Here is a 72,089-nt window from a genome sequence, read left to right as displayed (position 1 = left end):
TTACCTCACCAGCCACTAACAGCAAAGAGCGCTGGAGGAATCGCGGGCGTCTTGCTTGGCTGTGGGAGGTGCTCTGCTCATTTGGACAATTTGTCAAAACACATTGGAGTGGTAAGGAGGAGAGGACCTCTCGCTGTCTTTGAGCAGAGAGAAAAAAATGGTACTGAGCTCCTTGGCAGGTTTTCATGTCATGTTCTACATCAGCAATCTTTATTTTGGCCTTCCCTTCCTTAGAGTCTCCTTTCAGATGTATTCATATGAGATTCTATGCATAGTCCAAGACTAGATACATAGCTATCTGTCCAACTTGCGCACTGTAAGTCAGTGCCAATACAATATAATGGATAACTAATTATAATATAGAGTTATATTATTGAGAACTAATAACATGAATGCATCTTTTATGCGATTGCTTTGCTTCAAACTGTATGAGGCCAGTGAATGCATGAAGACCAAAATATAATGGAATTAAACAATAGACTCAATCAATCAATGTATGTGAAAAGTCAGTTATTTAAAGAAGACGTGATTACAGTGACTTCATACTAGCTTATTATCCTTGCTTTAAAAAAGGAGCCGTTTTCAAGAAGAATTTTAACAGCTGCTTTTAAGTCTTCAGTCTTAAGGTAATGCAGAGTAGTTAAGACAGATCTAAAAAGAATGCAATCAGCAGAATACAGACCACCACCAAGGCCCCAAAATCTTCCCAGGTTGCTCATTTCGGCTGATGGTGGTCATACAGGAAAGGTCATGGGGTCATTGCAATCAATCTTTATCTTGAACCTATTCAACAAACAAACAACATGCTACAGTATAAGAGAACGAGGAGTCTCTTTAGAATATCAACGACAGCAACGGCAAACTCAGTACAATAACAACAAACTTTTCTACTTCTCTCCTCTCTATCCCTCACTCTTCTTCCCTTTCTCTCTCGCTCCCCCCGGGGCTGGATTTCGAGGCGACATTGGGGCCGGGCATGGGCATGGGCAAGGGCCAGTACTGTGGCTTGAGGAGAAACGGGGGCAGGGGCGGTGGCAGAAGCAGAGGCTGTGGCTCGAGGTGACGTTGGGAGCTCAGTGATATCTGCAGTGATGATTTGGAGAGGCTGGGAGGGTGTGATGGGGACTAAAGGGGCTTGCTGGGGTGGCACCGGGGACCGCCTGGTCTAACAGGTTGAACACTGTCGGCAATGGGCCAGTATGGCCAATAGAAGGACATATTTGCTCGTTTATGTTTTCTCATATCCATAGTGACCCGCCGATGGGTATCCGTGGACATGTTCCAGTACCTGAGGGATGAGGTCCTGTGGGACCACTGCTTGAAGAAGAAGTTTATGAGTAGAGGGGTGGCAAATCTGGCGGACAAGGAGGCCGTCAGCCACAGAGAGTCGACCAAACTGTGCCCACAACTTACGCAGGGTATAGGCGGGGCAGTACGTATCTTCCCAGGTGGGGGTCTCTGTCCTTCTTCCAGTCATGTGACAACGATCCGCAATTCAGGGTCCGCCTACTGTTTTTCTCCAGTGGCCCAGTCATCCGCTTGAATGTGGCCAAGGTTGGCCCTCATTACCAGGGGCTCTAGTTTTTAGTTTCTGGCAGGGGTTCAGTGGGGGATGATGTAGCAGGACACACTGAAGTGGGTCTGGTGTCTGCTTGTGGTGGGGAGGTCTGTGTGGCGCGTGAAGACACTGTCTGCTGAGCTGCCACTTCACACGTATCTGCCTCTGGACGTTGCGACATGGCGTCCGCATTGAGGTGCTTCGCACCCTCCTTGTGAATAATGTGCCAGTCATAAACATCTAGTTCTACTGCCCAACGCGCCCTGCGGCCGGTGGAGTCATTGTCCAGGGGCATTTTTCGTAGTCCCACCATCGTGGACCACTTACGCTCTGGCACCTTGAGCATGTGGCTAGCATAAGAAATTACATGTTCCCGTTCCTTCCAGTTTCTGTGCCAAATTGCTGCCAATACCGCTCCAACTGCATGCTGGGATGCGTCCGTGTAGAGGAGAAAAGGTTCCTCCAAGCGTGGGAACGCCATGACTGGAGGACTTGTGTGTTTGTCCTTAAGTATGTCAAATGCCACTTGGAAAGCAGCAGACCACACAAAGGGCACTGCTTTATGAGTAAAAGTGATACTGGGAGCGCCATGAAGAAAGGCTGCTTCCGTACACGCTCCGGAGCGTCGCAACGTTTTTCCGTCTTTTTAGTATTTTTTAGCCTTCTCTTTTTTCCCTACACCGTCGGGTGTCTAAGGAGTTATGACAGACAAGCACTTATGGACATCAGCACAGCGATTACACACAGAATTCCTGACTTTTTTGCCGAAAACCTTCCACTCGGCTGGGTGGGGGGAGGGCTTCCCTTTGTTCCGGCTGGAACAAACACGAAGCGGCGAAAGAGACGGCCAGGACGACGAGGGACAAGAGCGGGTCTCCTCGTAAGAACAACAAAACGTGGATATAAACCTGCACTGCCTTCAATCCTGCTAGCGAACGTTAGATCTCTGTGTGAATCAAGAACAGTGACCACTATGGACGACTTACTGGCGTGCGTAAAATATAACACCGAGACGAGGAACACGTCTATTGTTGTGCTAACAGAACGGAGTTAGCATCTGATTCTTCCATCACTCCCCCTGGCTTCACCGTGTATAGGAAAGACAGAGAGCCTGTACTAAGCGGTAAGCAACGTGGGGGGGGAGTTTGTGCCTTGATTAACAACAACTGGTGCAAAGATGTTAAAATCCTAGATAGTCACTGCTCACCAGACCTTGAACTTTTAACCATAGCCTGCCGTCCTTTCTACCTACCACGCGACTTCAGCATTGTGATTGTAGCCGTTGTTTACATTCATCCTGGAGCTAATAAGGACACAGCTATGAGGGAATTACACCAGGCGATTAGTGCACAAGAAAATCGCCACCCGGACTAAGCAGTCATCTGCCTAGGCGACTTCAACCGGACAGACTTAAAAAAGGTCTTTCCCAAATTCCACCAGCATGTCACCTGCAGTACCCGTGGTGACAATATTCTTGACCACTGCAACACGCCCTTCAAGGATGGATACAAAGCTCACTTGATGTTGAATCTCAACTAGTCAACTGGTGTCTACAGTCTACCGTATTGACAGCAGAGGAAACGGTGAAATCAGCGTGCGCAGGGCAGGCATGGGGCATCACGGCCACTTGTGTTTTATTTTGTTCATTACTGTTACATTCAGTGCGTCCCATATTGGTTCACAACGGGACGATGGGACCCTGCCCTGGTCGGCAACGCGGCAAGTAACTTGCCTAATTATAATAGTAATTCCTCTGCGCTGTAGATAGGCCTTTCTACTAATTAGTATTCATTTCTAACAAGAAAAAAAAAAAACGGGATCCCGGGAACCGTAGTCAGTTCCCGGGACGGTAAATAACCTCGGGATTCCCGGGATTCCCGCATCCCGGGAATCCCGGTGTTAAACCCTAGTGTACAGCCTTCGCACGGGTCAACATCCACAAGGCAGCCGGACCTGATGGGATCCCAGGCCGGGTCCTTAAGGCATGTGCAGACCAGCTGGCGGGTGTCTTCGCTGACATCTTTAACCTCTCCCTCTCCCAGGCTGTGGTCCCTGCAGGGTTCAAAATGTCAACCATTGTGCCCATTCCCAAAAAGGCCAAAGTGACATGCCTGAACGACTGGAGACCTGTCGCTCTCACCCCGATCGTCAGCAAGTGCTTCGAGAAACTGGTGAGGGAATACATCAGCTCCACGCTACCTGCCTCGCTGGATCCGTGGCAGTATGCATACCGCAAAAACAGATCCACCGACGACGCTATTGCCATGGCTCTCCACACCGTCCTCTCGCACATGGACAACAAGCTGCTGAAGGACAAATATGTACGTATGCTGTTCGTGGACTACAGCTCAGCATTCAACACCATTGTCCCAGCAATACTTGACAAAAAGCTCAGAGACCTAGGGCTACACCCAAGCATGTGCGACTGGATACAGGACTTCTTGTCCAACCGACATCAGGTGGTGAGAATGGGCAGCATCACATCCGACCCCCTGACCCTCAACACCGGAGCACCCCAGGGATGCGTGCTGAGCCCTCTCCTCTACTCCCTGTACACGTATGACTGCATAGCCACACATGTCTCCAACACCATCATAAAGTACGCGGACGACACGACAGTGATAGGCCGAATCGTCAACAACGACGAGTCTGACTATAGAGAGGAGATCAACTCACTGGCACTCTGGTGCCGGGAGAACAACCTCTCTCTTAACGTCGACAAGACCAAAGAACTGATCGTGGACTTCAGGAGGCCGCGGAGAGACCATGCGCCCATCCTCATCGACGGTGCTGCAGTGGAAAGGGTCAGCGAGTTCAAGTTCCTCGGAGTACACATCGAGGAGGACCTCAAATGGGAGACGCACACCACACACGTGAGGAAAAAGGCTCAGCAGCGACTGTACTGGCTCCGCCGCCTGAAGAAGCTCGGAGTAGGACATCGCATCCTCAGGCTGTACTACAACAGCTCTGTTGAAGGCATCCTAACAGGCTGTATGACGGCCTGGTACGGGAACGGCACTGCCCGAGAAAAGATCAGCCTACAGCGAGTAGTGCGATCGGCAGAGCGAATAATGGGAAGCGAGCTACCAGCGCTACAGGAACTGTACAAAAAGCGGTGCGTGGTCAAAGCCAAGCGCATCATCAAGGACAAGTATCACCCAAGTCACAGACTGTTCAAACCCCTACAACGACCGCGACCGGGCAAGGGACTCTACCGCAGTATCAAGAGTTCCACCACCAGATACTGGTGCAGTTTTAATCCGGCTGCTGTCAGAATGCTGAATGGGGCATAAGCCTTGTTCAGCAGCCTGACAACAGGCGGTGCAGACTTTTCTGGCTCTTCCTGAACACACCTGTGGATTATACCAGGGACAAATGACTTTTTGCTGCAATCCCTCATGGAGCTACTTGCGGATTATACTAGGGTCAGTCCACCCTAGGTGGACACGCACTGACCTTTTGCACCTTAATCCCATGTATAACGCACTGACTTTTTTTGTCTTTTTTTTTATTGTGCTCTTTTTTCTCTAAGCACCTTAACGTCCATATGCATATCATGCACAGTATAAGTATAACATGCACAGTATACATACATTGCTGCTATGCTCAGGCACCTTAGTTTTTTCATTATCTCAGGTACTTTGTAAATATGTAGATAACTTGTCTGGCCTTCTGTTGCTCTCTTGTTTTGATCTCCTTCCCACCCACCCCCTCTTCTTCTCCCCCCCCCCCTCTTCTTTCTATGGAAACTAACGTTGCGATGGGAACGATGTACAAAAACGAATTTCACCCACTTTTTTACCTTGTAAACCTGTGATGTGACAATAAAACTGATTCTGATTCTGATTCTGAGTAATGGTTCCGCAATATCTGCTAATCCCCCTATGAACCTGCGATAGTAGGAGCAGATACTCAGGAATGCTCTGACCTCTGTGGGGGAACGAGGGGTGGGCCACGAGCGAAGTTTGTCTGTGTTGGATGGGTCAGGGCACACACCGTAGGTAGGTCTTAGTGTGCTGGAAGGGGCGGTGTATCATATCCTGGAGGTAGGGAGTGCCATGCCTTTGATTGCCTTGTAGTCATTTATCACTAATGTTTTACATTTCATGCAGGCAGCAACCGGAAGCCAGTGAAGGGAGCGCAAAAGGAGGGAGAAGTGACATTAAGGGTAAAGTGCAAACCTACAGCATAACGTGTTAACTGCAATGTGTGCCTGGAAGGGCAGCTGACTATCCGGGAGTTTGAAAACGTTCTAAAAAAAACTGTTGAGAAACTGTCCCAGTTTCTGGACCTCTCTCATATACTCACTATGGGATAACAGCGCCCCCTGGCAATGCACAGAGCAAAACACACATACACTCCCGGGCCAATTTTGATTGGCTGTGAGGGCCATGTCACGCGACCGGCAGTCCGGAAGGGGTATATAACCCCTCGTGTGACTTAACCACGCCCTCTTACTTCACTCTGCTCGCGAATGCGCACGCAATAAGAACACACGTTTTAGTATTACACGAAAAACCAGCTATATCCCAGAGCTTACTTGTATCTCCCACAGGTTTTTTCGAAGTTTTATTATTAGGCTTTATTATTATTATTTCCTTTCTATCTGCTCCAGTTTTCTATCGTGGCTCGGTTAGCCTGACCAGCTACAGCTAGCGGCTAAAGGCTAAAAGCTACTGTTAAGCTAAGCTAGGCTAAAAAAGCTAAGCTAGGCTAGGTTAGCTACTAGTTAGCCTATTTTTCCAGCCACGAGGATGGAGCCTCCCAAGAAGTGCGGCCTGGAGGACTGCGTCTACCTCATCGCCGCAGACGACCCCCACCGCATCTGCATCTCATGCCTGGGGGTCAACCATGCCTTCAGCGCCAGAAAGTATCCCGGCGACCTGGATGCTTGCAAGGAGTACGCTGTGTACACCGTTACCCACCTCGACGCCCGGCTAGCGAGGGCTAGGTCCCTCGCAGCCATGGCTAGCAGTGGTCACGGTGAGGCTCCCCTCGCCGCGGGGCTTGCGGCCCCACTCGAGGACGAGCGGCCCCAGGCCATGGGCCCGCCGGCAGCAGTTCTCAAACACTTCGAGGCTCGTATCCTGGGTTGCCATGTCTCAATCAGAACAGACAACACCACGACTATGTGTTATGTCAACAAACAGGGGGGCTTGGCCTCCCTGGTGTTGGACAGACTAGCACGCGATCTGACGCTTTGGTGCGACTCGCTCCTGGCGTCAATCCGAGCGTTTTATGTACCGGGCCTCCTGAACTGCGGGGCGGACCTGTTGTCCAGGGGCGGGGTTCGGTACGGAGAGTGGTCCCTCAACCCGTGGGTGGCAGACCTGATTTGGGCCGGGTTTGGCCGGCCTCAGGTCAATTTGTTTGCATCCAGAGAGAACGCGAAGTGCTCTCGCTTTTTCTCGGTGAAGGAGGGGGACCTCTCTTTGGGCGTGGACGCCCTGGCACACAGTTGGCCGAACGTACTACTGTATGCTTTCCCGCCGCTGGGGCTGATCCTCCCAACGCTGGAGAGGGTCAGGCTCCAGGGTCTATCGGTATTGCTGGTGGCCCCGGCATGGGGCGTGTGGAGGTCGGAGATAACTCCTCTCCTCTTCGGCGAACCGTGACCCCACCCCCTGTTCAGAGACCTGCTGAGACAGGGAGGAGACGAGGTTTTCCACGAACGCCCTCAGGACCTGGACCTTGTCCCTGAGCAAGACTCTTAACCCCAATTGCTCACAGGTTCTCATTGTAAACAAGACCGCAAGGACTTTCATGAACGACCTGTTAAAAGGAATTATCCTTATCCTTATTATCCTTGTGGGTCTGGCCCGTGAAAGGGCGAATTTGAGTTCGTGTGGTCTGCCCCCTGATGTAGTGGCTACCATCCAGGGCGCAAGGGCCGTTTCCCGAGGGTGGCGTATGACGTCAGATGGAACATGTTTGTGTCATGGTGTCTGGAACAGTCACCGTCAGTGGTGGCTTTTCAGGCCCAGCATCCTCATTTTCCTGCAGGACAGGCTAAGTCAGGATCTAGCTTTCTCGACTGTTAAGGTGTACCTGGCGGCCATTTCCGCATGTCACGAGGGTTTTGATGGCAAGACGGTTGGCCAACACCCGCTGGTGCGCCGTTTTATGAACAGTGCTAGGCGAGCTAGGCCGTTAACAGGCCTCTGTTCCCGGCCTGGGAACTGGCGGTGGTGCTGGAGGCACTCTGCCGTCCTCCGTTCGAGCCTTTTGAGTCTGCGGATCTGAAGATCGTTAGTCTCAAGGCGGTCCTCTTGGTGGCCCTGTGTACAGCTAAACGGGTCAGTGACATGCAGGCACTCTCAGTGAGTTCGGAATGCATGTGGTTCTCGGGCGATGCCAGGAGGGTTCTGCTTAAACCCAAGATGGCGTTTGTCTTCAAGACCGGGGTGGTGGCCCAGGCCCCAGTTGAGCTGGTGGCTTTCCATCCACCTCCTTTCGCTTCGGCGGAGGATAGACGGTTGCACTGTCTCTGTCCGGTGAGGGCTTTGAAGCTCTACTGCCAGAGGACAGCGGCCGGCCGTGTGTCGACACAGCTTTTTGTCTCCTTTGGCCGGGGTGGTCAGAGGAAGGCGGTGGCTAAGCCGACGCAGTCCAAATGGATCGTGGATGCCATCAGGCTGGCCTACGTGAGTGGTGGCGCCCCAGTTCCGGAGAGACTGAGGGCTCACTCTACTCGGGGCGTGGCTGCATCTTGGGCCCTCTACAAGGGGGTCTCGATTCGAGAAATATGCTGGGCTGCAAACTGGTCGTCTCCTTCGACTTTTGCGGCCTTCTACAGTCTAGACGTGGCGGCGTCTTCAATGGCGCACGCTGTCCTGGGTGTAGCAGCTGTCTCTAGCCAGGGGAGGGGTGAGCAGGCATAGGGCCTGGCTTTCTCTCCCGGTTTCTTCCTCTTAGGTCCCCTTGGGACCGGCTTCGGGTTGGGTCCCAGGGAGGGAGGCCCTGTTTCCCTCATTTTGGTTACGGGTTAGACCTGAGTCTGCCCATTAGTTGAATGAGGCAGACCTTGTGGTCTGTCAGGGTCTTTCCTTCTTTTACTTATCCCGCACCCAAGCCTGGTGGGCTGGGGCACGCCTGTGGGGGCGGGGCCAAGGTCGCGCGGTCTGTGAGGGTTGCGTGACTTATTACCCCAGGGGGGTTTATGAAGTCCCATAGTGAGTATATTACGAGAGAGGTCCAGAAACTCGAGGTTACGAATGTAACCCCAGTTTCTTTACTCTCGGAGTAATATACTCACCTAACACCCCTTTTCTGCGCATTTGGCGTGCAGAGGGAAGTTTGTTAAGAGGGCGTGGTTAAGTCACACGAGGGGTTATATACCCCTTCCGGACTGCCGGTCGCGTGACATGGCCCTCACAGCCAATCAAAATTGGCCCGGGAGTGTATGTGTGTTTTGCTCTGTGCATCGCCAGGGGGCGCTGTTATCCCATAGTGAGTATATTACTCCGAGAGTAAAGAAACTGGGGTTACATTCGTAACCTCGAGTTTCTTGGCTGTTTGAGCAGAAATCACATGGGTTTTGTCGATGGAAATTGAATATTTACGATTCGACAGCTGGCTGAAGTCCACATGGTGTTAACCTCTAGCTCGATGTCTCCAGCAGCCAAACCCAACCTATAGTACCCAATACCCATAGGATGGAGACAGCAAGTGTTTGACTAAATCAATGGCCTCTTGCAACAAATAAACTTTTTTTTTTAAATTGTCGTCAGTGTTAGAAATACTCATAGACACCAATGAAAACATAGAAATGCCACGTGCATAAAAATTAACTAGAAAGGCGTGCTCATTAGAGCGCAAATCTCTGTCAGGAGGCACTCCATCTTTAAGTCTGTCTTGGGCATGTGAAAACAATGTTTTGGTGTTGTGCACATGTATGAAAAGGTACAGGGCAATGGGGGAAAAGGCTATGATAAATGATGTCGATTGTTAATTCCTAGTGTCAATCACAATCAATAGACGTGTTTCTGCACAGCTAGGCGGCATAACGGAGCACCTTTTAATTTACAGCATATCTGGAGCACATCTTTCTAGTTTGAGACGGACTACATGTACTTGAGGTCACATGGTCACGCACTACAGCTCGCTGCTCTGGAATCAGAGTCAGCTTTATTGTCACATCACAGGTTTACATGTGTAACAAAGTGGGTGGCAATTTTTTTTCATGCGCACTCCATCATTTTGTACTTGTAGTATGCCGTGTGAAGATAGAGGATATAGGCAGGCAGAGTGACAAGCATAAGAGAGAGAAAAGAGAAAGAAATGTGGGATAGAAACGGAAACAATTAAGATATGCATATATACAGATAGCGTAAGTGATAGCAGGTATGAAGTGGAACTTTAGCATCGTAGGCCTATGCAGGTGTGTACATAACATGCCGTCATGAAGCGGGGTAAAACAAACGGACTCTGATTAGAGTCTAATCATGTGCATGTTTCAGTCATAGCGGTTTTGCCATACACACCCAGTAATGTTTGTAAACAAGAAACCTGTCTATAGACACAGGTGAGGTTAATAGATGTCCACAACTGGCACAACAGGTCGACCCCAGCAGATGGAGCCACAATCACATGATACAGTTTACTAAAACAAAGCAACTTTCTTTTACGCTAGGCATCTTGTTTACCCACTGAGATTTAATAAACTGGACCTGAGTTGGCTCTGTACTGATTGATGTCATTCATCTGCAGCAATTGTATTTACTGATTGCAGTAAATAAATCTGTCAAGAAATGGCAGAATTCCAGGAACGAGTCCTCATCTATTGTCTCCTTGACCTGCACGGAACACAATTATTTCTGTATGAACAATATTACATTCAATCAGAAAATTGTAATGTTGAATATTTATGCAAATGAATGTAGGCTATAAATTGGTGTAGGATTTCCTTACACGGTGCCGGTGCCTTTTTTTTTTTAATTGCCCGCTGATTTTTGGTGGCAATTTCCAAAATGGTTAGACGTGAATGTCTGTATAAAGCGTAAAATGTAGAGTATTGCCTTAATTGGCCAACAAACAATTTGAATAGGACAGAATACAAACCATGTTGATTGATTGAGTGATTCATTCAATGACGTTTTGATATGTGTACAAACCTATCTGTCGAAAGGACCCCAAAAAAAGGATCAAGAGCTTATTTACTGTGTGGCCCTTTGGATTGCTATTATACTTCATGTAAAATGTTCGTGTCATCCAGTGTAATGGTGCCCTTTTGCCAAGAACGATGGAAGTCCCTCCAGGACACTTTTGTGAGGGAAAGAAAACTAATTAGAATATAAAAATAAAGCAATTCATATTTTTTATCTCTTTCTTTTTTCTTTTTGTAATTCACATTTTTATTTGGGAATTGGCAGAACAGATATATGTGTTTCACATTACAGTGCATGCTTTGCTTTTCTATTCAGTCCACATTTCTATATGCTTGCATCGTTATGCAGTCTCTGCGTGGAAGTCCTTCTTGATCTCTCGTCCATTATTTTCCTTGCACATACAATAATATCTGTATGTTCCCCTTAATCTTTCTGTGTGCAAAAACAACACGCACACCAATTACACTGCAAACAAATAAACACAAACAAACAAAAATGAAAAAACACACTCTACACAGACATTCACCATGTGGGTGTGATTTTGACAGCCTCCTGGCCACTTCCAAGTTCTCTCTGTTCCTTCTCCCTCCTGCTCTTTCTCCTCGCCACCAACAACGCGACCACAAAGCCCTTTTTCGTCTACTAGACATATTTAAGTCTGTCTGCGTCTCTCGCGGAACTGCCCACTACCCACAAAGCATTGTGGGAATTAGATGCGTATTATGATCCGTCACCAATGTTTTCGCAGTCGCACGTCTATGTGTGAGAGCGGCCTAGAAGAGTGTTTGTGTGTCCGTCTGTTCAGTGTCCTTGTGTTCGTCTCTTTGCCCACCCATCCCACAGTCCCTTCATATTTGGCCAAGAAAGATGCCATCGATATGACATAATCAAAATGTCATCAGTGATCCACAAGGAAGCCACGCTATTATTACACCCCATCTTTTTAAAATAAATATTCACTCCCTTGAATAGCATTTTTTTAATAGTATTTTATGCATGTATTAATTGTTAAAATATGCATGAATATCAATGGGATAAAAACCAAGACATTTTTTATTTCTAGTAATATAATACAGTAACTGTCAAAGTGAATCATTGTGTCATCTTTTGCAATCTGGGCTTTCAGTCAAAATGAACCAATTAAACCCAGCAGGAGCAGGATTACTTCAACAATGGACCAGATCGAACTATTATTGTATTTATTTCGTTTTTGCATGCTGAATATTATTCACAATAGAGCAGATGTCAGAGTTCTATACAGCAGTAAATTGTTCAAGACAAGCCAGCCAATACAAAGGGCAAAAAAGGAAATTCAAATCAGACTCGTGGAGGAGAACCAAAGATATATTTGTGGTAGGCCAAAATGTTCTCTGTCACAGAAAAGTGTAGAAGGATTAATAAGAATGTTGTCATAATGATGGAGTATGCTGTTTTGATATGCTTCAAATGGTCACAACAAGCTACATGGTGAGTCAATTTTATAACCAGTTAAAGTCTCTAAAGTATTTCCTTATCCAAATTGTTCCACCACTCCTACGGCATGGCAGCTCAACATCCCCTCCACCTCACCCTCTAGCACGCCTCATTCCTTGGTTTTTATTTTATATTTTGTAGTTATGCAGGTATGTTTGTGTATCCCCTTTTACCCCTTATGACTTATGGGCAGGGCTCCTAAGTTCTTTTGACTTAAATGTACTTAGCTTTTAATCTTTTAATATTAGCTTGAGTTCCCTTATTAACTTAATGATTACCATGAAATCAACATTTTTAGCTTAAACCTTTTTAAACGTACACCTTATCATGAAATCCTTATTTAAGCAAGTAGCCAAACAACCAGATGTCTTCTGTAATTTTACTTAAACATGAATTAAAATGAAATGAGATAAAACAGAAATAGAATAAAGTTCTCACTGGTACAGTAGGTTATTATACTCAGTTTCACTCAATGCACTTTACAACACCTTTTCAGACACATATGTATTCAATTTCAAAATGATAAAACCTTATAACCTTTGAACCACTATCTAAGCCGGCATTTACAACACAATTAAATCAAAATAAAATGAGTAGGCTACTCAAACCCCCCGTTGCAAGGTAAGTGGACTTTAGGTGGCCAGAGTCTGTCAGATGAGATGGGGGCACAGAGTCGGTATGTTTGAAAGGGTCTGCATGAGTCGACTGTTTCTAAAAGACTTTGTCAGGGAGAGGAGTTTGACAGGGAAGAACAGGTGATGAGTGTTGCCTCTTACTAATACATTCAATTAATCAATACCACAATGACTGTTATATGAATTTTATCCACCACATTCCACCACTTAGGGCATACATATAAAGTATTTATGTCCTATAAAAATAGAGAAAATTCATAGAATGACAGGACATTATGCTAATACAATGGGATACAATCATGTACAAATATTCAAAACAAAACTGTATTGTTAGATACACGTGTGATGGCAGTGACAAGCAAGCATTGCGCATACTGTATGCTACTGGTCACGTGGTATCCTCAAACAGTGTATTCAACAATTCTACAGTAATGTTTACAGAGAAAGTCAACACCAATAACCATTTTTTTCCCCACACTTTACTTCTTATGTATTTAAAAATCATAGGACCTTTTGGCATACTGTATCTTTGATAATGCTATGCTCTTTGACATTTGTTAAACAAACTAATCTGCAGCTTGTAGATTTATAAAATTTTTGGGAAATGTTATATCTGATCTGCAGCTTGTAGATCTGCCATTTTTGGGAAAGATTGCCATTGCTTCTTTTAAATACTATTATGGTGGTGTAGTTCCACACTACAAACCTCATAGCTTTATTGCAGGGGTACTCAACAGGCGGACCGCGGTCCAGGACCGGACCGCGGGACACCTCCCTGTGGACCCTGGGGATTTTTTTTTTTTTTTGTATCTTTTAAGAGATATGTTTTTGGCGGATTCTTGGAGGGGGTGTGAAAAAGTATTTGAATTGTTGTTCTGTTGTTTTCATGTTTATTTTCATGTATGTTTTCATACTCTGCACCAGACGCGGAAATCCCGGGGGTTACGGGGGTGATTTGTCTCCCCCTAGCTTCAGATTGGACCCCCCAAGTCATTTAGAATAATAAAAAATAAACGTTAAAATAATTAAAAAATACTTATTTAATAGAACCTGAACCCACTTATGCATTGTAAGTTATTAATAATGAAGAATTAACATAACACAGTGTCAAATTAGCAATATTAGAGGTGCAAGCAGTGTTGCCAGATTCTGTGAGAGAAACAAGCAACCAGGTCTAGGAAAACCAGCCCAAAAGAAGCGACTATGGGCCACATGAGCACTTTAACATATACATCAGCTATTTGAAAATAGCAGACGCGTTGTGAGCTTGTAGATCTGCTATTTTCAAATAACATCTTGCAGGGAAATTATAATAAGCAGATCAGGCAACCCTGCCTGCAAGAATGAACGGTTTAAAGGGATAGTTCACCCTCCCAAATTTTTTTTTATTAGTCACCCAATAGAGACTTGAATCCATGGATATTTTTTTTGAGCCAATAATTTGATGACCGGCAGCGGTTCCAGTAGGACACACAAAGAGTCTCCTTTGTGTCTCCTACCGTTACCGCTGGGCATCAAATTATTGGTTTAGGAATGAGACTTTAAACTTTAAACTGTTCATTCTTGAGAGGAGTCATTCATTCACACACACACACACACACACACACACACACACACACACACACACACACACACACACACACACACACACACACACACACACACACACACACACATAGTGTGTTTTTATCACACTATGCCCAAATATGGATTACTGATGTCATAGTACTGACACAATTCAGATCATAGATTTAGCTAAAATAGCCATTTAGGTTGAGTAATGTCATTAGCTATTCCATACAATGATGTCATCACACAATGATATCACAACATCATTATTACATCAGATGTAATTGTCCTTTTATAAATGTTGTTATTGCATTTTCCAACACAACACCATTCAGGAACTTCTGGAAACAAATTACCCTTCCTTCTTATAACCTTCTTCTGTAAATTAGTTGCACTGATTCACAGTGGTGCTGGTGTGTGAAATGTTTCAGTGGACGATACATCTGAAAGGAGGACTTAAGAGTTACTACCAAGCTGCTGTGGTAGTCGGACACAAGCTGTACTCATTTGAAGGATACAGTTACAGTAACAAGAACAACAGTGGTCAGATTGAAGTCCACGTCTTCAACACAGTGTCTCTACGCTGGAGGAAGTTGACCCCAGAGACAATTGGAAGACAAGAACATCACCTTGAGGTTCCCTGCGTGCGCACGGGCCACACAGCTGTTCTGGTAGAAGAAATTGTCTACATCTGGGGGGGAATTCCTTACTGTAACGTGCTTTATGCATTTGATGTTGACAACCACAGATGGTCCAAACCCAATATTTCTGGTACTGTTCCAGAGGAGAGGCAGAGCCACTCAGCCTGTGTTTTGAGGAACGTCATGTATATTCATGGAGGAAGGACCAAACTGACTGGACGCACTAATGACATCTACAAGTTGGACACCACCACAATGGTCTGGTCCTTAATTAACACCAGAGGCACTCCACTACCGGGATCATCAAGTCACTCTGCCACCATCATCGGGACAAAGATGTTTGTATTTGGGGGCGGGGGGGTCAATGAGGTCTGCTACAACAGCCTCAGTGTGTTTGACACAGAGACCAACTGCTGGCTGAGCACAAATTCTGCACAGCGTCCTCCAAAACAACGCAGTCGTCATTCAGCCTTTGCCTACAATGGAGAGCTGTACATACTTGGTGGCCACACCTGGAGCCAGTACTTCAATGATCTGTGGAAATTCAATCCACAGACCTTCTCATGGAAGAAGGTTGAGCCCAAAGGGAAAGCCCCGTGTAGGATGATGTCTTGCATGGGTTGTTGCATGGTGGGAGATCGTATCGTACTCTTTGGAGGATACAGCACACCGAATGACGTGTATATCTTAGATTTGAGTCCTAATCTGAAGATGTTATGCAAGCTAGCAGTTATTCAGTACAGTGTGGAGCAGTCTGAACTCACACATGACATCAGGTGGGAACTGGCAGCTATGACTACCAACAATAACAAAAAGACGAACAAACCGTATAGTTTTGGACCACGACGGAGGCTCAAGCATTGTCTCAAGCATTTTTTTAATTTCTTTTTTACTTTCATATTGTAATTATGTCATGTATCTCCTATCAAACAACTAGTGTTATTATTTTAATATTCAATATAAAAAAATCACACCCAGTGTGAAGTGGGCGGTGTGGTCATCACAGTGATGGAAGCTCACTAAATTATTTTTTTTGAAGTGCATAGTCCTTATTATGCATAGTTATTAATGTCATCATGTGTCTCGCTAGCCAATCACAGTGCTGAATAGAGCCAATAGAGTCAGCCAATCACAGTACAGCTAGGGGTGTACTAATGAGCCAATCACAGTACAGCAAATGTGTACTAATGAGGTGTCCCAACCCCACTTATAGGGGCGGCTACACCGCCCAGAAATGTTATCTCATGACATAATGATTTTATAATGGGGGTGTTTGGGGGGGGGGGGGCACCAAATAAAATCTTGCTTGTGGCCACGAAAACCCTAGGGCCGGCCCTGCTTGCAGGGCATCGAACGGAACAGATCCTTGCGGCCGCTTTTCCGGTCTGCCTGGATGTTGTGTAGAGGATGACTCACATTGACCATTTGTGTGTCCTACCGTTACAGCTTCCTACCGATCCGCTGGGCTTCAAATTATTGGCTTAGGAATGAGACAAAAACTAAAAATATCCATGAATTCAACTCTCAATAGAAAACAAGGACGTACGACGTAAGATGTCATATGTAGACGGGTGACAGTGTGAAGCAGGTCAATCTTGCGAGGTCAGGCATGTAGTGGGTAGTGGGATGTGTGATGCTTGTGTTTTTTGCCATGTAGTTGATTGATCTGGCCAGCATTGGTAATGCAAGACATGAGTTACAAGAATATGTAGTTGTTACCTGATAAGAAGTTGTTTAGAATTTGTTATTACATTTGTAATGTTTACATTACAATTGATTGGAATTATATTTCAATATTTAACTATTAAGAATTGGTACAGTAAAACATCTTGGTAATAAGCACATATGGACTTGAGGAGGTGTGGTACAAGAATCAATATATCAACCAATAAGTCATACTAAATATCAACAACATTTTGGAAACAGGAACTCCAACTCTGTGAACCCCTCTTTGCAGACGTTATTGTAATATTTAATGTCCTGTTTATTATTGTAGGCCTATGTAATAAGTGTCATGAAGCATCAGGGCATTAATTCACACGTTGTGATGCATTGTGAGCTTGGAGATCCATTGTTAGCTTTTAGGAATTTAGCCCCATTTGAAACCTCTCCCTCAGCAGCGATTGGAGCTATTGTCAGCTGTTCAGACACCTAACTCCACCTAACTTTGTTTGGACAAAACTCCTAACTCCACTTGAGCTGGATTTGGGTAAAGTGGTGATAATATATGACACATGCAAGTATCTGACAATATATAAAGTCACTATACCAACTTTGATGAGGCAGTATTGCTTTTTTTTCTTCATTTCCTGAAAAACTTATATTTTGTTTTTTCATTTCCTGAAAAATGAGCGGTGTGGAGTTAGTTGGTTGAAAACAAGCCCCAAAGAGGCGACTAGACTACATTAGCACTTTAAACCTATACTACAGTACATTGGCTATTTTCAAAAAGATGTTGAAAAGAAATAATATTTTATATCTATCTATCTATCTTTATCTATTTAGATCTAAATATATATAGATATCTATATCCTTATCTATATCTATATATAATAAATATAGATCTATCTATCTATATCTATAGCTATAGATATAGATATAGATATAGATATAGATATATATCTATCTACACATATATATATATATATATATATATATATATATATATAGGGATGGATAGATAGATAGATAGATAGATAGATAGATAGATAGATAGATAGATAGATAGATAGATAGATAGATAGATAGATAGATAGATAGATAGATATTATTTCACTATTTCTTTTTGAAAATAGCAGATCTACAAGCTCACTGTGAGCTCACATATATATATATATATATATATATATATATATATATATATATATATATATATATATATATATATATATAGGGATGGATAGATAGATAGATAGATAGATAGATAGATAGATAGATAGATAGATAGATAGATAGATAGATATTATTTCACTATTTCTTTTTGAAAATAGCAGATCTACAAGCTCACTGTGAGCTTGTAGATTGGCTATTTTCACCATATATATATTTATTAATTCAGATGGGGGTCTGCGAAGAAATACAATCATTTGACATGCACATGTTTGAGGACTGTTTAAACAATAACATTTAAAAAGTAACAACACTTTAAAAGCCCAAAAACCTGCAACAACCAATATTTACAGGCAACTTTACAGGCCAAAGTCGCTTATAATAAGCGGACATGGCAACCCACAGATCAGTTAAACACTACAGCGTTTTCAATCAGTGGTGCGTCACCGTCTAAAGGCAAAATAAAAAGTGAGAACGCAATGACACTTTGACGTTTTCACTAGAGAGAACGTTGTCATCTAAACGTGTACACACGCGTAAATGAAAGTCCTTTAAGTTTAACTGTGTGTGTGCGCTTGAGGCAGGCGAGGCAGCAACAGCCTAACTGCCTGACCTGTGCCTGTGTCTGTGTCTGTGCTTGAAATGGGTCTCTCTCGCTCTCTCTGTCTCTGACGTTGAATTGTGGGCGTGCACTTCCAAAAGGTCTTATAGGGGGGGGGGGGGCGGGGCTAAAGCCGAATTCCTTAAAGCTGTGTATAGAGACTGGGAGACTTCGTCACCCGTCTAAAAAGTCATTTTTTTCTAACAACCTCTTCTGTAAATTAGTTGCACTGATTCACAGTGGTGTTGATGTGTGAAATGTTTCACTGGACGATACAACTGAAAGGAGAACATAAGAGTTACCACCAAGCTGCTGTGGTAGTCGGACACAAGGTGTACTCATTTGAAGGATGTAGTTACAGTAACAATAACAACAGGGATCAGATTGAAGTCCACGTCTTCAACACAGTGTCTCTACGCTGGAGGAAGTTGACCCCAGAGACAATTAGAAGACAAGAACATCACCTTGAGGTTCCCTGCTTGCGCAGGAGCCACACAGCTGTTCTGGTAGAAGAAATTGTCTACATCTGGGGGGGATATCCTTACTGTAACGTGCTTTATGCATTTGATGTTGACAACCACAGATGGTCCAAACCCAATATTTCTGGTACTGTTCCAGAGGAGAGGCAGTACCACTCAGCCCATGCTTCCAGTCATCTGACCCTTAACCTCTGACGCCTGAGTCAGGAGAGGTTAGAGCAGGGGGGGGGGGATATGTCACAGCGGGGGGGGGGGGGTGAGATGTCACAGCCTCCTGGCCAGCATCAACTCTTTCATCCTGTGCTTTCATGTCGTCATTATCATCATCATCATCATCATCTTCCTCGTCATTTATGTCTGACTTGCTGCCTGGGAGAGACTGGGCCATGGCAAATTATTTTCTCCCTCTTTGCTTCAGCGTACAATAGTGTGTACTTGAAATATATGTGTATGCGCGTGGGCGTGCGCACGTGTGTGTGTGTCTGCATGTGAGAAATATCTTTTACATGTCAGCACACCGCACAATCGTGCGGAACTGGATGTCAACTGGTGGAACTGCTAGTGTAATGACGTTTCTGAGACACGTTAACCGTTTTAGACCGGGAACGCATTTGTGTTTCATTTTTAGATTTCTTTGGGCTATTCAAAAATAGCAGATCTACAAGCTCATAGCACGGCACCGAGTGCAGCGCTATGAGCTTGTAGATCTGCTATTTTTAGAAGAAAGTCGTGAAAATGTGTGCAAATCTTTGAATACATATACATTTTTAACTCAAATCTTTGCCCTTTTCCCTGGAACAACATATTTTGAGATGGGGGTCCGTGGCCAAATACATATATATATTTGTTAAACTGTTAGGACTTAGAAGACATTTGTAGAATCCCCAGAAGCAAAGATTTGAGTTTAAAATGTTAGCTTTAAAAATATATATATTCAAAGATTTGCACAAACTTTCAAGATAAAAAAAAAATAGCAGATATGAAAGCTCATAGGCACTCGGTGCCCCGCTATGAGTTTTTATATCTGCTATTTTTGAATAGCCAAAGAAATCTAAAAATGACACAGATGCGTTCCCGGTCTTAATGGGTTAACAGTGAGGTGATGTGTGTAAGTGAGGTGTTGACCATACGACATGGTCAGAGATACTGCCTCTGTCCTCAGTGTCAGGATGGATGACGCTGTGGCCACGGGTGGGGATGTGCATTTCAAAGAAATAGAAAGACCAGTTTCGGTGTGGATTGGACAGCGGAGAGATGTATGGCTCAGCCTTTTAAAAATAGAACTATCTCGGCCTGTCACCGGTCTCTGTTTTAGACATATGACAATCAAAACAAAAATGTATTGAATACAATTTTAATAAAAATGTTCCCTTACCCCCCCAAAGTTTGTGAGTAAAGATGTTAGGTATATAAATGTCAGTTTCAGAGATAATTTGTGTTGCCAAGGTGAATATAAATACATTAACCAGCAGGATAAGATTGTATATATATTTTTTTGTAATTCACATTTAAAGTCCACAAGGGTATTGCCTATGCAAATATGCATTGAAAGAGTAGTGCCCAGACGTGGGTGTAGTGCCCAGACGTAGTGTTGGAGTTTTCTTCAAGCATTTGCACATTTGGCATTGTGCTTTTGGCATCTGGACTGGAGGTAATAGAGTTAGGTCAAACTCATGTTGCAAAGGCAAATTTGTTGTTCGATTTTTTTCTTTTCTTTTGAAATTATGATTTTACTTTTTTGCCCGGATTTAGCTCCATGGATACGCAAATGGACAACAACAACAACCATCTACTTCTCCTTGGCGCGATGTAGCACCACACATCTCTCTGCACACCCACTACTATCCAGTTACCAGACAACATATCCAGTCATCTGTACAGCCACCCAGTGGACAGCTGGGAGTCTGCTACCATCTGCGTTGCATATGATATCCACTGGGTGGCTGCACAGGTAGACTGAATATGGTTTCTGGTAAATGGATAGTTGCTATGCAGATTTGGTGGGTGTGCAGCTTGATTTTGATTCTGGGTGTGCATTTGTTTGCATAGAGGGTGAGCATTTATTTGAATAGTGGGTGTGCACATTTCTATGCTGCGTGTGCATATATTTGAATAGTGGGAGTGCAGATTTGAACACTGGGTGTGCGGATTTGGGTAGTGTGTGTGCAGATTTTGAATAGTGCAATTTATTTTCTTTTATAGTGGGTGTGCAGTCTGGGAAGGCTTTCTTTCAGTAAATGTCACTCCATACGTCATTACGTATGGAGTGACATTTACTGAAAGAAAGCCTTCAATAGAGAGTCGCGCGCATGCGTGGCTGTCTGCGTCTCCAAGCTGTTTCTGTGTCTGGGTCTCCAACAACTTAGGTCTGCGCATGCGTGGCTGTTTGCGTCTCCAAGCTGTTTGTCTGTCTGCCTCTCCAACAAGTTAGGTCTCGCTTTGCTTTCGGTTTGCATGTTGCAGTTTGGTTTCGCTTTCGATTTGCGTGTCGACACAAACACCTGTGTTGCAATGAACGTCAACACGCTCTGTCTCCGTCTCCGATGTGCGGCCCAGGCTACTAGACGGGAGCCCCGCGCAGCGGCCCGAACCTCTAGTAATGCACAAACAAGAAACTCTGGATGTAGCAGGAATGTCCACATAATTCCCCCAGTCATTATTATTGCTTTATTTTCAAGAGGTGGTGTTAATTTGAGGGTTTAGTTTACTTGTATATTTGATATAGTGTGGTGGTGGTGGACAAGCAAATATGAACATAATAAAAAGTCGGTGGGTCCGTTCCAGACACCTGTATAAACATTTGCAATAATCTACTCGTCACGTGATTGTAAATATGCTATCATTGTCAATATAGGAATTATGGTCCTATGATATAGGACCACAATGCAAACAAGTCCCCAGGACTTTTTTATGTTGGCCTTTTATTCGAAATGCTTTACTGTACCGTTTATTTTTCACTAATAACGTATTCAATCAATAAAAAATATATTCAAATGTCTTTAATCTGTCCACATGCATTAAAAAGAAATCCTCTTCACTGAACAACAAAAGCAAGACTGACAGTATCAAATCTATCATGGGATCCTATGTGTGTCTTTGGTTTCTGATTAATTTGTTGGTAAAGTGGGGCATGTTATCTTGGTCCTGGGTTACGTTTTTGATCTACAAAGTCCATCTACAGTCACAATAAACAGCAAAGCTAGACCCATTTGTGTTTCTTGGTTAGTAAATCAGTCAGTAGAAGAACGGAGAAAACCATTAATCTTTTTTTGCCAGCTGTTTGCACTTTGCAGTAAACTTTGTGGCCAAATATGAAGCCACTTTTTCCTGGGCAGCTATTCTTCTAGAAGCTACAAAACTTGAGTCCTGCATTATATTGTGGCCAAGTTGAGACAGGTCTTTCTCATGGATCCCAGCCCAAATGAAATGACACTAAAGAGCTATTATATGGGTCTAGTGGGAGGCCTGATACTGTTACCAATAATCTCTGTATTAAAACCACAGCTCTAAACCCCTATTTTCACTGTCTAAGTCTATTATCCCTGATGATAATAAGAGCGGGTTGAACACCTTACGAGTAAGAAACCTACACAAATAGTCTAAAATAGAGAGGAGAGAGTAGACAGGTCTACAGTGGTCAATATAAAGAATCAAACATGACCCCTTTCTCCCTTTCTCCCTCTCCCTTTCCCCCTCCCTTTCTCCCTCTCCCCCTTTCTCCCTCTCTCTCTCCCTTTCCCCCCCTCTCTCTTTCTCTCTCTCTCTGTCTCAATAGGGACAGTCAAGCAGCAGAGCTCCACCTTGAAGTATTTCAGTCAGTCTTGTTGTGAATCTTGTGCCGTCCCCATGTCCTGCTCTTTCTCCAGCACAGGCCAGCACCTGGAATGTGACACAGGCTGATCTTTGCCACAGACAACACCTCTGCGCCAATGACTCTAAAAGCGGACTTTATTCTTTTTTACTTGCCCAGGTCGGCCAGATGAACACGCACAAACCAGTCCTTACAGCCAAGGTAAGTCACTCTACAGGCCATGTTATATCCATCCATGACAATACAACAAAATAAATTAGTACATTTTGGCACAGTTATTTGTTTGTAAGCTCATTGTAAGTCAACTAACTAGTTGACTTACAATGAGTTCCGTCCTAAGTAAAAGCTGCCACGTACAATGATTCTGGTTTTAGTTAGTTTCGCCAGACATAAAAAATGACGTACAATAAATAAACACTTCATCAAACAGTAAAACAGTTTTGCTTTTCCTCCCTTACCTCACAGCACTGAATCAGTGCTCATACCCACCTCGCCAAAAAAGTAAAAATCCAAATCATTACTTGAGTAAGAAAGTCTACTGAATCTACTGAAAAGATGACTTAAGTACTGAGCCACTAAATATTAAAGTATCAGAATGTAATTGAAATGTCTAAAATATAAAAGTTATTGTCCAATAGAAATAAACTAAAATATAAAAGAGTTATGTGCAAATTCAAATATGGCCTAAACCATATTATACAAATTAACATAAATTAAGGCAGACAAAGAAAGCAGTGCATAATGTATTGTTGTAGTCTGTCCACTCATTCTATTATAGCCTACAGTATGTGTAAAAGTCACAAGCGAAATGCAGCCAAATTTAACTTTTCCTCGTAGTAAAAGTAACATTTCTTCTTCACAAAAATACTTGAGTAAAAGTGAAAAATCAGTTGCATTAAACTACTCTTACAAATACAAGTGTTATGTTACATTTTATAATTCATGTGAATCTCCTATAAATTGTGCTAATTTCATGTACTTCTCTTGAAACAGAAGCCAATTTATAATTTGCCTTTAAACTGCGTCGCTCACCAAAAATAACGTTCAACCAAAAAAAAATACATTGTTATTTAAGGTGAGCAATGCCGTCGTACAATGGAGTATATATTAAAAGACACAGGTGGTTTTGGCAAATTGAGTAATGGACAGCCAGACAGAGGAGTGATAGCTGCATGTGAAGAGATTTGAACACAGATCACACAGATGGTCTGTAAAGTGGCAACAGATTTTTCTGAAGAGAAATGCTGGAAATATTTACCCTCTGCTCTCACTAATATGTATTTTTCCACATTTCTACTAAGCTTAGTTACAGCTTATTCAACTTCAGTTTTAATCTCTCTTAATCTCTCACATCAGTTTAATTATCACACATCAAGGTTATAGTTGTAAAAGGGTGGGTGATTTTTTTGTGTGAATTGCATTATACATCCGTAATAATAACATATACAGATTATACCGTATATAGAGAGAGAGAGAGAGAGAGAGAGAGAGAGAGAGAGAGAGAGAGAGAGAGAGAGAGAGAGAGAGAGAGAGAGAGAGAGAGAGAGAGAGAGAGAGAGAGAGACCCTATATATACAGTATAGAGATAGAGAGATCTACAAAATTAGAACAGGGAGGAACCCGGCGGAGATGAATGACACAAGCATAGTGTCACACAGAAGCTGTGTGCCAGCTACTGCTCCCAGAGCTGGATAACTGAACGGGCCGGTCGGGAAAATTGGGCCAACTGAGACCCACCGTTCCAGAGCCCAGCCCTGAATTTCAGAGCCTGATTCAAAAAGGCCCCAAATACAGTGGCACATTAATGAACAGGCAAAGTAGGCAACTATACCGGGAGCACAGAGCAATAACAGGCCCCCCAAGGGCTCATTCATGTCGTTAAAAAAAGGCCCCATGGGATTTTCTACCCAGGGTCCCAACAGTCTCAAGAATTGCCTCTTCTCACGAAAGGCTAAATATTCAGTTTCGCTGTCTTTTCTGCTTGCCCATGGCCCTAGGACCTTCTGTATGGTGTAGCACTACTGGTTGTTGATGGTACATGTCAGGTCACCACAGTAGGGCACATAATGTGTGTAGCTTTAAAGCACTGTAGCTTGCATCATTATCTAACTCTTACAGAGGTCCTACTGCCTGGTTGATGAAGACTCCTTCAGATAATTGACCTAACCTATACCAAATAAGTTGATAGAAAATTGGTTTTTTTCACATCTCTAGGATCTGTTATATGCTAAATGCGGCAGATGCTGCAACCTCATTTGTTTCTTCTAGACTCGACTACAGCAATAGCTTTTTCTACGGTTTACCCATCTGCACCACAAAGCCACTACAGCTTGTTCAAAACACTGCTGCCAGGCGATTTACTAAAACCAGTAAATTTGACCATATCACTCCAGTCCTCAAATCCCTCCTTTGGCTCCCTATTCAGGCTCGCTCTGATTTAAAAGTTCTTCTGCTAGCCTATAAATCGCTACATGGGCTATCTCCATCATACCTGTCAGATCTCATCATTCCTTACACCCTCTCCCGTTCCCTCCGTTCACTAGATGCCAGCTACCTTCCTTTCCCCAGAATCAATACAAAATCAGCTGGAAGCAGGGCCTTCTCCCACGTGCTCCTTACATTTGGAACCATTTGCCTACTTCTGTAAGAGATGATCCATTAATGTTTTTTTTAAAACAAACTAAAAACACATATTTTTCCCGTTTACTATGAAAGACAATAATCTCAGCGTGTGCCCATGATCTATTTTGTGTTTGTGTTGTAAAGTGTATTGAGAGATTCTTGTGATTTTGCACTTTAACCCATTAAAACCGGGAAATAATAGTGTCATTTTAGATTTTTGCATTGGCTATTCAAAAATAGCAGATATACGAGCTCACGACGCGTCACTTTGTGCTGCACTGCAAGCTTGTACATCTGCTATTTTTTAACATTTTTGAACACGTGCAGGCAGCAATATATTTTAATTTCAGAACAGCAGAAGTAGTTAGAGAATGTTATGAATGTTATTTTATGATCAAAACACTTATTACAAACATGTGTTTGAATTAATCACTTACAGACAAATAAAGCATCTCCTTATAAACAATGTTGTCAGTTCCCTCCTCCTCACCCACAGTAAAACTGTTCACGCTGGTGGTTCTCTTTTTCATAGGGCTGCCCATGCGTGAAGACAGGCTGAGGCAACTAATTATTTTGCCCCTGTATAATGGAGCTGGTGATTGAGAAAGACAGCATGACACAATATTCACTCTGCTAGTGTCTGGGTGTAAAGGTCCTGCATGGCTGGCAGCTCAGTACTGGTGATACTGTGCTGTTTCAACCACTCTCTGTAGAGTCTTGGCTTGAGGTCATGAGTGGAGCATCTTCCATACAAAGTAGTGACACATTGTCTCGCCACCTTAACAATGGTGTCCACGTGATGTGTCCAGCTCAGGTCTTCGCTGATTGTGAGCCCAAACCTAGAGCTGCTCACTTTCCATTGCAGCCCCCTTGATGTGAATGGGGGCATGTGCTCCCTGCAGCTCCCTGTAGATGGGGCATGTGTGCAGTACAACGCTGACAGTCGACCATGACAACTTAAAAAGTGCCTTAAACATAGTTCTGTGAGTGCTGGTATTCTCTATTATTGTATAGGGTTAGAATCCACAGAGCACTGCGGTGTCAGACTCCTGCTGCGGTGTGCATTCTGACACCGCAGTTATGATTGTGCCAGGGGAGCACTCTGTGTATTCGTCTATAGTAACCCATGTACCCGGTAAGAAAATATATTGAAACAAGTTGGCGCTGTGCTCGTATATCGTGTGTATAAATGCATAGTTTGACTTTTTATGCAAAGTGTAAAAATATGTGTCTCCAAGTTTGGAAACAGTTGGACTACTGGTCTGCACACGCACACACACACACACACACACACAGACACAGACACACGCGCGCGCGCACGCACGCACGCACGCACGCACGCACGCACGCACGCACGCACGCACGCACGCACGCACGCACGCACGCACGCACGCACGCACGCACGCACACACACACACACACACACACACACACACACACACACACACACACACACACACACACACACACACACACACACACACACACACACACACACACACACACACACACACACACACACAGCCTTTTCAATTATAGGAGTGAGATGGAATGGGATGGGATGACATAAATTGCTACGGTCATAGACAAGTCACATTTGCACTATTGAGAAAAGTTTGCTATGGAACGCAAACCACTGAGCGGAGCTGCCATGTGTAAACTTAGAAAGCTGATTGAGTGCATGTGACTTTGAATGAATGCACAGAGTGTATTTCCTCTCTATTTCCTTAGCAAATTATCAGGGTTTTGTAAATTGGTGCTATCTACTCAAACATTAATTAAATTATGCATGTTACATGTCACATAGGAATAGACAGGCAGTTGTGTGGAGTGTAAATGGCACTGGCATGCATTTGTGTGGTAGAGGAAGGGGGAGTCCCTGAGGGGTCTCAGACCAGGGCCCCATGGACTCAGGATCCGGCCCTGCGTGCTCTCAAAGGATCCACAACAAAAGCCCAAATTTGGTCTCCCACATCATTAGTTCACATCATTAGGCTACACACACATTATGTGCATTCATCAAATGGTTGTCCATCCATTAAACATGTGTTTATGTGCCAAATTAGGACAGGGCTTTTGTGCTGGGATTTGGGAAATAGCTATATGGTAGATGCCGTTTTAACGACATGTCGTTTTAATGACATCCGCCAGCAGAAAAAAAAACAATCACACATGGCAGCAATAAGCGTAATGAGCTACCATAAACATTAGCTTTAGCCTATAAAATGTGGATTCAAGAGAATTGCTTTCCTTCATCCCTATTTTACACATGGGCTACAGTACACAGATATCAAGCCTATATCTTGAACAATGCCTAAAGACCACCAATGATGAACTTAGACGCTACATGAGCATTGCAGTAATGTTGCTGAGCTACAGGTGTAGCAGCGTCAGGAGAGCTGTGTAGTTTGCTGTGATTGGTCTAATGGTCTAGAGGTCTTCAACAGGGGGTCCGCGACCCCTAGGGGGTCCGCGGAGGTACTGCAGGGGGTCCGCGAAATTGTTGTTTGATTTAAAAAATATTTTTGTTTTTAAAAACTTGTTTTTATTTTTATTTTTTTCAAAAAATGTCAATTTGTCTTTAAACATGACATATTTGAATAGCTTAGTATTTAATGCACAATAACATGGTATGTTTATACATATTTTGAAGAGAAAGGACAACGAGGTCTTTTTGCACACCTACTGGGACAACCTGTGCGTAGGAGCAGGCAACCATTGTTTCATGTTTATACATATAAAACACAATCTTATACATAAATATACGATATATATATATGTGGTAGCCTACCCCCTACCCTACGAGGTAGGTAGGGGGTCCCTGCTCCATCACCCCATCAGTTTGGGGGTCCCTGGCCTGAAAAGGTTGAAGACCCCTCTATGTAACAGGCTCAATAGCAGGGGACAAACAACAGCGGGTCATCCTTCAAAGTTGTCGTTAAGAAGCTAGGCATCATGCCTCATGACATTAATACTCTATATGGATAGATCTAACAGTCTTATCACGCAACAGTAAGTAAATGCAGCAGTCAGTCAGTCAGAGTTTTTGGCTTGCGCACATGTTTCCTGCTGTTATGATTGTTTGCTTTGAGCTATTAGTGGAGACGAAAGTGGATGCCAAAGTGATTGGGAAAAAAAGAGTGTATCAGAGGAGCTTGAAACGAGGGTGAAAGTGAACTCGCATTATTCCGTTATATGAAAGTGGGTTGGCATATCTCAAAAGGGAAGGACAGATTAAGACGGTCAGTGCCAACCAAGACAGAAACACAACACATTTGAGAGTATAATGTGGGCCCAAGTTAACTTTATTCCGGCCATAAGTTTTGTCCTCTGTGTGCCAGCGGGGCTGTAACAAAACAACAAACAATTGCATTGTCTTTTGTTGCCATTGCCCAATATGGAAAGCAATCAATCTTACATTATAACGAAAGACATGCATTCCCCTGAGCTCAGTGGAGAAAGATAGATTACATTACTTAAAATGCAGGACTCCAGGTACAAACTCCCAGGCAGAAAAACTGCACTGCCTCATCTTTAGAAACAGTGCTGTGGAAAGCTGGAAAATGACTTTTATTTGACTGTTAAAAAAATCTCCTGCAATGTCCCCGATTTTCTTTCCCTCACCAGTCCACCTCTAGACTTGTGAAGTTAATTGTTTACATTTAGATGTTATTCAATATTATCTATTACAAAAATATATTCTAAACCAAGCCCTGTTTCCACAGTTAATGTTTATTCTATTGTTGTGTTAATAAACTATATTCTATTGTTTAACTAATGAACCACCTGGTTTCTTCAGGCTTCAGTTATCAGGATACTCATGGCAGCAATGGCACTAATGGCAGATTTATCAAATTATATATTGTGATAAATATCAATATCAATCAATATGGAATAAATTATTGGTCCATACTCTTTTGCCATATTGCCCTGACCTACATACTGTACATTCATACCTACAAACATACATACATACATACATACATGATACATACATACATACATACATACATACATACATACATACATACATACATACATACATACATACATACATACATACATACATACATACATACATACATACATACATACATACATACATACATACATACATACATACATACATACATATTTTGTTAATAAACCTACTTGTCTAATTGTTTTTATTTTTATTTTTTCAAAAAATGTCAATTTGTCTTTAAACATAACATGACAAAGTTGACCCAGAGTCTGCTGGTCTGGGCATTGAGGCTGTCGTAACTTGCAAGACAGTAGCAGCTGAAACAGTCCATGGTTTGGGTGGCTGGTGCAACAGAATACACATAAATGGCGTCTTATTATTGGCTGAATAGATCAACTGAGACAAGCACAATCTGATTGTGTTTTTTCCTATATTATTATTGAATCATCATGCTGACCATAAATTGCCTTTTGGCTTAAATACAAATCATGTGATTTATAAAAACAATGGTGCTAGTATTCTCCAATATACAGTTTTTCTTGTTCTGTCCCTCTCTGTGCTGAAATATCTTGGCTCTTACTTTGTGTGAACCAATTGCAATAGCTGCCCCCTCTTTTCTCTGACTGACAAGGAATTTAGAAGAATTGAATATTGCAGACCCACCAAACGTCTTCAGCTGTGAATCGCTCAGCCAGAGGTCTCCAATGTCAGTTAGTTATTAATATATAATATTGTATATTATGTCAACTTCAACTCAACTTCAAGTATATTGTCACATCACAAGTTGAAGGTTGTGAAAGAGTGTGTGAAAATATTTTTCATATAATTTCACAACATTTTGAAGTTACAAACAAGGCAAAAAAAGAAAAAGTCACATAATAAGAAAACTCATGGAGCGCCATGGATGTCTGTGGACTCTGTGGAGCGCATATCTCCGCCAGGCCTGCTGGCCTACCCAGTTCAAGGGTTGCAGCCGTCAGGAACCGAGGAAGCTGCGGGGGGAATTGCTTTTATATTTTTGCATTTGCGTTCTCCCCCCCTACGGACAGAAGTGAGAGAGCTTTTGAAGGCCAGCTCTATGAAGCCCCTCAACGTGCATAATGTATTCTTTGTGTGTGTGTAAGAAATAGGTCCCCTTCTAATTGTGTAAGCTAATTACAGACAAATATGATGGAATATTAAAAGCTGTTAAAAAAAAAAAGTAATTGGTGCATTATTACAGAGATTATGTGTACCTAATTTGGTGGAGATTGGTGTTAATACAAACTAAATCATGTTTCTACAAAAAACAGAGCTCTTTGTAAATTTCGTACTATATTTCAGTGTAGATTTTAGAGTATATGGTTTAAGACTTGCACATGATTCACGGAAAGCTGTGTAAAGCCTTGATTTGTGAGGATCACATGTATCAGATTGTTACATGTGAGGGTGTGAGGGTTCTTTTTTATAGTATTCTACATTGCACAGTTCTGGTAGTCCACTGACTCATGTATTCAGCTTAGGATCTGCATGGGAGAAGAAGACCTGGCTGGGAGGAGACCTTTAATCAGGAGATGGACCAATCAGAGGATGCCTTCCTCCCCTACTTAGGAGCTGGCAGCACCTGTGAACTTTGGCAGTGTGTGGTAGCTGTCAGTGCTGCTACATGCTGTCCATTACCTCTCAAGTCAATACTTTGGGTGCTAAAAGTTTGGTAGCCCTCTGTATTTTGTGCTCTCTGTGACACCCTATTCAAGTTGCACCCTGCTTAAGTTGAACCTACTGAAGTAGTGTTGAGATTCTAAAGGAGTAAGTTTAACCATAATCCTGTGTTTGTTTGACCACCAGTGCCAGCTTTTTGTGAACCAGCCACCATTTTGTTTTAGTTTAGACTAGGGAAATTAGCTTAGATTAGGGAATTCATGTAATTTTGATTTGGTAGAGGTTAGGCTAGATGGGGGTTAAAAAGAATAGGTTAGCTTCTTATTTTTATTTGTTGATTTGCATTGGGGTCATTTTCAAAGTTTATATAATTCAAGTTTACGTTTCACTGTCTTATTAATGTAAACCTGTATTACTACTTTGTCACTTTCGGAGCAATAACAAAAAGTTCAGGACAATAAAACTACATTTAACTTGCCAACCTTATGTCACGGTCCTTTCATTCCCTAGACTAAGGATTGTAACACAGATGATGAATCCCACCTGCGTAAATGAGATGTGCATTCCTGTTCCTCACATTATGCTCTCATATGTAAATGAAAAGAAAATCAATTGCATTTTTACTCCAAGTACTGTAACAGCATACAATCACTGTCAGTTATTAAGACTGAGCAATTTTGAACAGTCATTCAACTAAATATGTACAAGATAGAACCAGACCGCACACAGCTCAAGTTGGCACCCTTTCGTGTGAGTTGTTTTATGACAGCTTCAAGTGCCTTACTGCTGAAGGTGGTGACATATTTGACATTGTATTGATCTATCTGAGTCTGAGCTGCTGTGTTATGTTTCCAACTCAAAAGTCCTTATCATCCAAAACAAGTCATTTAATCAACATCTGGCTCAGTGAAGTTATCCTCATGGGGAGTATAGGCTGTACTAATGGCTAATGCCACCAAATAATCTGACTGAATACTGGAAGGGTACCAACAATGAAAGCTAAATCAAATGTGTGTGACTGTGTTCTACTACTGCCACGACACGTTCTTCCATTTTCAACCATATCTTCATATAAGTGGTCCTCACTAATGCTCATTATAAGATGGCACCAATCTATTTCTGTCTACTCACTCTGTGTCTCATTGTAGGCAACCTATGAACCTGAAACCTGCCTACCATCATCGATGGGGTTCCAAGAAAATAGAAACTACAGCACAGTCTTTCTCTTCCTGGAAATGTAACACGCTGAAATAGAAATTGTGTGGTTATTTAAGTCATTTCATAAGTAATAGATATAGTATGCTTCCAATTTTTTTAAACCATAGCAATACTTGACTGCATTTAATGTGAGCTATTGTGTTCATTTTCAATAACAAATAAATAAAACAGCTTTATTTGTTGTTTTTGCATAATTTAGTAGAATGCGACATCACCTTGGGACACCATCTTGGATCTCGTAATAAATAATTAACTCATGGCAATTTAACTGATTCAGTTGCATTCCTTGAGCCATAAAACCTAAGGTTAGACACTAAAACCAGCTTTCTAGGTTGAATAGTAATTGTGGACGCCATCTTGAAAATTACGTCTTTCCAGAAGTTACATTTTCCTACATGATATTTAGCATTCCCAATAGTAACAGAATCCATTGAAAAATATTTTGTATCAATTATTTGGGGGTTCAACCATACTGACCCGTCTAATATTGGAGTTTCTGCAAACAGACCACTAGGGGGCCAGCCCAACTTGTTTGCGGTGGCTTTTGTAAACCGTATGCGTATGTATACCTAACATGCCTAAAATCAGAAACTGCATTTCATTTTACAATGCAATCCATATTTTTCCACTGAGCTCAGGGAAATCATGTCTTTTGTTGTAACGTAAGATTGATTGCATATTGGGCAATGGCTACAAAAGACCTCCCATCTACAAGGCATTTGGAAGCATTTTAAATGTAAACATAAATCTACCAATCCTGCCAACCTCTTGAACAACATCATCAACATCCTCTGGTGAATGGTGAGCCATTATGTACATTAAAGTACATAATTAAATGTAAAGAAACTGTCGGTTCAAGTTACGGGCAGGAACTTGACTCAGTCCAATTGGGGCTCCCTGTCACTTGAGTCAGAGTCTCCTTAAGCAGCAGGACACTGTTGCTCCAATCTGCACCAAAGTTGTCACAAACACTATTCAGCGGTCTGCCATGACAATAGTCACACCAGGGGCCACATGTGGCCCCCAGGGGCCACGTTAGGACCCCCTGGGGCCACAGGTACACGGTTGCTCCCATCCACACCCAACTTGGCAGAAAACTTGTTCAGCGGTCTGCCATGAGAATAGCTACACTAAAAAACCTAAATTGCACACATATTGCACAGACAGTACAGCAGTGTTTAGCACTTCAACTGGCCATAAATCGGTGACCATTGCTCTGATCAGCGCAATACAGGACAGGATTTGAATGCTGCATAATGGCCTGAAAATCGATGTATAAATGTACGTATCAATGATTTGTCTTTTGGCCTGTTCCTTCCCTGTTTTTTTTTCCTCCTTGCTCTCCGTCTTTCTGCCCCCTCCTCGCGGTGTTCAGAGCTGAAGTGGACTTCTGTATGGAAATAGCTTGTTGATAACAAAGATTTAAAGATGATTATTTTCTTATTGATAGCCTATTCAGACTGAGCAACTACATGGCCTTTTGAGATCATTTACAAACAAGCTGCCAGAGACGAACATTAGTATCTGTTCTTCTCCTGCCGTGCTCAGCTGCTGCTTTGGTCCATTTTAGAGCTCTCGCTAATTTACGAGGTTGTCCATACCTCGGACACGACCATTTTGCGTCCAATTCGGCATTACACCTGAATTGGCACAAAACCAGACATCGAATGCAAGACCACATGTACAGTCAGCCTGCACATGCAATGTTAAATGCATAACATTTGTTTCCAATTCTTTGATTGTTTTGCAAATTTTACTGTCAGCTTATGGTGGATTTTTACAGCTGTGACACTGCCAGGGCTTGGTCGGTTACTGCTTCTAAATTAAGTGGGCTTGTAATGCACTGGAAGCCATTCAATTAAAATGTTCTCTGAAAAAGCAACTGGTGTCATGTGACAGAGCTTAGCATTTTGTTTGTGGTATTGCACACAGCTGGCATACAAGCTGTTTATGGTTTTATAGGCATTCCTCTGGGAACTGTAGTGGTCTGGAAATAGATCAGATCTCCTTCCATCCAGTCCTGCTTGTTCCAACAAAAAACAAAGTTTCTGTCCTTTTCCAATTATCCCAAACAACTTCGCACTTCTTGCATGTTGCTCATTGTAAATGCTGCCGCATTGCCTCTTCCCTCAGTTTAAATTATTCTGTTGGTGACATTTTTATTAGTTAGATCTTAACTATCTTGGATTTTTGTTGTTATTTTATAGCCCAGACTGTTCCAACTACAATGGAAAGTGTTGTCGCAATCAAGCACAATTGTTGTTTCGGAGACACTTGAGAAGGCGATATACTTTGTTACTTGGTTGCATGCCATGACTCGCACAAAAAATAGCCGATCTACAAGCTCACAACGCATTGCGACACATTGTGATCATGTAAATCTGCTAATTTCAGTGCACAACACAGATGCACAACTACATGTGAGTCAGGCATAACAGCTGGGGTGCAGCTGCAGTGCTTAAATGCCAGTAATATCTAACATACTGTAGCTGTTTAAAAAAAAAAAAGATTTTCAGGCCGCTACTCTGCCTTCAAACCTAGTCCTACAGTATGTTGCGCTGATCAAAGCAATGGGTTGCGAGTTATAGCCATTTGTAGTGTTAAAACACTGCTGTAGCGCCGCATGTGTGTTTTATTTAGCTTTTTGTTCTGACTATAATGTAGATCCCTTACAGTGTTTGTGCCAAGTTTGGTGCGGATTAAAGCAATAGTGTGCCTGTGGCCACCGGGGGCCCCTGGCGTGACTATTCTCATGGCCAACCCCTGAACAGTGTCTGTGGCACGTTTGGAGCGGATTGGAGCAACGGTGGCGTGTGGCCCCCGGGGGCCACATGTGGCCTAGTGTGACTATTGTCATTACAGGACCCTGAAAAGTTTGTGCCACGTTTGGTGCGGATTAGCAAACGATGCTCCTGTGACCCCCGAGGCCCCTAACACGGCCCCTGGGGACCATACTGTATATGGCCCCTGGTGTGACTATTCTCAAGGCAGACCCCTGAACAGTGTGTGTGCCACGTTTGGTGCGGATTGGAGCAATGGTGCACCTGTGGCCCACAGGGGCCCATGGGGGCCACACATGGACCCTGGTGTGGCTATTTTGATGGCCATCCCCTGAACAATGCTTGTGCTGCCGGTGCAGATTGGAGCAACGGTGCACCTGTGGCATCCAGGGGGCCCCTGGTAGGGCCTCTGGGGGCTACATGTGGCCCCTGGTGTGGCTATACTGATGGTAGAACCGTGAACAGCGTTTGTACCAAGTTTGGTGCGGATCGGAGCAACAGTGCACCTCCCTAGTCCGGATGTTACATTGGTGACATCCGTGGTCCGTGGTCCATGGTCCGTGGTCCATGGTCCATGCATGTTCCACGGTCGACCCACCCTCTGGGCAATTTTGATATAGGATAGGATGAAGAGGGAAATTGCAGGGGTGTGAACTAATCGGTTTAATTCGGCTGCAGGACCACCATGTCAAACATCTTTCGAACATTAATATTTCAGAAGAAAAGCCACATGGTTTTAACCAATCAACTAGCACTTCACACAAATTTGTTTTGTTTGGATTGAGTTATTAGCTGTTGAATTCATTGCTTCGATTATGTATAATTTATTCTAGACATAAATGGATCACTTGAGTCTGAACAGACCATTTTGAATTTCTATAGTCATAAATCTTTATATTAATTATATTGTCGTCAGTTTTATCATAGATTTTTGCTCTGAACTGGCCTTCCTTTTTTTTTATTACTTCTTTTTATAGCAGAACTGGCTTAAAAATATACCAAATGAAATTACATAATGATTAAATGTAATAACACATGCTCGGAAGTACATTTTTAGAATGAACTCGTTCCTGAACTAATTCCTAAGCATATTGAGTCAACGCATGTGGTATGAAATGTGTTATAAATTTGACTTGACTTGAAATACACAGCTATTGCAAAGATGGCAGCATTAACTCATCCATGAAATACACAGATATTGCAAAGATGGCACCCCCAGGCATATAAACAAATTATATTTCATATTTATTCAAAAGACATAATCAAGTTTAACAGAGAAGTATGTACTTTTTATGTGAATATTTTATTTACTGTATCTGGACTTCACGGACAGAAGAAAAAATACTGAACTAATTGAAAAGTATGTTTATTTTGTTCTGTTAAGGACAGAGGAAATGTTATCCCATTAAAATTTCCATTGATTGCTAACCAGCTCTTCTAGTCTCTCTACTAGTCTCTCATTATGATAAACTAGAGGTACTAAAATTACTTATTGAAGAAGTCCACCTCTTGGCAAAACAGAGTTGATACACTTTGGGTCTAATGCAAAACTAACTTCAGAATGGTGGTAGGTGACTCTGAAGTTACAGCCAAGGAAGCAGTACTTACTTAGACAATGAACTATGTGTACAGCATTGGAAGCTATCTCAAAGGTACTTCAAAAAGTAACATTTCTTGCTTTAATAGATAGAGGTTCTGTTGGTCACTTGTTCAGTGTTAGATAGATAACACACACCCTGGTACACTAGCATCCCTAAACTCCTTAAAAATAAGCTACAGACCTCACAAAATGTATTAGTTTGGTTGATCACAATCTAGGATCCCATTCGGTAAACGAAAAAAAATAAATAGAAAAAGTGCTCCTCGGAGCACAGGTCTCCGCCAGGTCAGGTAGGTTATTGTGGCCTCCTGGTGGCGCTATAATAGGCCAATGTGAAAAGGGTGCCATTTCTTCCTAGGCCTTTCAATCGGACACTGCATTCATGATTTGAGGCATTTTGTTCCAAAAATGTGTTTTGCTAAATTAGACCTGCTGGTGGCGCTATAACAGGCCAATGTGAAAAGTGTGGCATTTCTTCCTCGGCCTTGTGGGAATGTGCGTGTGAAATTTCAGGGAAATCGCAAGCTGCGTTCACGATTTGAGGCATTTTGTTCAAAACGGACCAATCCTGCAAACTTTGGAAGCCAACCTTAGCCAATGAGGATGGAATATGGGAAATCGGACAGATCCGTGTTGATTACATGACTATAGAGATAGTGTGTACCGATTTGCATGACGGTTGGATAAAATCTGTAGGAGTAATATAAAAAAATGGGTTTTGCACAAATCGGCCCATGTGAAAGAAATTGGGGCAGAGGTTCTGAATTGGCATCCAGGGAGTGTGTGTGCACAGTTTCGCAGCGACCGGGCCAACGGTGCCGGAGATTAGCTCCTCCAAAAAGAGCTGGCTGAATAGCAGCTGGACATATACCGATGTTGTTTTGGAAAGTTGTATGCATGTATCTATTTTTATTTTTATTTTTTTATATATATATTTTTATTAGGGAAAATTAAGAGTACATAGTTATGGGTACATAGGTACAGTTGTATTCCCTTTTTTTTTGTTGCTTTTTTCCCCCCCCTTTATCTCTGTATACATGGGGACATAATGATAGTAATAGAACATTTGCATGGTATAAGGGTTTAGACTTATGTACAATAAAACAGAACAGGTGAGTAAGAGTAATAATACAACAAATAAAATAATTAAAAAATAATTAATAATAATAATAATAATAATAATAATAATAATAATAATAATAATAAAAATGTATATACATATGTATATATATGCAAGGAAATAATGAGTGGAAAGGATAGTAATAGAATCATCCTTTAAAAAAAATAAAAATAAAATAAAGACAAGGAATGAAGGGATGGGAAAGGAGGGGGGGGGGATTCAGTCAGAAGGTAGTGTTTGTAAGGAATTGAAATAATCAATAAAAGGGTTCCACTTATGGGCAAATTTAGCAGGGGTGCCGTTAACCGAGAAACGAATCTTTTCCAATTTTAGAAAAGACATGACGTCCTTTAGCCACATAGAAATGGATGGGGCCTTGGAGGATTTCCATTGCAGTAAAATGCGCCGTCTTGCCAGGAGAGATGTAAAGGCTATTATGTCTAGTTGTGTAGAATTTGCCTGGAGGGGGACACTTGAGACCCCAAATATTGCTATAAGAGGATTTATCTGTATTTCAAAGCCAAGAACCTTTGACAGGGTGGCAAAAAGTTCACTCCAGAATTTGTTAAGTATAGGACAGAGAAAGAACATGTGGCTCAGATTGCATGGGGAGGCATGACATCTTTCACATTGGTCTGTAATAGATGGGTATATCTCGGATAGGCGGGATCTAGAGTAGTGAACTCTTTGAACTGTATGAGTTCTAGTCTTGCACAGGGAGTGCTTGATCTTATTCTGTTTAAGGCTTTAAGGCTTCATTCCAGCACTGGTTAGTAAAGGCTACACCGAGTTCCTGTTCCCAAGCCGCTCTGACCTTTGACAGCCGGTTGGTAGTCAAAGGACATTAGTTTCTCATATATGTTAGAAATGAGGGATATCTGGTTGGGTTTCAATGTCAAAAGGTCTTCCCATTTCTGAATGGGAAGGAGAGAAGGATAAGAGGGAAAAAGGGAGGAGACACAGTGTCGGATTTGAAAGTAGCGGAACAAATGCGATGTGGGTAAGTTGAAGTCTAAGGATAACTCTGCAAAACTATAGAACGTGCCGTCTTTAAAGAGGTCTCTGAAGCATTTGATTCCTTTGTTCTGCTCAGGCAGTGTAAGTAACATCTTCAAAAGATGGGGGAAATAAATGATTCCTCGTTAAGGGCATCAAAGAGGAGGGGGAGACCAATTTGAAATGGCGCCTGAATTGGAACCAGATCTTAAGCGTGGAGTGTATAACAGGGTTGGGTGTAATTTTGGAGGGGTTTATTGTTAATGTAGAGGAGAGGAGAGCCATAGGGGAAGGCGAGGAGCTTGGCAGCGCCTCCAGCCTGCACCATAGAGTCTCTGGGGAATAAAGCCAATAAGACAGTTTTTGGATCTGAGCTGACCAGTAATAGAGCATAAAATTGGGTAAAACAAGGCCACCGCATGTATCTATTATTGATTTGATTTGATTTTCTGTAATAATTCTCTCTGTGTGGCACTCAGCTTACAATACATTCACATTACACTCAAAGGACCACAATTGAAATAAACTCTGGAGCTTTATTTTGTTCTATCCTTTTGACAGAAATGTACACATACATATATGTTTACACATTACGCATTTTGTCAATAATGATGTCAATCAATCAAATAAAATGTGTCTTTTCAGGGGTGGGGGACTTGTGGATGAGGCCTATACGTGTGTAACAGTGGTATGCATGATAACTCTTTGTGCTTTTTGTCTTATGGACTTTAAGGCTAGGCATCTGTGCTTCGTGCTCCTCCTCTGCTTGTGCCTGGCGTGGGGTGGTGTCCTTGGTCCATGTCGACACTCTGTAACAAAGGATCACCTCCTGAGCCTCAACCGCCTGGTGAGACCTATATACCCCCATGCAACGTGCCCTCCAGGGGACCAGCATATGGGGCCAGAAACTTTAAGCCTGATTTATACTTCATCGTACAACAGCAAAAAATTGCAGATCTATAAGCTCACAATGTTTAGCTTCAAGCTTGTAGATCTGTTATTTGTACCATGTGAATTCAAGGACCAATTCACCCATTTTCAACCTTATCTTCATATAATTTGTCCTCACTAATGCTCATTATAAAATGGTTAAAAAAAATCTACTTGGCCTGTGTCTCATAAGAGGGCTGTAGACACTTCAGAAAACACCTACCAGTGACATCATCGTTAAGCAGCTTTTTTTTCTCCAATTGTTTTATCTAGATTTGTATTAACGTGAGAACAATGACTTCCATTAGCCTACTAGCATGCTAACTTTCCAGGAACAGAAAGTCCAGTTTCTATCAGCTTGGATTCTCATTCGATGAGGTCACTGGTAGGCAGGTTTCTGAACTGTCCACAGCCCGCCGTTGAGACAGAGTGAGTAGATACAGAAATGGTGCCATCTTATAATGAGCATAATGGGGAAGTGATACTTTAATGCAAGAACAATGGCTTCTATATCAGCATGCTAACCTTCCAGAAAGAGAAAGGCTGTAGTTTGTATTAGCCCACCAATGAGACACAGAGTGAGTAGACAGAAATTCGGCCATCTTAAGACCAATACATGCTCCTTCCAACGTCTCCTCACGACGTTAAAAAACAATAAAAAATAATTTGGACGGGTTTACCGAACTAGTTTGCAGAGTCAGGACATAAGGGAATGCAGCAGATCAAAAGTTCTGAGATCGCCCATCAGAAGTTCTGAATGACGTCAATTTGTAGTTGTGTCACCTCCCTTTCCGAAAACTTCGCAAGGAGCATGTATTGCACTTTATAATGAGCATTAGTGAGGACCAATGATATGAGGATTAGATTGAAAATGGGTAAAGTGCGCCTTTAAGCATATAGGCCTATAGCTATTTCTGTTGATTTTGCCTATGACGTGCCCAAAATAGGGACACCAGGGTTAATGTGGTTAAGCATAATACTTCAGACAATGGTGAATCTTATTAAAAGATGCAACAGTTGGTCCAAAGCTCATATAAGAGGATGATAGACTATGTATACAGACATTAATAATCATTAGAAGACATGCTCATGGTATAAGATCTGTTAAAGAAATCTGAGTTATTCAAAGATGAGCCCAATAGTTCTGTATGAGGATGTGGGCTTGTTTGTGATTTGTATTTTAGTTTTGTCATAAAAGCTTGCAGTGAGAGACAGCTCTTAGTTCACAGCAGTCAAGCAGAACATTAGGCTATGCAATAACCGTGAAACACAGGATGGTCAGGATCTCACAAGTACAATGCACTCATTTAAATGGTTAGATATCATGAGTCCAATGTGTTGCTTTGCATTGTTTTAAACCACGTATTTCCTGGGTCGTTATTTGTTAGACAAATAACAATAATGATAATAATAATGATAGTAATAATAATAATTATGATTATTATGATTAAGAAAGACAAATCTAATACTTAGTTTTAGGAAACTGTGGGCTTCACACATCTCAATTTTCACTCCACAGATTGACAACCAGTTGGACAATGGCTGTGCAATAAGCTATCCATTCACAGAGCGCCACAGTCTGGTGAGTGAATAGAAATGAGTGCATTGTCTGCATAAAGCACATTCAGATATAGTTGGTGTATTTACAAGTAGAAAACATGGCACTTTGTGCTGGCATTGAGGGGGCTATTGTGCTGACAATGGTACAATTCGCAATGTGGATCAACATGTTCAGGTTTCCCTCCATCATATATATATATATAGAGAGAGAGAGAGAGAGAGAGAGAGAGAGAGAGAGAGAGAGAGAGAGAGAGAGAGAGAGAGAGAGAGAGAGAGAGAGAGAGAGAGAGAGAGAGAGAGAGAGAGAGAGAGAGAGAGAGAGATACAGTTTATATACAGTATATATATATATATATATATATATATATATATATATATATATATATATATATATATATATATAGAGAGAGAGAGAGAGAGAGAGAGAGAGGCGGTGATACAAGGTTAATATATGTTTTATACATTTTTGAAATGCAGTTTAACTTTGTAATTATTATTATTTTAAGATTTCCATTTTCTTCTCGGTAAGATACCTTGCCCCTGTGCTCTGATCTTTTACATTATCATATGAATGATGATAGGAATGCAAAGAGTTATGTATTGTTTTAAACTGTGCCAGTGATGCTGATCCCCCAAACCATCACAGTGCATAAATCAGCTGCCTCAATGTGCTGGACTGTATTTAAGGCAAGCTGTTTTCAGTCACAAACAGTAACATCTGGATTAGAACATCCATCTCCTTTATAGGTGGTTTACAGTACGTGGCCTATGTTTTTATGGAAAGCTAACAAACTAGCAAGTTCAACTAAACTGGTAGTACAGTATGTTCTGTTAGCCTCATTCTTTTGTTCCGTCACATCCAATTTCACTTGTTTGTCCTGTATCCTGTAGGAGTAATCTATTGGATAAAATTGGTATCCTGACCTGAAGATGTATTTTCTGTTTACTATAAGAGTTGCAGAGATAGGTAGACCCTACCTCTCCCTCCGCTGTATAGCTCCGAGATGAGATTCCACTGCGTAGGGTGCCGGCAGAGTGCGACACCGGCGAACGGTGGCCAATATTGTTGATTCTTACCTCTTCCGCACATCGTATCCAAAAAGTAAAGGTATATCCCTGCTCTCAGATGTAAAAAAGAATTAGCGGTCAATAATTTTTTACAGACGGGTTGAAACAAGCATTTAAATCGCTTTTTTAATCAGCCTGTAAACCTCCGTCCGCATGCGCAGGACTGCTCCCGTTAAGGTTGCATTGGGAAAACATGGCACAGGCTGATTTAAAAGTGATTTAAACGCTTGTTTCAACCTGTCTGTAAAATGTTCTAGACCGCTAAAAATTAAAACATCTGAGAGCATGGGGGAATACCTGTACTTTTTGGATATGAACAAAATTGGCCACCGTTCGCCGGTGTCGCACTCTGCTGGCGCCCTACGTATTTTAGACAAAGCCTAACAAAGCCTACTCCTAACTAGGGGCCTGTTTCACGAAACCAGATTAAACTGGGATTTATCAACTATCCTGGATGAATTTATTTTGGTTTAGTGATGAATCGGTTTCACGAAAGCAATGCCACATTAGTTACCATGGAGATTTATTCTGTGAAATTAGCCTGGTCCAGGCCAGGCTAGCAGCCAGGTTTAACTCATCCTGGTGCCTTTACTATTCATTGAGCAGTCAATCACAAACCAATGAGTTTTCCCACACTTATTCCATTCGTATGTGTTTATGTTGCCTTATTTTTATTAGCCTACCTATGTTATTCAAAATAACATATAGGCTACACATTGACATTAAATGTCCACTTAAGCCCTATACTTCATTGTACATCAAAAAACGGAATTATGTAGGCTGCACAACCTCATCATGACAGCTTCTGAGCTTGTAGATTGGCTATTTTTGCTATATAAAATAAGTAAGTAAGCCTTTAAACATTTTGAAAATTTAAAAAAGAAATGCTATTAAACATTATACATTGTTATGCTAATTATTTGTCAGACTATGTATGTTAGACCATATTTTATTGCTTTATGGGCTATCTATTTTGCTAGGCCTAGGCCTATTTGTGGAATATAACTGCATGCCACAATCACTGGAGATTACTCACTGGAATATCTATCAATGAGTCATTATACCTTTTAGCGATTAGCTTCAGTCAGATTATTGGCAATAATGTATTGCTATGAATTTTTTTCACTGATCTATCCTGATGAGTTATTGGACTGTTATTTGTTTGGATTGTCTTAGGAACGTGTGCGTTACAACAAGTACAATATTGAGCGTAGCGGTTTGGTACTGTGCACATCAGAGTGATCTATTCAAATAGATTTTTATAAAACTTAAGGAGAATCAAATACATCCTGTTTCATTTTTATATTGTATTTATATATATACAGTATATTTTTAAGTAAAACTTAATACTTTGCTAAATGTTACTGTTTGCTATGATATGATTTAAGTATGAATAATTCTGTTATTTATTTATATTACGATTTCATTATGAAGTTTAAGTTAGGAGCAGTGGTTAGTATAGCCTATATTTTGGGGGTATACACATCAGTCTATCCACTATTGCCCCCAAAGTATTCTCTCGTTTTATTACAGCAGCAGTATTTAATTTACTTCCTCGTAAGCGCTTCTCCATTTCAGCATCATGGTCTACTGGGGAAGACGTGGACGCGCATTCAACCTGGTTTGACCAAGTCTGGCTTGACAAAGTCGCAGCTTCTCAGCCTGGCTTGGCGTTCGTGGAACGGAATAAACCAGGCTGCACTGAGCAGACTTTGTCAAACCTGGATTTGTCTTACATCCAAGAGGATTTAAATCTGCCTTTGTGAAACGGGTCCCAGGCTGCACTGAGCAGACTTTGTCAAACCTGGATTTGTCTTACATCCAGGATGATTTAATTCTGTGAAACGGGCCCCTGGACCTACTGTAGGTACTGAGTGCATCCAATAAAAATGTATCTGGTGATCTCAGGATATGTGCTGGTACATACCAGGGTCAAGAGCTCAGAGACGTAGCTACAGGTGCCAGAGGAAAAATAATAAAATCTTAAAATAGATTCTAAAGTTGACTGCCAGCCAGTGATGTGTAGCTAAAACAGGAGTGATGTGCACATATCTCTTTGAACCAGCTACAAGCCTTTCAGTTGCATTCTGCATCAACTGCAGCCAATGAAAAACAGCTTTGGCTGAGGCTAGAGTAAAGAGTAAAGAGAGTTGCAATAGTCTAAATGAGAAGGGACAAGGGCAACTCTAATTAGATGGGGACTCTAATTAGATGGGGACTACTCTAATTAGATGGGGACTCTAATTAGATGGGGACTACTCTAATTAGATAGAAATGCTTGTGTGAACTTCATTTGACTTGTTCAAACACAGGTCAGAATTATATAGAAGAGCTAATTTGTTGTTGTTCAACAACAACCAACAACGTTGTTGTTGTTGTTTTATCGACAGATAGATAGATAGATAGATAGATAGATAGATAGATAGATAGATAGATAGATAGATAGATAGATAGATAGATAGATAGATAGATAGATAGATAGATAGATAGATAGATAATGCACTGTGTTGTGACATGTTGTAGCACTGTGTTGTTACATGAGCTTGTAAATTGCAGTTTGTCTATTTTCGCCAAATGTTCGCCTATTTCAGCACGACATGCCCAGAATAGGAATGCTAGGGTTCATGCAGTTAAAAGAAAAATCCATAACAACCAGATCTGACAACTCCCTGAATAACTGTTGCCTTTTCACTTCTGTATTTTATATGACAAAAAAAAAGTTGAATAGCTCCAGACTTCACACTGACCGTCTGGAAATTTGCCTATGCCTTTCAAACAACTGGCTAGACCACAATGTCCCAGGCTCAGCTTGGTTAGAACAACATCATCCATTCTCCCACAGTCTATGATCCACTTCTTACTCTTACTCTATTACCAGAGATGACCGCACAGTTAAGTAATGCCCTTTGTTCTTCTGTCCACTGTTTTTGCCATTGGAAAATGTTGACCGTTATTATCCAATTTCATTCAAAACATGCAATAGTTTTTTTTTGTTTTTTGTGTGAAAAATGATGCAGTCAATTCAATGGAAAGTGGAGGATAGTGAAACAAATATATTTTCATGTACGTTCGCTCTCTCTCTCTCTCATGCACGCACGCACGCACACACGCAGGCCACAGAAGTATCTCCACAAATGTTTTGTCACATACAGTATGTGATATACTTTTTGAAATATTTAATTTAAATTCTATAATGGAAGTCAATGGGGTTCAGATCAAGCCTTGCCCAGATTCGGAGTTCCGTATCATTTCTAAATTTCAATCCTTCCTCACAGTTAGGGGTGGAAACATTGAAGCAATGTTTAACAGACAGAAATGATGTGGTCCAAAATATTTAACATAGTGGTGATCAAAATCCCTGAAACTGACTGCAAGTAACTGTTTTGAATTTTCAACCTTTTGTGTCCTAGAGTAAAATCTGTTACATCAAAGCAACCTTTCCACACATCCTGGAGCTGCTGAACTCCCATTTCCAATATGCTAGGAAGTCAGACAATAGAAGATATGTCAACACCTTGAAGAAGATGATCTACAACCTCTATTCTCAAGGATGTATACATGAGATAAATGAAGAAATTGAGGTAAGCAATCATAGCAATGAGCATAAATGCGTAAATCTGACACAGGTCAACATTGTGCAAATTCAGAACAAACACCCGTCATTATTCTCCTCTGTCTAGCAGCTTAATGGATAAAACAAACCCTTTAGCTGCGCATTGCCCTGTAAGGGACAGTAACGGAAATGTTTGAAATGCTGCTCAAAATTTATATTTGCAAATCGCATGCTTTATTGCAGGTATCTCAGTGTAGAGAGACAGGAAACCAAGAGCACAGAGAAATGAGAGACATGTGAGACAAGATGGGGTCAGATTTGAACCTGCACTATACTGGCTGAGCCACCAGGCACCCCTGGTCAACATTTTATATTGTATGTGTGTGTGTGTGTATATATATATATATATATATATATATATATATATATATATATATATATATATATATATATATATATATATATGTCACAGGGAAATTGGCATTCGTTGGGAAATTGGAAATGTATGCTCGTTTTTAGGCGCAGGGCTTCGGCGCGAGGCGGGGCTTGATGCGAGGCCGCGCGAGGAGGAGGAGGAGGCGGCGCGAGGCGGGGCTTTGATGCGAGGCGGACCTGGCTTTTGTTGTTCTCCCCCACATAGCAACCAGGAAGCTACGCTAAGAGAACGCTGAACACGCGTTCACACGCACACGTGATAATAGTTATTGTCCATGACGGAGGCGTGCCGACTCAGCAAAGCTTGAGGCCGAGGAGGCGCGCCCGAGCACCGCCAGGCGCAAGTGCCCGCGCCGACCGGCCGATGGTCTGCTAGTCGAATCAGCCCTGTCCAAGTTGTAAACCGATAGGGGGAGAATAGATCTTTTCATGGGTTAGCCTACTATCCACGACACACGTGTGTGTGTGCGTGTGTGTGTGTGTTCATGTGTGCGCATGTGCATGCGTGCGTGCGTGTGTGTGTGGTGGGGGGCTCTAGTCTAGTGTGGCTTGCATTGCCTTCTAGTGTTGGTTCTACAGAATTTTCTGGGGGGTTGAAAACGAGCGCTCCTTTTTCAATTTCCCTGGTTTTCCAATTTCCCTGTAACATATGTATGTTTTGCACCCTGTCCGTGTGTCTGTCTGTGAACAGCTAATCTCCGGCACCGTTAGCCCGGCCGCTGGGCTTTTTCAGATTGGCCTGTTATAGTGCCACCAGGAGGCCGATTTGCACAAAACACATTTTTGGATATCACTCCGACAGATTTTGTCCAAACCTCACGCAAATCGGTACACAGTATCTCTATAGTCATGTGATCAACACAGATCTGTCCGATTTTCCATATTCTATCCTGATTTGCTAAGATTGACTTCCAAAGTTTGCAGGATTGGTTATTTTTTTACAAAATGCCTCAAATCATCAACGCAGCGTGCGATTTCCGTGTAATTTTGCGCGCACATTCCCACTAGGCCGAGGAAGAAATGCCACCCTTTTCACATTAGCCTGTTATAGCACCACTAGCAGGTCTAATTTAGCAAAACACATTTTTGGAACAGCCTCAAATCATAAATGCAATGTCCGATTGAAAGGCCTAAGAAGAAATGCCACCCTTTTCACATTGGCCTATTATAGCGCCACCAGGAGGCAACAATAACCTACCTGACCTGGCGGAGACCTGTGCTCTGAGGAGCACTTTTTCGAGTTTCTCTCTGTTTCTGGCAGGACAACCCAGGAAGGTTTGCCAGGGTGTTTGGCAGCTCACCAAAAGACGCTCTAAAAAAGGCTAAAAGTGTGTTCCAGATGTATATGATGCTAATGTCAGAGAGTCTTGGCCCTGTGGATTGGAGTTGCCAAGAAGAGTATGCTGTGGACTCTACCGAATCCAGCACTGTTGTCTCAGACACTTCCACCACAGGTATGGAAAACCAAGATCCCAGAGTCTGTAACTCCTTCTCACAAAATGTGTAACAGGAAGCTGTCATCTGTTTGTCATTTCCATTCACGAAAATGTTGTTTGTGTGTCTCACTGCTACAGGGAGAAAGATGTTTACCCTGGTACATGGTAGGCCATCTCTTGCAGTAATGTAGCTGACTGGGATGAGGAGTCAGAGATAAACATTAATACACACCATTCGAATGGTATATTAGCTGAGCATGATTTCCCCCCTTGAAATAGCATAAAATGGTGTACTCAAAATTCTATTCAATCAGCTATTGCTCATCTGCTTTTAGACAACCAACAATCCCGATGCAGTCCCTCCGGGTAATGGAATATAAACAGAAGACAGGGCTGTTCCTCCCTAATCTCTCAAGAACAGATTCTGCTCTGCGTTTTAATCTGTCGGTAGCCATGTTGACAACCCGTGCACATTGGCTACAAGTGGGCGTGCCATCAGATCAGAAAGCAGGCCGCGCTTTACCCAATCAAATGTAGTGGGCGGGATTTACGTGTGTGCCATTCGTTCCCCACTGGAAACAAACCGAAACTCATTTAACAATAGCGTCCTTGAAGCCGACAAAATCACGGAAAGTTTTAATTTGCTCTTTCATCATAGAAACAAGTGGGCTTATAACCAAAACGATCCATGTTCTTTGGGAGAAATGGTGTTAGTGTTCCGTGGAGAAATATTGTTTGTGGGAATGAAAACATAGTCGCACCACCGGAAGTGAAAGGCTGAAGGCAGACCAAAACCCCGGTTTCCCTGAGCAAGGGTCGTCAGTTCAGCTCCGCCCAGAGCCAAATTAATAAGTAAAAAACAGCAGAGGGCGCTGTTTTTCCTTTTTATTTGGCAATGGGTATTCCCAGATTGGTTCCTCCCTGATATGGGAACGAAAATGATAATGAGTGCATGGAACATGTGACAGTATTTCCTGATAAGATATCAATGTATTTGTACTTGTATTTTTCTAAACGCTACAAGTTTAAGTACAGTATGTTGTCGTTGCCATTTAAGATCACAGTGCCTTCACAACACGTATATATCCATGCAGTATAAGAATGCAACAGTTTGTGTGAGCGACAGAGAAAAATGTCCACAGCTGTTTATAAAGATCTCCTATTGTTGAGCAATTGCAGAAGATCCCGTTAAGGACATTACCCAAGCAGACATATTAAATGCTGAAGTTCTCTATTGCATCATTTAAGTCTGCATGTACCACAGCAAAGGCTGTATGTCTTCACTATGAATTGAACAATGTGTAACGTCATGTTTGTCCTAGTGATGAAACATGCCACACTACTTTTCGATGTGTTCACTGTCCAAACATTTGTCACTCTGGGGGCAGCATAAAGCAATGACAGCCCTTTATTAGTGTGGTTGCCCGAATGGGCAACCAGACTATAGTACTCTACTGACTTTATTCTTCTAGATAAACAATACTTCGGGCTGCTACTCCTCCCACAGTTTTTATCCCCCAATGTCGTGCCATATGTCAAAATGACCGGCTTGACCGGGAATCGTGCACTTGTATTTTGCTAAGAGATTGGTTAAATAGTTTAATTGATATTGATTTATTAGTGCATTAAATGTCCCCATCCACTTTAATGGAAAAGTGAAAAAACTCAAATTCAAGTATTTTTTTCTCAGAAATCGTAAGAGCTAGAGCTACCACATTTGGAGGGGAGGTTCATTATTTAGTTTGAAATTATTGAAAAAAATATCACACCATTCAGCCTCATGGTGGCGCTATAACAGCCCACTCTACGTTTTGGCCTATAACTCTTGAACTGTAGGTCGTAAAATCAAAATTTCTTTTTCCCTGGATTTCTTGGGTCACGACGCATCTCCCCATATAGGCCACGCCCGTTTGCGTCTGGATAGATTTTTTGATATTGATTTATTAGTGCATTAAATTTCCCCATCCACTTTAATGGGAATTGCAAAATCTCCCATTCAAGTATTTTTTTCTCGGAAACCATAAGGGCTACAGTTACAAGACTTGGAGGGCAGGTTAATAGTTTATTGCAAAATTATTTAAAAAAGAATCACACCAGTCTGCCACATGGTGGTGCTATAACAGCCCACTCTACGTTTTGGCCTATAACTCTTGAACTGTAGGTCGTAAAATCAAAATTTCTTTTCACCTGGATTCCTTGGGTCACGATGCAACTCCCCATATAGGCCACGCCCATTTGCGTCTAGATAGATTTTCCGCCATTTTGAATTCTCTTCCAAACACACTTTTAGCTCCTCCTCCTACATATTTTGTCCAAATTTCACATAAATTGGTACACGTGATCTATGGACCCATGCGATAAATATATCCAAACGGCATTTTGATAGACCTTACCGTTTATCCGTAAATGGCTTCCAAAGTTAGTGGGAGGGGCCCGTTTTACAAAAAATGCCAGAAATCACGAACGAAACGTCCAATCAATCCCAAATTTGAATCACATGTCGAGGGTGGTTTACTCAAGGAATCCCCAAAAGCATTTCCACTTTGATCCATAGGGGGCGCCACAAATGCACAGAACGTAACCGATGCAAAAACATGATTTTTGGGGGATCAATCCTCTCAAAATGAAAAGCAAGTGATCTCAGGAGTGACGTGACAATGTAATTGGCGCAGCCTCCGACGGTATTCCTCCCATCGTATTACTCGGGTCCCGGCGGCACCGACCCGCGAATCGCGTCGGCGCAACCACACTTTGCAATTGCCCTGAATTGCGACGCGTCTAGTTATATCTCTTCTCCCCATTGCCACGTACCACTCATAAACGTGCACAACCCCAAAACATTGTTATCGCATGCCCCAGACAGACAGAGAAATGGAGGGAGGTAGGGCATGCCTCCTGGTGAAGATTTGCACTCTAGGAGCGCACCTTTCTAGCTATCTCTGCCAGGCCGGAACAGCCGAGGGTGAGACATTATGTTTTCGCCCGTCCTTCTGCAGCTGTCCGTGTGTCTGTGCCGTCTGTGAGCAGCTAATCTCAGGCACCACCTGACCGATCGATCGACGTGAAACTTAGCACATGCACTCCCAGCAGGCCAAAGAAGAACCTCCACCCCACATTTTTCTAATCGGCCTCATGGTGGAGCTATAACAGGTCACTTCACATGTTGCCTTCTACTGTAACTCTTGAACAGTACAATCACATTAAAGCTCTGATCAAAAATTCTCTGAGTTTACCAAAAATAATCAACGCATCTTCAAATCTGCTAATTTGAATGACACGTTGAAGATGCAGATGCAAAAGCTATTTCACTTTCAAGGGCGCCAGAAACATGCTTTTTTCACCAAATTAGGCACCATGATCTCGTGAGTCATGTGACAATGCTGTGAAACAGGGTTTTGATACTCCATATCTCCATAACTGCTTACACAGATTTGTGGCCAGGGCTATTTCTAACAACAACATAAAACATCATGAATGCAACATCCACTCATACCGACATTTGAATCACATGTTGAGAGGCGTCTATAGTACAGCTCCAAACGCGCTTTCATTTCTGGCAATAGGGGGTGCCAGAAAGGCAACAGTTGCACAATCTGTTGTAACTCTATTTCCCCCCTGCAGCTTCCTTGTGTCCTGACGGCTGCACCCCACGAATGGCACAGCCCTGGATAGGCAACCAGGCCTGGTGGAGCTCTGTTCTCTGAGGAGCACACTTTTCTACTTTAACTTTTGTGCATCAGCCGTATTTTAGGAAATGCAATAAGGGTGGTGCTGTTTGATGGACTGACCCAAAAATGTACAGTGCTGAAGGTTTGGGGATTGTCCGTGTTTCTCCTTCAATTTAAATGACAGGGGTAAAGATACATTTGTAATTAATTACTCCTTTTTTTACATTGTTCTCCTTCTTTTAGGTAGTCCTGAATGCCAGTGCTCTTGTTCCATTTCGACTCAGACGACCACTGTCTCCTACCCTGCCAATAGCCTATGGAAAAGGGCTAGGCATCCGCGTCCTAATCAGCACACACCTGTCAGGCCACCCAGGTCCCTCTCCCCTCATGGCACACAGACCAACAGTTCCATCCTGTCTTCAGGGAGTAACATGACAGTAGGCTTCCTTCCTTCGGTGACAGTCAATCTCCCGGATATATATCCCATTAAGAAGCGGGACACCTCATGGCTGTTCCCTCCACCGACTGAAAAGGAGCATGACCCTTTGCTCCATAAGCCAGAGTGGAGCAGACGGTTCCCATTAGGGAACAGGACTCAGGACTTACTGAAAGAGAAAATGGCTCAATCTGGGGCAGATGCTTCCCCGGCCCTGTATGGTATGATGGACATCACTCAAAGTAGTGATGAAAATACAAAACATGTCTTGGCAAAGAGATCACTGGATTCTAATAACACTGTTCTTCAAAACGGGGCTTCAAGTCTTAAACCTAAGGCTATGGAACAAAAACACAGAGCTCCAGAGAACACTATGGATACTTCAAACCATGATACTGAGAGGGTGCCCTTTGTTGCTGCGCACACATATATGATGGAATTACATTCATATGAATTGAAAGATAGTTCCATGGACTTACAGACTCAAGCAGAGGATCCAAAATCCCAAACTAAATTTTCAAATAACATTAATGCAATCCAGGACATTATTAGTAAAGGTAATATTTTTTTACACCCCCCCCCCCCCCCGGCCTACATTTCCCAACATTGTATTTATTTATGTTTGTTTGTATTATTATTATTATTATTATTATTATTATTATTATTATTTTAATTATTATTATTATTATAAGTCGAAATAGTACAGTAGTAGTAGCAGCAATAGTAGTAGGAGTAGTATTTTATTTTCATGTAGCCAAATGATATGATTATGAAGAATTCAAATGTTTTAGAACAAAATAGATTAGAATAGATTAACATGCAATATTCTATTATGCGTACTATATGTGACATGAGAAATAAAACATTTGTGTTTTTGCAGTAACTCATTCAGTTCATGACCATGCCATCACAGTTATTTTAAAACTTCTGTTATATCATCCTAAATTATATGTGCTGGCCCATATCAGCTCTTTCAGTGAACAAAGACCTCTTAAATCAATCATCTATGGAAAATTCAATATGCAACATTTCCTCATGCTATCCTGCTTTGCTCTCTGTCTTAGATGTGTTTCCTGACATCAAATCTACGGCCATCAGCAGGACTTCTTTGTACGAGGGTCCAAAAGAAAAAAAGGTGGATGGAACTAGTAGCTGGAAGCAGCTCTCTGGCCAGCCTGTATTCACCATGGCTGCAGTTTCTGGGGGATTTTTGTTATTCTTCGCCTTCTGTTGTTTCATAATGAAAACAGTAAGTAATAGTTATGCTTTGAAATAAATAGCGTTGCAAAATCAAATGGATTACAACTGACATCTATAAAACGGTCTGGGTTCTATTTAAATTGTTACATAAACCTAATACCATAGAAAGACATTAAGATGTCAAAGCATGTCAAAGTTAACTGGTACAGTCAGCAAAGTCAATGTCTCAAGTCTATACTGACTGACTGAATGACTGAATTACTGACTCACTGACTCGAATTGATAAGAACTGACATCTATTAAAAAATGCCTACTGTATGGGTTTTGTTAAAATTCTTACATAAACCAAATGCCATTAAAATGCAGATGTCAAAGTTAATTTGTATAGTCAGCATAGTCAATCTCTCAAGTACATACATACTGACTGACTGATGCAACTGATGATACTGACAATCATTCCTTCCTGTTGTGTGCTGTGTGGCCAACAATATTAACGTAACCTAAATTCTGCTTTCCTGACACAAATAACAGAAACATTATGCATTCTCCTTATCCCATGGCCAGCGGTGGGCAAATGTTACGTTTTACTGGGAAAGTTCTCAAATGCAAACCCAGTAATGGCCCATCAAGTTCCTGGACAGAATGCTCTGGAATACAGCCATTTGGTTTAGGTTTTCCTCTTACCCTTGTCTGTTCCGTTTCCTCTGTATATTATTGTATATTATTTAACATCTGCATTTTCCGCATGCAGGAGTGTAATTTCAGCTGTCTACTCACTTCCACCATCAAGTTGTGCAAGAAAGTGCTTTGGTAGTTCATAGTTGGCAAGATAAATGCATTCACACAGAAGCATAATATTTGATTCATTTTCAAAAGAACAACTCAACTGCCAGTCCCCCAGTCCTGCCAACGAGATTAAATCACAAAGGGAAGACAGTGCCCCCCACTGATCCAAACTGAACTAGGCTGGGTGAAGGTCATTCTTCAAGGTTCTGAAAGGCTCTGCATGGACCATTTTCTTATATAAGATCAAATTGTCAATCATCTCTATCCGTTGTATCTGTTCTCTGTGAGCAAGGAACCGGAAGTAGTGATATTAGTGATTCTGTTCAGTGTTATTGTATAGTGAAACAGGTATCAAAATAACATTAAAAGACTATAATTATTGCCATGATTTACACCTATAGTGAACTATCCTTTTTTGCTGCACTAGAGAAGTCAAATGGTTTTATTTTATATTACCAGTTTGCGTTTATGTGCTAGCATAGGTGTGACACCTGTTTCAATATACTTCATAGTCTAGGGGTCTATACTAGGGGTCCACTCCTTTTAAAGGATAATAAAGGATACTGTTCAAGTGGTTAAAGAATCTGTGTGCATCTTTCAGAATTAAATGGGACAAGCAATGTCAGTTGTAATCTGCTTTTTGAAAGCCTATAATTAGATTTTTAGATGACAATCTGAATGTTTGCTTGTAAAGACAATCACATTTTTCTGCTTTATTTTATTTTATTTTTTTACAGAGATGTGAAGGCCTATTCCATTGCCCTGGTCTCACTGAAAAAAATAGGTAAATATTGTACAGTTGTTCAAAAAACATGGCAGCATTAATTAGATGTTGAATAAAAATCACGACGAATGCTGCACAGCTTGTGTATTACTACACTCTGTATATTGGGTTTGGATTTTACTTGTAAAACCAATATTTGTTATTTACATTTTATTAATCATTCTGTTCTATATTTAGAGACATATTTATGGTAAATGGTATAATGTATGGTGCATAGAGTCTTTCTACAAAGAGCTTCACAATGTGCATTACATTCACCAATTCACACATAGATTCACACACCAACGGCAGATGAAACTGAAAAGGTCTCCACCAGGCCGGATTGCCTAGCCAGCCCCCACAAACATAGGAAGGCAGTCATAGCCAATTGGTCTGGAATCTGAAAAATCTGACTAAACATCTTGATCACATAACTCCAGAGATAATGTTACAGATTTGCGTGAGCTTTCGACAAACTTTGTAGGTATAGTAATAAAACTATGAGTTCAGTCATGATCCAAGGAATCCAGGGGGGAAACTGTTCAAAAGTTATAGCCAAAACGTGAAGTGGGCCGTTTATAGCGTCACCATGAGCCGATTAAAAAAAATGTGGGGTGGTGGTTCTTCTTTGGTCTTTTGGGAGTGTGCGTGCAATGTTTCACGGCAATCGAATGGAATCTGAAAAGATTTTCGTACATGGAAACCATGTTTATACAGGGCAGGAGATTCTAGCATGCCTGGCCTAATTAATGAGTGACAATATTAAGGTGTAAAAGTAGCTGAGGTGACTATTGAAATTGACAGCCTTGCCCGATATATTAAACTAGAAAGCGCCCTTTTACAGTACCCTGAACATGGTATTTTTCACCAAGGAGAAGTACGGTAGCACTTGCTCATAAGGGGCCAATTCATACATGTAATTAAGGCATTCATCATGAATTCATCATTAATTCCTATTAATTAATTACAAAGTCACTATGACTTAACCAAAGTTAATATTTAATTAGTTAAAGGGATATTTAACTTTCAAACAAATTTTGGGTAATTTTATCGTCTACTCAGGCTTTTGTGAACACCCCGGACAGTTTTTAAGTTGCTTGATTCAGTATTTAGATATTTGATATTAATTTGATCAGACACGCCCCCTTCCTGTACAAACGCATTGTAACTTCAAACTTCATTTTAACCATGTTAGATTAATCGGAAACACCCGTCCTTGGTTCTGGTGACTGATATTGTCCTTCTAATACGTGAGGAGACCGTGTTTTTTCAATTACTTTTTTTTAATGGAAAATGAAAAAAAACTAAATACAAAAAAAAAAATCATAAATTGAATATCAAATATCTAAATACTGAATCAAGCAACTTAAAAAATGTCTGGGGGTCTCACAAAAGCCTGAGTAGACGATAAAATGACGCAAAAAAATGAAATATCCCTTTAAGGGCCACACGTGGTGGTTTTGTAGATCTGATATTTTCTGTGGCTTCTATGCCCAGGATGAGTGCTCATAGGCGGTAGGAGTAGCGAGAAGAGTCGGTCTCTGATACTGCTCGCTTCAAACCTTCCTGTGGCTGTGTGTTAGGCTGACGGGGGTCTCACAAGTTGGACTGGCTTGCTGGATAGGCCCGGTGGCCCCATGGGGACCCCCAGGTGGGTCATGGTTTTCATCATTAGTTAATCATTACTTAAGCCTCAATTAATAATAATTATTAATTAATTAATGATTACTTAACATTTAGTTCGTAATTAGTTACTCTATTTTTGCATGTCAAAGTAAATCACATCAATGTATGTATGTATGTATGTATGTATGCATGTATGTACTGTATGTATGTATGTATGTATGTATAGTGTGCGTGTGCGTGTGCGTGCGTGTGCGTGCGTGCGTGCGTGCGTGCGTGCGTGTGATTAAAAAATATATATACTTATATATATATATATAATACATACACACGGTATATGTATACATACATACATACATACATACATGCATTTTAAAGTTTGAATAACATTTCTGGCAAAAAGTATGAGGGAGTTATGCAGGTCCAAAATCTGGGCCAGAATTGTAAAAATTTAGAATAACATTATTGTGTTCACTTCCAGCGAGCCCACCAATAAAATGTCATGATATACAATAATAAATAAAGTAAAATAAGTAAAATAATAATAAGCTCAGTCATCGAACAGTGATTATATATACAGTACTTTATGTTTTTTTTACAGGGTGGGCAAAGATGTGGAGCTCCGGCCCTGTGAAACCGTGGTGTGAGAGAACTGGTGAGCGTTGTTTCCTTTTTTGTGCAGAAATCCTAATCTTATTAACCACGTGTACTTTGAGTAGCAGAAATATCTCCTATTTTTGAAAATATATAAAATGAAAAAAATCTCAGATTTCGTTTTTATGCCAAGTTGAAGGTTGTTAATGAAAGAGTTTGTTTCAAGTCTTTTCTGAATACAATTCTTAGCAATAAGCTCTTTTTATTGTCTTTTTACTGACACTGGCATTAAAGCTAACGCTAACCCTAAGTAGGCTATAGATTGAGTTATACTGAAATAAACTAGCCTGGTTCCAGACCATAGACCCCGCCCACTCTCTGAGTGGACTGCCTCTTGGTCTGGTGTTGTAAAAGTTAACCTAGGATTTATTCGGTACAAAATGTATTGTCAAATGAGAGTCTGAGGTGGAGGTGGGGATCCCTTAGGATTGGTTTAGGGAAATTCGAATCCCCTCCCCCTTGTAATCGCCGCCACTGGAGCCAATTTCAGACTGAAGCTCCAAGCAGCTTCAGGCTGATAATCAGGCTAGAAATAAACTCTACTTATTTGTCTTTTTTCCTCTCTTTTCTTTCAAGACTTGGAACCCCTTTTTGAACCACATGTCAGCTGAAATACATGGAAATGTTTGAGCTAAACTATCCCGTTTCCCTCCTGATGTTATCTTATGTTGTGTACATACATATATGGATATAGAAAAAGTATCTATTTTTATAAAGATTAAGTTTATTCATGCTAATGTATTGTCAGAATGTTAAGAGAGTGGTCAGTCGTTCTCAATGTGTGACCCGGGAGCTAAATGATTGATAGTTAATCTCTGCCATTATTACATGTGCACGTAAATACAGTTAGAGAACATATAGGAATGGCTATCTTGATATTTTAACTTCTCTTTACCTACAGTAGATACTGTACGTAGTTTGACTTAATGCATATCAAAATGGGTTTCCATGAAATTAAAAAGGTTTAGAATCACTACTCATGGCACCCATATTTTAATGTTGAAGATATGCATGCGGAAAGTAAGCTGTTTTTACACACACACACACACACACACACACACACACACACACACACACACACACACACACACACACACACACACACACACACACACACACACACACACACACACACACACACACACACACACACACACACACAGATGATCACAGATATACTGAAACATCCGGGGACATCTAAATTCAATATACTGTAGGGGCTTGAACAGCAGTAAGAACAGCCACTAACAAAACTTACACCTACTGCTTTAAATACCAATCCTGATACCAATGAATGAATGAATGAATGATTGCCCTAAAGTCTTTGCTTGCTGTTGTTTTCATTTTAATCTCTTGTTTCCACCCAGTTCTAGCCCCTAGTACTCTGGCAATGGGTAATGCACTAGACTAGACTGTGGTCTATTAATAGGAAGCACTACACTACTGCACTAAGAACTCTGACAGCACTAGTACATGCTTATAACAGCCAATGGAATCAAAATAATTTTTTTCCCTTTTTTTAAAGAAACTTTATCCCATGGATTGGACCAAGCCCCTGCATAATGAGTGATTTTCATTCATTGTGTTGTCAGTGGGCATGTCAGTCAGATTGTACGATAGGACCACAGATATCTCGATATAAAACTACAGTCGTGAGGCTCTGTGAAATGCAGCCAACCTGTAAACCCACCAGCACCACTAATGCAACAGAACTAACATTAACAACAAGAACATCAACATGCACAGTCTGCAGGGGGCTTTCCAGGACACAATGTGAAAATTACTTCATTTACTACCGGTTGAAATGCTTTGTACAGTACCTGGAATACTCATGTCATTATCCAACATTAAATATACCAGTGTACCACTAATAACATCAATAAGAGTCAAAATGTGCTTTGTCAAGTAATTACTGTACATTGTCAAGATTCATGTTATCATCGTTGCTATCCGGCAGAAGCCTTATATCTCCATATTTGATATTTTTTGTTTTATCATTAATTTATGCCCTGTTTTGTTGTATGACAGTGTAATGCAATTGTTGCAACAAGTTAAGTCTGTCTGTAGGTTTTATAAAGTAGTAACAAGTGCTTCTGACTAAATATAACAATGGATCACAGGTTCTTTTTTCCATTTCCTCAAAAGTAACCGTTTTGGACATACAAGGTTTCCACCTGACAGAGACGATATAATATAGTGCTTTATATTTAAAGGTAAGATATTGTATTGACAAGTATGGCAGGAATACAATTCAATATAAAATACAATTGTTGTAAGAGGAAAACTAGGTTTTAGGTAGGCCTATATATTATAATTGATAAGTAACTATTTTATCTATGCTCAAGTGTAGGCCTGTAACAATAATAATTAATTGTATAATTAATTAATTTGTTAATTAATAATTACATACCTAAACAGATCAGTCAAAAGCCAATATGACTGAATCCTGTTAGACGTATTTACCACTATTCACCCATATTCTGAAAACCAGGTATGCAGTGCATATTGGGATTCAGTTATTTAAAGATAAGTGAAACTTAGTTTCAGTTGTATCCTCTTACAGTTAAGAACGATATTTTTACATTAATGGGTTACAATGCGTTTTGTCTGCACAACCAGGAAGTTTTAGTGAAAGCGTAATGATATAATAATATGCATAATGAATGTTTGATTCAATGATTCAATGATCTTAATTTCATATCTTAGTTACATCTATATTGTTATTGTCAAGCAGTTTGTAGCTTACTTAAAGGTGAATTATTTATAAAGCTTAATATTTGACATTCCGCTAAAAGTTCATCACACTAGTTGACATGTCCACAAGAACTGTATAATGTGGCCTGATTTGTGCATCTTCTTTTGCAAACTGCACAAATGTAAAATTACTAACTAAGTACTGTAGGGTTAAAGTGGATAATTAATATTTTATGCAATAATGATTTTAATGTAGCTTACTAGACCTCTGGAAATATGCAAGTTGGGATCTTTGAAAATGTTCACCTATAATAATAACAACACATGCCCAAAATAGGGACTCCAGATGGAAAGTGGTTAAGTCTGTCAGTGGATTTTATAAATATTTAACCAATACAAAGTGGTGCTTGTGAGTAAATAACTATATTGGATCCATTGGAACAGACATCATTTTTTCCATTTCCTGAAAGGTAATGGTTTTGGACTACCCTACAGCGACATTTTACTGTTATAAGCCATAACATGTGGAGATGAACTTGAAGAAAAAAAGTCAACAAAACAAATAAGAAGTAACAAATCAGATTAGTCTATCTGCTTGACATTATTGGATCTATGAACTGGTTTGTTAACTTAAAATAACCTACAATGTGGTGGAAGTTATGACCAGGAGAGATACATACAACTTGAACCGGGTGACAATGTTCTTCTCCAGGTAGGTACTCATTCAGCTCTTAGGCTGAGGCAGCTGACATTAAAGGCAACAGAAGTGATAATAAACGTGTTATTTCATATGGAATCTGTGTTTAACTGGAAATGGCCATGTTTCTAAGAAGAGGAAGTACAACTGTTTGTGTACAGGAAATGTCGTACTTCCACTACTGTATATATTATCTAAATGTAATCTTCAACAGGATGTGGCCTTGTATGCTGCAGTTCTGCACAAGATGTGTTTATTATTCTCATGCACACGTCAGATAGAGTAAGAGTTATTACGATAATACAACATTTTCCCACATGGTCTAGTCACTTATTATTACCGATGGTGCCTTATTAGGCTGTAGGACAACATACTGTAGCCTACCATAATGTTTGACTGATTACACATGATTTATTTGTATGGAGAATTTGAAGAAATCTGAAAATAAAGTCATACATAAAAATAAAATAAAAAGTGTCTCTTTTTAGTTAAGATGTGCACAACTGCACATGGACATTTTTACCTAATGGTGGTGATAGAGGAAAGGTCATTAGGTTACCAATAGGGCCATCCTCGGAGTCATGTATCTGCACAACAAATTCCATGGCAATTCAGCCTGTACAATTCAATATAATGTTGCTTGGGACCAAGTGGTGGAAGGACTGACTGACCGAATGACATTGCCGTACTTTAGGTCCCTCCACTACTGTGGCTAAAACTGAAGAAATTGTATTAAATATAATGTTTGCTGTAATTGCATAATGACATTTTTGGTCAATTTGATCTGAAAGGTAAAATACATGGAATGTCCCTTCCTGTCTCAGCCTAAATTAATTGGGGTCAGCTAAATGTTTTCAAACCTTGTTATCTGTATTTAGTCTAGACATGCCAGCTTCTATACTGTAGGCATGAGATGATTCAACGTAATTTAGTCAGGCCACTAATGCTCACCACAATTCATCTTGAACATGTTGCATTTATGGACCTGGCTCTGGTCAAGGGTATTCGGCTGAACTTCAGCAGTCTCTCTGTCTGACAGAGTTCATCCAAGGCACCCTCAATTTGTAAAGGATCTCTGGCTAATGAGCCAAATATACCTTAATACACTATAATTGCCCTCTATTGCTATCATTCAGCAGACAATAAGCCATGATGTACTCACCTACTTACTTACTTACTTACTCACTTACTTTCTTAACATAAAGCTCTAACCATTATAAATCAATGGCCAGTCTTGGCCTTCACGGTATTCAATAAGGCAAATCAATCATGGGTATGGATGTAGTTTCTCAATGGGTGCAGGCATCATTAGTAACAGGAAAAAAATTATAGATTGAAACCTGGCAAGGCTAAAGTAGTTAAGCCTATTGTACTTTCAGAAGAAGTCCACAGAATTTGATGTAAATAGGTAGGGGAAGGGAAATAGAAAGTTCCGCCAGGTCAGGTAGGTTATTGTGGCCTCCTGGTGGCGCTATAATAGGCCACTGTGAAAAGGGTGCCATTTCTTCTTAGGCCTTGCACGGCAATCGTACACTGCATTAATGATTTGAGGGATTTTGTTCCAAAAATGTGTTTTGCTAAATTCGCTATAACAGGCCAATGTTAAAAGGGTGGCATTTGTTCCTCAACATAGTGTGAATGTGCGTGCAAAGTTTGACCGCAATCGGACGCTGCGTTCATGATTTGCGTCATTTTGTTCAAAACAAACAAACGCACTGCAAACTTTGGATGTGAATCTTAGCCAATCAGGATTGAATATGAAAAATCAAACAGATCCATCTTGATCACATGACTATAGAAATCATCTGTACTAATTTGCGTGAAATTTAGATAAAATCGGAAGGAGTAATATAAAAAAAATGAGTTTTACATAAGTTGGCCTCCTGGTGGCGAACAAATGCCAGGCAGATGTGAAAAATGCAGGGCAAAGGTTTTTCCTTGAACTCTAGGTAGTGCGCATACAACGTTTTACACAGATCGTTGCAGTTATAGGCAAAAACGCAAATAGGCCTGTTATAGCGCCACCATGAGGCTGATTTGAAAATTTTCAAGTGGCATTTCTTCCTCGGCATAGTGGGAATATGCGTGCGCAATTTCACGGAAATTGCATTAGGAAGCCATTTTTAGCCAATCAGGACGGAATATGAAAAAATTTGATTGGCCCATTTTGTTTAATGACTATAGAGATACTGTGTACCGATTTGCGTGATGTTTGGACATAATCTGTAGGATTACTGTTAAAAAATGTGTTTTGCAAAAAGCGGCCTCCTGGTGGCGCTATAACAGGCCAATCTGAAAAATGGGGCAGAGGTTCGGCTTTGGCATCCAGTGAGTGTGTGTGCAAAGTTCGGCCAACTGTGCGGGAGATTAGCTGTTCACAGACACACGGACGGACGGACGGACGGACGGACGGACAGACAGGGTGCAAAACATACTCTCGCCAGACAATAAGGGAGACAATAAGGGGTATATTGGAGAAAAAGGAATGAAATGGAAACACATGTTTCTTCTGCGTTTGTAAAATTACTGTAATTCATGTTGCATCAAAATACTTCTCAAAATCGTATTCACTTTCTTGAGAAGAGGGAGTGTGGATCCAAAGGTGAGCGGGCCACATGCGCAGCATCGGCCAGGCGCAGTCTGGCCCAGTTTCGCCTCCCTGAAATGTAATTCCTGGATACGCCACTGATTCCATCAGTACGTAATTTTTTGTTCACACTATTTTTTCACACTCATTTCACTTGTGGATCAACGTTCATGTGTTTTTATGTACTGTACATGACTACAATTAAATTGTGTGACAATCATGGCCCATGAGGCAAAGTTTGGAATGTGTGTGGAAATGAAAGTCATAAGCCATTCTGCAGACACATTTTGAGGTAGAGGAATTCTGAAGAACCAGAAAAGGCCAACTAAAATTGAAGGCTGATGCGGTTCCAACTTTATTTTAACAGAAGAATATCACACCACCTTTAAGTTGACATGGACCTCTCAGTATGACTCCAATGGCATTTGTATTTGTAGATAATAACAGATTCATGTATTTTTGTATTGTTTATTTCTATACTTTTATTATCTTAAACCATCCGTTATTTCATTTATTACTGTAAGTAATTTTGTTTCCTTCAGAATAAATTGGATAAACAAATACTTGTATTTAATATGAATTATGCATGTAACAGGACACTACATAATTGAAACAAAAATAATTTGTGCCCAGCCTAGTAGTTGTTCCTCTAGCCACTCCTTCTCTCCACCAGCCAAACTAACCACTAACCCCCTCGTACGCGTACGCCCCCGCCCCATATTCCACTGCTCTGCTTTTATTGGTATTTAGTGTAATAAAATAACATTGACTTTGGATTACTCTGCCTCTGTGTTGGTTTTTGTGTGGTGTCTCCCAATTGTGGTCACTTTACTAGAAGTGAAGCCCTGGGCTTATTTGGTTATTCACAACTACTGTGTAACACGTTGTCCGGGGTATTTTAGGGAAGGCTTGTACAAAATTCCTGTGTGGGCTGATCTAAGAGAGCAGGAAGGGTTGTAGGCTTGGATCATGTCTTGAAGGTCAGGGGGTGCCATGCCTTTGGCATATTTCATTAGTGAGATGTCACTATTCATGAGTTTAGTTTAATCAACCTAAGTTGTGTCCAAAACAGTCTCTATATGTCTCTAAATGTTCTAACATTCTTTCATAATTATTTGGAGAGACAAAGCCAGGATGCACAATATATTACAGAAAATACATGACATTAGGAGCAGGAATTGTGAGAACGTTGTGCACTTATAACTTTATATACATGTTTAACAGCAGTAAACAACATTATATACAGGTAAGACAAGCTGAATGACCATACATTATGAATTGTTTAGTTAATCAAGGTAATCAGCACCTTGATAGTGGTCTTTTTGAAAAACGCTTTCACCGCCACCCACTGCCACCATCATCACCATCATCACCATTCATGAGATTAGATTAATCAAGAACTGTATCAAAAATCTACTGTGTCCAGCTACTTTGGTTTTCCTTTGGGCTTAAATATCACTTGAGTATATGAGAGTTCAACATCATCATAATCATCATCATCAACCTTATTTTTATTGCTTTCTTGCAAACTACTTTCACTTGCCCTTGTTTTCTTTATTTTTATGGCTGCTTTGCGTATATTTAATTTAGCATAGGCTTTATTTTCCTCCTCATCAGATGTATTTTCATTGTCCTCCATCTGCACAGCTGTGCCCCCAGATGCAACATCAATGTATGCTTTTGGAACCCACGGTACCTTCAGACCAACGGTGAGGTCCAGAACACATGGTGAAGAAGAGACAAACAGAGGGAATCAGGTTAAAACGCATGAGACAGTAGTTTGTACAAAACCTGGCTTATACACACTAAATCCTCAGTCTTCATTTGTATCCAATTGTAACTCAAGAGAGTGTACACAATTAATGTAACCAAATGGACCGCTACTGGTCCTTTTGTTAAAATTTAAATGAACACTCAGGATATTACAGTGTAGCGTAGCATAATCTGAAAAACAAGATGGGGGCTTACAAGTCGCAACTCACTTTTAAATGCTCCAATTAGTGAGTTGCGAGCCCACATCTTGTTTTTCATGGTTCTGTTTTTTCAATTTGGCTCAGCACCAAAAAACAGAGGATGTGATTTTTTTCTATGAGAGCATAATCTGAAGAAGAAAAAAAAACATTGACTGCTTTGAGAGAGGTAGGACAGTAATGTAGGTGAACGCGTGGATTATTTCACCACTCTTTACTTCCTGTCATGACTCACCATTTCTTCTGAGCTAGTTGAGTCGGTGTCATCGTGTTCATCTACAAAAAAATATAAAGGTTTTACCAAGAATGTTTCCAGATACAATGGATTTGAACTTGTTATCTGTTTACTCTGTACATCTAAACGAAGACATTTAAATCTAGCATAGACTATAAATATTTTTTTTAAATCTGGCTAGAGCATAAGAGAAACATAATAAATGTCACTAATACCAGTGGCCTGTGTGTCAAGTCTGGGCAGGTCACGGGTATGGCTGTAGTACTGGGCCAGGGAGTTGGCGTACTCATTTGCTAGGACATCAACTTCAGCTGCAGGTGCTTTATTCAATTTCAATTGTCTTCGTCCTGAAAAAATATAAAAGGCATAAAAACAATCACAGTTGCATAATGATAATGTAAAACTGGTTCAATAGACACAACATGAGTGATTTAGCTTAGCCAAATTTGAATACGTTCTATTCTCAACCATACTGAATTTGGATAGCTACCTGTGAGAATAGAATAGTATTCTAGTATTCTGTTTGTCTATAATCACAGTTAGGAGTCAAAGTTGTTACAGTAACTGACTCAGTCAGAGAATATGATTATGTGTATTTTATACTATTTTGTTCAGCTATCATTTACTACTGAGATATGGTACTAATAATGGTTGATACCTACTCCTATATGTTATGATGACCAGAAGCATCAGAACAGTGGTAAAAGGGACTATAATGCCCACGGTAACTTGTGAAGGGGTATCAAAACGGTTCCTGGAAAAGATAGAAACATAACATTTGTAAGTACTACTAGCTAACGATCTATTGCAAAATGTCCTGACATCTAATCTGGTTTACAGCCTGTGTCACATCATCCCCAAATATGAACTTAAAAGGGTAGATTGACATTTAATTTTGGAAAAGATGAGGCAATGCATTTACGTTGTTGTTGTTGGTCGTCGTGTTGTAGTCCTGGGAGGAGGACGAGGCTTGGGAGGCCTGGGAGGAGGACGAGGACGAGGATCAGGAGGAGGAGCTGTAGGGAAGATGGCGATCATATTAACTTTGTTCCCATCCAGAGTACATTCTGATTTAGTACATTAAAAAGCTGAATTGGCTAAAAACATCCGTTTTAAATACAATAATTTTGCTCAAAGATTGCTGTGCTTTCTTTCATATTTTATGCAGCTAAAGACGGCCTGTGATGAATAGTTATCGAAACACTTGTGTCAAATAAATAATGACTTAAAAACTTTTCGTGCTGTCATCTTTCCCAATAGTAATATATTTTTCTTGCAGTTGTATCACAAAACTCCTCATTAATGTATTTTCTATTCATCTCATTAGACATCTTTTGCAGCACTTAAAGTGAACTTAAAGTGTTGCAACACTGAACTTTTGTACTGTAGAACATTGGGTTGTACAGCTCGAGAAACATCGCTCACAGCAGACCCAACAGTTAAACATGATCGACAATGTTTGTCTTGCAGTATATCATGTCCAGGTAGCTATATAACACAATGTTCTACCAGAGTTCAACATTGCTTTCAAATTCCCTCAATTGGATGCAACCATGACTATTATAAATGTTATAACATGTCAAACCTTTAACCAGGGAATGTCAACTGAGCATGAAAAGTATGTTATCATACCCTAGTCTTTTGCTGCTGGACACTGAATGTGTCCAGTAGAATAGAATATAAATTGTCTTAAACCTCACCAGTAGTCCTCACAAGCAGTTTCTGTGTAGCCTACCTATTACGACGATGTTGATAGTTCCATAGGTATGCACTTCCACGCCGCAACGATATTGTCCACTATCACCTGGCGTGACACACATTTGCATAGTGATAGAGTCTTGTTCCGTTTTCTTGTCCATATAATTTGTCATCGGGGTACATCTGTGTTGGTACTTGGTATCCATCTTGCACCATGTAATAGTATAATCATAATATTGTATAGGCCTTGGATATCTTCGATAAGGCCTGTACCTATAATCATACATATCATAGTCCCATGATCGACGAGGTTGAGTGTACACACACTTAATTTTTAACAGATGGTAAGCATCTATCCTTACATCCTTTCTTTCTCTCCAATTTATATTTATATCGACGTCTTGAAGTTTTCTGGAAAAAGGATTCCGAAAATGTTCAGATTTGTGAACTATTTTAACTTTTACATCTTCTGCGACACATGTGTAATATTGAAACGTTTTACATGCTGGTTTGTCAATGGACAGTTCCAGGGCTGACTGGAAACGATCATCTGTTATGGTCATTCCCTCCTCTGGGCATTTAGAGTCATCACACTGCCAATATTTGTCCAAGTGTTGGAAATCATGGGTATATTTGCATGCAATCTCAAGTCGTTTATGAGCTTTTGGGTTTTTTCCTTTGGTAGTGTCCAGAAATAGGCCAGGTCTCGATTGAACCGTCACTGCCAAGTCATTTTGTGTCTTTGTGTCATTTTGGCCATTGACCACGCATCTGTACAGTCCTGAGTCACTGTAATTCAGCTGATGTTTCTCCAGAGAGAATGAGCTGTTAATGTCCTGAATCTCAAAATCTCCTATGGTTTCATTTACTAGATCCATGACTGGTTGGCACGCAGCATCTGGGCCCACCACCTTACACCAGTGTTTCTCTGAGGATGACACGTTCGGTTTTGCAGCACATGGCATCAATAACGATTTTCCTAGAATACCAATCAGGACACTTTGCTCACGATCTGAGAAGTTTTAAAGAAACAGCAGAGGGGTGAGACTATGACACTTAAGAGAAGTGAAATAAATGATCAGAAGTAACAATAAATGGTCTTTAGTTCAATTGTAGTTAAATCTAGCCACCACATTTCCTTTATGACAAAATGTCAAACAGAATCAGACCTGTAGCTCAAACATTACATGTATTGTATCAGTTCCCATTATAGTTATACAGAAGTGTTTGTCCCAGAGACCACAATGCTTTCTTTGTACCTAAACCTAAACCCAAGCTCAAACTTGTGTTCCCATGTCATTTTCCACATTTTGAATTAAATATGAAATACAAATAGAAAAAAGAAATGGAGTTAAATTAAAAAAGGAATAGAAATCTGTCATTCTTTGTGATGAATTAGTTGCATTTAGTTAATTCATTTGAGGTTACAGGACTTACCTTGAAATACATTTATAAAGTACTTTTGTCCATGTTTTCTGTTGTTATAGCAAGTGTACAGCCCAGAGTCATCGCCTTGAAGTTCAGTAAATTTAAAAACCTTGTCACGATGTCTGTAGACTTCAGTGCTAGGCTTGTCATAGCGTGTATAACTATCACATCTGCAATCTTTTGGGTAAGATGGGCAACTGCATCTAACAACAAAATCAGAGTATTGGCACCTAAGCATTACGGAACTATTAGTCTTCATGTTGATTGTGATTGGTGTTCCCAAGATACCTGTTGAAAACAATTAGCAGGTTAGTAAATGTTACTCCTGTTAGTGTTTATTGTCATCAGCTTGTACCATATAGGCTACAATTCACATACACGGTATCAAACTAAATGTTTTATATATATTTTGGCCTCTACAGATATCTCATGATATATTTATATTTTCCCTCCCTAAGGCACAGAAAGTTGCGGCCAAGGTTTTAACTGGCGCAACTACAAGAGATGTATTGTCTCTGTCTATTGCTTTACTAGTTAGCATTAGGACTTCACATTGAAAGCAAGGCTTGGGCTGGCTCTTATCAATATCTCAAACACTTTACACCACCAGTTGAAAAACAATGAAATGATTGCGTGATGAAGAACAAATGAGTTTTAATCACAAACTGCCACAAGTGCACAGCTCCTGCCAGCCTTCAGTATTATATCCTCTTGTAAAATGTTAGTTAATTCGGAGAAAATTGCAATAGATAAACAATCCAAATTATGCAGTGTAATACTAGTTACGAGTTAAAAATTTCATAATTTGCTACGTTTTTTTTTTTATTACTAACTTCATGTACAGGTTTTCATATTACAATGCAATACAATATTTAACTTACCTTCTAAAACAAGAACAAATGATATGTACAGTTGCACATTGAAGTCACTCATTTTCAGGCGTGGAGATTCCACCCTAACAGATCTGTCTACAGAACTTAATAATCAAGCCTCCTTACAAGCAAATATGTTTAATTGCACAATTGTATTGATTCTAGAAATTATATTGAAACGAAACCGAAATGTTTGAAATTTGTATTTTCCTTGTTGCTATGCTACTTGCATGCATGTGGTTTAGAATTGTCAGTAAAAGCACTCCCCGCGCAGTCACTAAGTGAAACCAGTGTTCAAGTGGAAAGTTGTGGTTAACCTAAACTGACTCAGTTAAGAGGAAATAAAACTGCTTAGGTAAACACTGATAAAAATCTCTGTTATTTTTGAGGTTTTTGGTGTCAAAATGTTATTGCTTGTAAAGTGCCTCCAAATAATGTGCCATGGCCTACAGGTACAGTATACTGTATATCTAATGGCTTGTGGCAGATTGGTAAATGTCTTTCCACCCGCAGCTAACAGTCAAATGTCTGGGAATATCAGAATATGACCTCATTTTCTGTGTACCCCACCTGTGACGCCGATGTTGACAGAGCCACCGTTCCAAAAGTTTCAACCCACTTTAAAACAACAACTTCCAGTGTCACTTGGCATTACACACATTCGTATAGTGTGGGAGTATTTGTCTGTTTTCATGTCCATCTGTTGTCTTGTCACTGGGGAAGAGTTGAACCTCCTAAATCCTCTTTGCAACATTTATAATTATAATAATTGTTAATCCAACCTTCAACATAATTAATCTTCTGTGCCCAGCTATTTGGTTTTTCTTTTGGGCTTAAATGTCTGAATGTCACTTGAGTATTATGTGACTTTAACATCATCATCATAATTTGTATGACCATCACCATCCTTATTTGTTGTGCTTTCCTTTGAACTACTTTCAACATTGCTCCAACTTTTTTTCCTTTGTCTACTTTGCATATATTTAATTTAGCAAATAGGTTTTATTTCCCCCCCTCATTGTCATCAGATGTATTTTCATTGCCCTTTATCTGCACAGTTGTGCCCCCAGATGCTTTTGGAACCCACAGTATCTTCAGACCAACGGTGAGGTCCATAAAACATGGAGAAGAAGATACAAGCAGAGGGAATCAAATTAAAATGAATGAGACAGAAGCTTGAGCAAAAGCTATACGGCTTATACACAGTAAAGTCATAATTTATCCATTTTGTAAGTCAGAGCGTAAAAACAATTAAACACTCAGAAAATGTAAACTCAGGATTATACAGTGTAATGTAATAGTAAAAGCAAAATCTGATTGACTGCTTTGATAGAGGTAGGACAGTAATGTAGGTGAATGTGTTGTGTGAATTATTTCACCACTCTTTACTTCCTGTCATGACTCTGAGTTAGTTGAGTCGGTGTCATCGTGTTCATCTACAGAGAAATATAAAAGCGTTACCACGTATAATGCCATGGCATTGGAATTTAACCTGATATATATTGATACATTTTTACTCTACATGTACAGGACAACTAAAGCAAACAGCTACATTTAAATCTAAGATAGACTATAAAAAAATTTGAATAAATGAAACAGTAGATGTCACTCATATCATTGGCCTGTGTGTCAAGTCTGGGTAGATGATGGCCAGTGTTGCTAGATTTGAAAATTGCCGATCTACAAGCTTGTAAATCTGCTATTTTCAAACAAATCTTGAACAAAAAAGCCAAAAATTTTGAATGGCACAAAATATTTTTAGATGGTGGGATCCTTGGACAAATACATATTAATTATGTATATAAAAACATATAAATATTTTATAATAGTACAATATTGATTTGAAAATGTTTGAGAACCACTGGTTTAAACAACGTTGAGGAAACAAGACCAAATAAGCAACTACACTTTAGAAACAAGCCAAAATAAAACGCAACCCGCTACTGTACCAATATTTACAAGCTACTTTATAGAAAAACAAGCCTATAACTAGACGCGTCGCAATTCTGGGAAATTGCAAAGTGTGGTTGCGCCGACGCCGGTCGCGGCCGCCGGGACTCGAGGGATACGCCGGGAGGAATACCGTCGGAGGCCGCGCGACGTGCCATTCGAATCGGGTGCCGATCGGATCCTGCCTTCGTGATACGTGCCGTTTTGATTTTAGGAAATAGGCCCCTCCCACTAAATAAATAGGCCCCTCCCACAAATGTAACGGGCCAATCATAGTCACGTCACTCCTGATATCGCTTTTATTTCATTTAGAGAGGATTGATCCCCCAAAAATCATGTTTTTGCATCAAACGGATACGTTTTGTGCATTTGTGGCATCCCCTATGGGTCAAAGTGGAAATGCTTTTGGGGATTCGTTGAGTAAACCACCCTCGACATGTGATTCAAATTTGGGATTGACCGGACGTTTCATTCGTGATTTCTGGCATTCTTGGTAAAACGGGCCCCTCCCACTAACTTTGGAAGCCATTTACGGACGAACGGTAAGGACTATCACAATGCCGTTTGGATATGATTATCGCATGGGCCCAGAGATCATGTGTTCCGATTTTTGAAGAAAATTAAAAATGCCGGAAAATATATCCTGACGCAAATGGGCGTGGCCTATATGGGGAGTTGCGTCATGACCCAAGGAATCTAGGGAAAACATGATTTTTATTCTATGACCTACGGTTCAAGAGTTATAGGCCAAAACGTAAAGTGGACTGTTATAGCGCCACCATCATTTTTTTATAATTTCGGACTAAATTATGAACCTCCCCTCCAAATCTGGTAACTCTAGCTCTTACGGTTTCTGAGAAAAAAATACTTGAATTTGAGTTTTTTCACTTTTCCATTAAAGTGGATGGGGAAATTTAATGCACTAATAAATCAATATCAATTAAACTATGTAACCAATCTCTTAGCAAAATACAAGCACACGATTCCCGGTGAAGCCGGTCATTTTGACATATGGCACTAAATTGGGGGGAAAAAACGGTGGGAGGAGAAGCGGTTTGAAATAAAGTTTATCTAGAAAGAATAAATAAAGTATCATTAGAACTATAGTCTGGTTGCCCTGTTAGGGCATGTTAGATTGACCGAGCGGTCATGACCAGAAGTGAGGAGGCAGAGGCAGGAAATATATTAAATGCCACTTGGTG

At 40.9% G+C, this 72,089-nt stretch overlaps 2 protein-coding genes across 10 annotated transcripts; one reads left to right on the top strand and one right to left on the bottom strand.

Moving 5' to 3' along the window:
- The first annotated feature begins 22,689 nt into the window (after positions 1 to 22,689).
- Positions 22,690 to 59,253, top strand: csf1a (colony stimulating factor 1a (macrophage)). Of its 7 annotated transcripts, none has more exons than XM_080423799.1 (11): positions 22,690 to 22,904; positions 39,378 to 39,491; positions 41,094 to 41,156; positions 45,613 to 45,783; positions 47,452 to 47,644; positions 51,538 to 52,287; positions 52,795 to 52,979; positions 54,454 to 54,500; positions 56,063 to 56,130; positions 56,704 to 56,757; positions 58,282 to 59,253. In XM_080423799.1, exons 1-11 carry the CDS (start codon positions 22,872 to 22,874, stop codon positions 58,317 to 58,319), a joined length of 1,716 nt encoding a protein of 571 aa, XP_080279925.1. In that variant the 5' UTR covers positions 22,690 to 22,871; the 3' UTR covers positions 58,320 to 59,253. The 7 variants fall into 7 exon arrangements, with proteins under 7 accessions (XP_080279925.1, XP_080279926.1, XP_080279929.1 ...); XM_080423800.1 differs by lacking the exon at positions 58,282 to 59,253 and adding an exon at positions 57,333 to 57,914; XM_080423803.1 differs by lacking the exon at positions 39,378 to 39,491.
- A 4,581-nt stretch (positions 59,254 to 63,834) lies between these two features.
- Positions 63,835 to 69,082, bottom strand: LOC308082329 (uncharacterized protein). 3 transcript variants are annotated; one of them, XM_080424047.1, is made up of 8 exons: positions 68,947 to 69,082; positions 68,075 to 68,353; positions 66,675 to 67,649; positions 65,862 to 65,955; positions 65,602 to 65,693; positions 65,155 to 65,286; positions 64,940 to 64,980; positions 63,835 to 64,430 (listed from the first exon to the last, which is right to left on the bottom strand). In XM_080424047.1, the coding sequence occupies exons 1-8, from the start codon at positions 68,996 to 68,998 to the stop codon at positions 64,161 to 64,163; spliced, it is 1,935 nt and encodes a 644-aa protein (XP_080280173.1). In that variant the 5' UTR covers positions 68,999 to 69,082; the 3' UTR covers positions 63,835 to 64,160. The 3 variants fall into 3 exon arrangements, with proteins under 3 accessions (XP_080280173.1, XP_080280174.1, XP_080280175.1); XM_080424048.1 differs by having other exon boundaries at positions 66,675 to 68,353; XM_080424049.1 differs by lacking the exons at positions 66,675 to 67,649; positions 68,075 to 68,353; positions 68,947 to 69,082 and having other exon boundaries at positions 65,862 to 66,006.
- Between the last annotated feature and the right edge of the window lie 3,007 nt (positions 69,083 to 72,089).

Source organism: Gymnoscopelus braueri (genome assembly GCF_963280865.1).
Source record: "Gymnoscopelus braueri genome assembly, chromosome: 3".
NCBI lineage: Eukaryota > Metazoa > Chordata > Actinopteri > Myctophiformes > Myctophidae > Gymnoscopelus > Gymnoscopelus braueri.
This window is presented reverse-complemented; position numbering and strand designations above follow the sequence as displayed.

Coding starts and splice junctions, on each gene's coding strand:
- LOC308082329 (XM_080424047.1), bottom strand. CDS start 68,998: ATGAGTGACTTCAATGTGCAACTGTACATATCATTTGTTCTTGTTTTA. Junction 65,694..65,861: donor CGACGACCAACAACAACAAC/GTAAATGCATTG, acceptor TATCTTTTCCAG/GAACCGTTTTGATACCCCTT. Junction 64,431..64,939: donor CAACTAGCTCAGAAGAAATG/GTGAGTCATGAC, acceptor GTTGGTCTGAAG/GTACCGTGGGTTCCAAAAGC.
- csf1a (XM_080423799.1), top strand. CDS start 22,872: ATGAACACGCACAAACCAGTCCTTACAGCCAAG. Junction 47,645..51,537: donor CTCAGACACTTCCACCACAG/GTATGGAAAACC, acceptor TCCTTCTTTTAG/GTAGTCCTGAATGCCAGTGC. Junction 54,501..56,062: donor GGTCTCACTGAAAAAAATAG/GTAAATATTGTA, acceptor GCTGTGTGTTAG/GCTGACGGGGGTCTCACAAG.